The sequence below is a fragment of the Colletotrichum gloeosporioides genome (assembly GCF_011800055.1).
Source record: "Colletotrichum gloeosporioides strain Lc1 chromosome Unknown consensus_54, whole genome shotgun sequence".
Classification (NCBI taxonomy): Eukaryota; Fungi; Ascomycota; class Sordariomycetes; order Glomerellales; family Glomerellaceae; genus Colletotrichum; species Colletotrichum gloeosporioides.
In genome coordinates this window covers 1,117,819-1,184,678 of record NW_025544699.1, presented here as the reverse complement: position 1 = coordinate 1,184,678, position 66,860 = coordinate 1,117,819, and the positions used below count along the sequence as shown (strand labels likewise).

The following is a 66,860-nucleotide window of genomic DNA, read 5'->3' as shown; positions in this document are numbered from 1 at the left end:
CCGACCCGACCGTGCCTCTTACCACGTGTAAACCTTCGAGATGTCCTGCATTGACACCATTACGTTGTTGCGTGTTGCAGGTTGACGGACAGCACGCCAGAGGCACCGAAATGCCCGTGTAACTTTCAGCAAATTAGTGGACTGTCTCCGCCGCGTCCACCACACCCGCCCATAAGTGTAGGTCCACTACAGCTTACCCGTTATCCTTTTTCCGAGAGTATCTCCGCATCGTAATGTGTCGGTGATGCATCCTCCGATGAGCCTCCGGACTCAGCTCCGGAAGGGAAATCACACGGAGATGAGTGTCGGCGCCGACTAAAGGCCGGACATGGCGGCCGGCGGGATTCATCGCCAACGCCGCTGCCGCCGCCGCCGCCGCCTTCGGTAAAAGAGGCTTGATATTGGAAGAGGTGGCGCTGTGAGAGGCTGAGCGCCGGTCACACCGACGGACAGCCGTCTTCGGCACGTTTCTCAGACATCATGATGCATTAGATCGTCCTGATCGACAAGAAATGTCTGAATCAGCCGTTGACGCAGATGTAAGCAAAACGCGTAGCGGCAACTCTGTAAATTATGCAAACAGACACGCCTGTCTACGCCTCCGGTATGGCAATCATTGGAGAACTTGAGCATCCTACGCAACTTTTCCATTCATCGCCAGTGGCGCACCGGTGAACAATTGCATCTCCAGAGAGAACACAGCTACGAGCGGAAGGGAGCTCCCCTGTGTGTGTGTGTGTGGAAACTTGCATGTGTTCCGCACGAAGGGTCCCCACGGCCCCAACTGCACCGGGCGAGCGTAGCATGAGCGACGAGGGCGTCCATTGGTCAATTCCGTGAGGTCTCGCTGTGTGACGAGGTGGGGTTTGGCGGGGGGAGGGGCCAGCGACAGCTCCCCGAGAGTAACTCCGCGGCGCGGGGCACGATTTGGAGCTTTCATGTGCGAAAAATTGACCAAGACAGGAGAGCATTGTAAACAAAACCTCTGCATCGCTTTTCCCTTTCAACGAAGAAACAAAGTTGCACGGCTGTGACGGAGTCGACGAATAGCTTTTCTGAGATACCCCCTTTCAAACCGCGGAATCGAGATCCACAGACACAATGGCTTGGGAAGAACCGAGAAAGACGGGCATGCAGTACCGCCGCCTGGGCAACTCTGGCCTTCATGTCTCGGTGCTTGGCTTGGGAGGCTGGCTGACGTACGTGAACCGCGCCGCCTCTGGCTGATGACACTTGAGCGATCCGGGCTGACTGAGATGATGCGCACAGGTTCGGCGGCCACGTTGAGAACGGTACGCGAGTGACACACGGCGTGGAGGTTCTTGGGGTTGTCACTAACTGTCAGCAGAGAAGACGTTTGCATGCATGAAGCAGGCCTACGACCTCGGCGTCAACTTCTTCGATACGGCCGAGAGGTAAGCTCCGCGCGGCCGAGAGAGCGCAGTCCGTAGACTGATCCAATGGTTGCAGCTACGCTGGCGGAAACTCCGAGATTATCATGGGCCAGGCCATCAAGAAGTTCGACTGGAACCGTAACGATATTGTTGTCAGCACCAAGGTGAGTTGGACGTTGGGAATTTCACTCAACATGGCAACGGCTAACTCAGCCTTTGTAGCTCAACTGGGGCGGCGCCAACGGCGAGGTACTCATCAACAACCACGGTCTCTCTCGCAAGCACATCATCGAGGGTCTCCGGGCCTCTCTGAAGCGCCTCGATCTCGAGTATGTCGACATCGTATACGCCCACCGACCCGACCGTTTGACGCCCATGGAAGAGACCGTCCGCGCCTTCAACCATGTCATCGACAAGGGCTGGGCCATGTACTGGGGCACCTCTGAGTGGAGCGCCGACGAGATCGCCGAGGCTTGTGGCATCGCCAAGGACCTCAAGATGATTCCTCCCGTCGTCGAGCAGCCCCAGTACAACATCCTCGAGCGCCGCAAGGTCGAGTACGAGTTCCAGCGCCTGTACCAGCGCTTCGGCCTCGGCTTGACCACCTTCAGCCCCATCAAGATGGGCTTGCTAAGCGGCAAGTACAACGAGAGTCTGGATGCGCCGCCGGCGGGCAGCCGCTTTGCCGAAGGCATGGGCGACAAGTTTGTCAACTGGGCCAACAAGGAGTGGTATGGCAACGACGAGTGGAAGTCCCTGATTCAGAACGTCGTCAAGCTCAAGGCAAGTCCCCACCGGCCACCCCGTGATTTTGGGATGGCATACTGACGGTACGCGTCCAGGGTATTGCGGAGAAGCTTGGTGCCACGCAGTCGCAACTGGCCCTTGCGTGGTGCTTGAAGAACCCGAACGTTACTTCTGTGATTACGGGCGCTTCAAGACCCGAGCAGATTGTCGAGAACGTGGGTGCTCTGAAGGTTCTGGAGAAACTGACACCGGAGATCATGGCGGAGGTTGATGCCGTCGTGGGCGAGGTCAAGCTCGACCCGGCCAGACAAGATTAGATTATGGCGTGTTTGCGGCGAGCGCTGGTTCTGTAGATCAATTTGGGTGGCGTAGTACATGGCACGGCATTTTTGGGAAGAAAGGAACAACAGGTCAGGCATAGGGATACAACGGGCTTTCCAACTGATCCATGCATATCCGTGTTGAGGACCCCGTATTGTTGGATGAGACTCGCTCGATTACTCGCTGACCGCCGTTTCAAGCTGCTCTGGTTGGTAGACATTTCAGAGGAACTGGCTTCTGGAAGCCGTGACAACGGGCCCCGAGTCAAAATGGATGTGGCCACCCGGGTTTGACGCGGCCAAACGATGTGCCGTCTGCGCCATTGCTCGTGCCCTGCTAAAGAATGGTGCTCGCACGTCGAGGTTGCATATGAGACGGACGGGAGTATACTCCGAAGGCGAAGTTGTCCAGACCAGATTCAGGACGAATACGGTATTGGATGCTTCAGAGAGAATCCGACTGGCGCAAACCCTTGTGCAGCCATCTTGACTCGCTTGCGAACGTACTTTGTAGATCTCCAGGGACCATGTAGGGATAGTGCAACGCGTTCCTGGGCTGGTGCTCCAATGTGTTGATGAAACTTGACGAAGGGCGCTGGGAATAGTGTCCCGCGGAGTCACGGCACCGTTCGGGAGTCAACAATGCCAGTGGTTTGGTTGTGGTCTAGACTCACGAAGGTTGTCGATCTTCTCGTCTTAGTTGCACATCGCGAATCGTCAGGTGTCTTTTGAGGCATATTCCGGGGATGACAAGTAACAACCCACAAGAAGTCGGCCGTTTTTACCTTTAAGGTCTGTCAGCGAACGCTAGATGGCGGGGGGACTCCATGATTTACCACGTGTCGACAACGTCCATGCAGCCTGTTGACATCCATCTGTATACCTTAGTCAAAGAGGCCCTCGGACGAGGAAGAACGCTCATCGCTGTTCACGATCGCTTTGATCATGTTTGCCGCAATCAGGAGAGCGCACAGCCGCGATGATACCTCGGGGAGCGACCCCATTGACTCACATGAATACACCCGTGAGAGAACATGTCCCATAGAGACAGCGTGTGCTTTCTGTTGGTAGCAAACCTGGGGTCCCGTCCGTCTCAGAGGCCAAGAAGCGGATGGGGTGGTGGACGCGGGCCATTCCTCAGGGACAGAATATGGGGTACGGGTAGTTGGTGTGTGTGGTAACGTAGGAACGGTACGCTGTAGTGCTTGCATGGATGGGCGGGCTTGGGAAGGCTGCATGGCATGGCTCACCCAAGCGACGAGACGAGGTCTTCGCCGCAGGCGCATTGATCGCCGTCTGGTGGTTGTTTGGTATGAGGGACTGCTACATACCAAACAAGCAAGACGTGTGGCGTCACAGAGTGCGCGACCAGGATGGGCGGAGGAAGGAGATGGGGTTCTCTGGAAGAATTGGGGTCAAGAGAATGCGAAGATGTATGTGGCAGCATGAGCAGCAGAGGTCGTGAGCGAGATGCGAGGTGTTGCGTTGGTGTTGCGTTGTACGGAGAAACGGCAGAAAACTAAGGTGATTTGAGGCTGATGGTTTGAGATAGCTATCGCGACAGCTTCGCACAGAGATCGAGCTGCCAAATAAGATGTCAATATCAGGCCACCTCTGAGGGGAATGACGCCGGGTTGTGGTGTTGGGGACGTGAAGGTTTGAGCTTGGCCCGCCTCGCTGCTTAGTGTCGTGAACGACGGTTGGGAATACAGCCTTAATTGATGGGCAAAGTTGATGCGCGCAGCAGGTATTAGGCCGGTAGAGTAGAGGGGGGACATGTGGCCAAGCAGGGAGGGGGGGCATTTGTTTAATGCAGGGAAACTCTCGCAACTGAAGATGCAGGACGGGATGAGACGAGCATCTGAGCTGAGCTGCGATGTCTGCCCTATGCAGCGCCCCACGACTGCCTGCATGGCTGACATGTGTATGGTGTGGATGGTTGCGATTAGGCCGAGTATGTGTGGGTGTGTCTGTCTTGCTGTGGCTGCAAGGTGTGCATGTTTATTACCTTCCCTAAGGTACTGCATATGTGACCGATTCTGCTGGTGTGGAGCGGAGGTCCAAGGAAATGAACGACCCTTTTGCTTGTCGGGTGAGGTGAGGTAGAGAACCAACACCGGCCTTAAGCCGAAAGCCAATCAGCATCCACTTCGAGTCGATGTCCGATCAAAGTAAAGGGCGACGAGATATTGAACTGAGACATCGATCTCGCAAACCAGACAGGATTCGTGCCTAGCCCGTACGGGTAGACCGGGCGTCTTGGGGGGTTTCCCACCCTTTCTGGCTTCTGTAAGAGCTTCGTGTCATGAAGCTGCGCAGCCAAGACATGCAGAGAACAGAAAGGAATGAGTCGGAAAATAGCTGGCGGAGGGTATGGAAGAGAAGTTAGAAAGAAGTCAGAGAGATGGAACCGCCAAGTGCATAGTACCCCGACGAGCAACATTGAGTAAGGTACATGGCCGTAGTCGCGACAGCAGCGACGAGACTGCGCGGTAACAAGTGCGTTCCTGGTTCGCGGTGCCAAGGGCAAAGCGAGACTGCTCAGACGGAATTGAATGCGCGCGGGTGCTCCATAGTATTTTTGTTAGGTCTCGCCGGGGACGTTGAAGGCGACGGGACGCATGCTGAGTATGAGTATGGTGCTCCGTACGCATCCCCGCGCTGCGTATAGGCATTGACTGGCCGTATGTTTCTTGTCGCGTGCATGTGTCTGCCCTCTGGTGCGACCGTCGCAAGGCAAGGCATGACTTGTACAACGATGGCCGCTACAGGTGAGATCCATGGGCCAAGGTTCTTGTCAAAAGTACCTTATTTTCTTTTTCCTTCTTCTGGAAATAACATTAGGTGCGGTGTTGCAGCGGACACGAGTCTGCAATATTCGATTTGATAGTGCATCTTTGGTCTTCATCCGAGGAGAGACAGAGACAGGAACAGAGAGACGGCTAAAGAGAGATGAGGAACAAAATTCCATTCCGACCGAAGCCTTCTTGGTTTCTGTCGTAGCTGCGTCGGGGAGGCGCCGGCGGATGCAAGTGCTGTTTTAGGCTGGCGGCATGTGGTGTGGTGTGCCGTATGCTGGCAAGCCCAGCTCTTGCGTGCTGGCTGGGCTGGCGAGCTGATGTTGCCCTTGGTCGGTATGCGTACAGCATACAGCAACAGCGTAAGGTGTCTGTAGGTAGGTAGGCAAGCAAGGCAGTACTAGGTAAGTAGGTAGGTGTTGCTGCGAACGGACGGTAGGGCGATACCAGGTCTGTCGCAGATGCAGCACAGAAAACATGCCGCTCTGGCAGGTTCCGAAATACCAACAACTGCCAAGGCCGCCGGATGCAGCAATGAATGGATGTGAGGAAGTGTCTCCCACATCGTTGCCTTACCTAAGGCGCTTTCCCACAGCTGTGGCCCGTGGAACCTGGGTGCGTCCCACCACACTCCATGTCACAGTGTCCACGTCCAAGCTCCTACCCCACCTACCCAAGGTACCTTAGGGGAAAGGCCAGACGCTAAATCGTCAAGTGGTACGCGACTAGTCCCTTCTGGGACGGACATCTGCTCCCTCGAAACGCGGGCGGCTGGAGCAGGGCGAGCCTCACATTCAACATTCCCCCTCACGGCCACCTAAGGTACCTACCTACATTACCTGCCTTGCGCCCGTGTGCCTTACCCCTCGCTGTGTTCCGAAATGTCGACGGAACTTCCTGTCGCCCGTGCCTTCAACAGTTGCACCTGATAGATGCGTATCGCAGCCACGGTGAACTTTGTGCTTGTCTAAGTAAATAACACCGTACGCAGCGAAAATACTTGCACCTGCAGCGCTTGCTTGTAATTGGCCTCAGCTCAATCGTCTGCTTGAGCCAACGACCTATGATCATCCCTACCTACCTGGTGCTGGTAGCCGCTTACCCACTAAAAAAGACCGCACCTCCAGGGCAGCGCCAGGTATGCCTCCGGCAGAGCGACACAAGCGACGCCTGCTGCGGGTCTCTCCCCAGGATTAAGACATAAAAAAGACAAAAGAAAAAAAAAAAAAAACGACAAGGACGAATGGAGTGCCACCGGGCCACGGCATACCTGAGAGATTATTGACGAGAAAGTCATCTCATTCCAACTGGATGCTACCTCAATCTTGTCCTAGTCATGTCTCCACGGCTACAAGGCGCAAAGGAATGAGTCTGAATACAACTATTCGAGGACGGGGATGTGTCCATCATAAATATTGCGTCGAAGTGTTTGTCCTGAGGTGGGCTTGAATTGTAAAGTCTTCACAAGTCGGGTACCTAGATAAGCCACTAGGCAAGACCGGACAAGGTACATGCGCATCACCAGCTGCACCACAACACCATCGTCTGCAAGGCATTGTGTTCGTGTGTATCTGTTGGTGTAATGGTAGTAGTAGTAGTAGTCGCAGCTTAGCGCTCGCAACTTGAAGTGAACCAACAGCTAATTAGCTGCCACCTACACTTTGCCTTCTCATGCTGCACGCACTCTAATTAGCTTGCGCTGGAACATACAATCCCTCTCACTCACTCGCTCATCTCACACTCTCTCTCTCACACACACACACACGCACGCACATACCTTCTGCTCCTCCTCCTTACCTAGCTGCCCGACCTTACCTCACCCAGCAGCAGCCTCTTTCGTCGCACGCAACGGACCTCCTCCGGCCCTACATTTCTGTGGGCTTGTCCCCCATCCATGCTTGCGCCAGCTCCATTCTTTCCCGCATCTCCTCAAACCGTATGCGACATCGAATAACATCCATCACTTGTTTTGTTGCGACTTTGCGACTACGAAACCCCGTTTCCATTCCATTCGCTGCGACAAGCACCTCAACAACATTCACATCACCCGCCGCCCTCGACTTGCTGCTGCTGCTGCTGCCGACTTCAATAATGACATAATCGAATCAACATTTTGTCTTTCTCTGCCCGCCGGCCATTCTGCTCCCGCCAGTCTGTTTCTGCGCCTTTCTCTGCTTCTATCTCTCTCTCGCTCGCTCGCCCCCCGACGCCGGTCCCTGTCCACAGCCCGCCGCCCGAGTTGTTTCTCCATCCACCTCGTCTCGCTTCGCCTCGCATCTCCATACTATCGCGAATTATCACGACCCCGCCCACTTAGTCTGCCCTATCCGTACCAACCTCGTTTCCCGTCCTCACCCGCCCGTCCTGGTTGTTTGCGTCCGCTCTCCGTTACTGCGCGACTGCCATCTGCCTTTCCCCCCGCCGTTGTCGGGAATGACATGGCTCTGCGCCCTCATGCGACGGCCTGGCGACAATGACGAGGAATGAGGCCGGCTCGCGCTTCAGCTCGCTTACGAGCACCAGCACCGACAGCACCCGATCGTCGGCCACTGTCAAACCCCAACGGCCGTCTTCATCGTCGGCGGCATCGACATCGACATCGCGCAAGGCGCCTATGCGACTGAAGACGGACGACAATGGATCCATCGCACAGAAGTGAGTGTCATGTTCCGTACTGTACTGTACTGTACTGTCGTTGTCATGTTCATGCCCTGCTGCTTGCTCTCTGCCCCGCCCCGGTCCCCCTCCTAGTCATTCCGTCAATCAATCAGTCCATCATCCATACCATTCCAGACATGCCTCTTCCCACAAGTCAGTCAGGCCAGCCCAGTCAGTCGTCCAGCCGGCCCGGCAGCGGCAGCGGCAGCCCCAGCCCAAGCCCAAGCCCACTCAGGCAAGGCAGGTCTACCTTATCCACAGTCCCAGAGCCCACACAGTCCACAACCCGAGTTCGTTCCTAGTCCCCAGTCAGTCCATCGCCGTCAACCTTGCTCTGGGTTTGGGGCTCCTCTTCCACGGCGCCCCTCCAAAACCAAGATATCCACCTACGCAATACAGGGCAGCCTCCAGTCCTGGCCTGGCCGCTGTCTGTTGTCGTCCTCTTCGTCGCTTGTCCCTGGCTGGCCGGCCCCTGCCCCATTCATGGCGCCTGTTGCTGCTTGTCTGCTGCAACAGTGCAACCGCTGAAGCGAGTGTGTGGTGTCCCACCACAGCTTTCTTACGCTCGCCGCGGCCGTCGTCCCGAAACCCAGTCCTGGGCGAGACACTTTTGGTGTAGCTTAGGCTTCTTTTTCTGCCCTTTTGCTGCAACTGAACTGAACTCGGCCGGTGCAGCCAGCAAAACTGCTACAGCAGCACTTCAGCTCTCTCGTACAGCTCCCCCCTCCCATCACACCCCTCCCAGGTCTTCCCTCGTCCCCTCCAACAGGCCTGCTAGCGACCCTGAATTCCCTCTGGCACCCCCTCCCCTCCCTTCACGTCCTCCCTCCTCATCGTACTGCCCCCCCTCCATCGAAGTCGCCTCCGCCCTGGCCCCAGGCAAGCTTTGTCGTCGTCGCTTCGTCGGTGGAGCTTTCTGCTGTTTTCGATCCCTCCAGTCCAGCCCAGTCCAGCTCGACCCGAGATAATCTCACTCGCTTTCCTTCGTCTCCCCTCCATGTTCCTTCTTTTGAATGTTTCTGCCCTGACGCCCTGACGAATGCGCCCATTGCTGACTGGTCCCTGCGTTCCACCCCCGTCTAGATCCTTCATCAGTGACTTGAGCCCAGCCCAAACCTCTCCAACCCACGCATCTGCGCCGCGCGGAGCATTGTCGCCAGCTTCAACAACATCCAATGTCTCCTCGTTCCGAGATCACCACCGCCTGAGCGACTTCGCCAACTACCGCCGAGACCTGGCCGTGCTAGAGACCTCCGGTGGCCGTCTTCCCTCCATCCAGCAGCAGCCTCCAACGGCCAATCCCTCGTCGACCTCACAAGTCGCTCCCTGGATGTCGCCCTCCAACGGCGGTGCCACCGCATCCACCCCCCAAAGCCAGCTCAACACCACCTTCTACAATGATTCCAGCGACAACCTATCCATTGCCTCTCAGTTGTCGCCGGGCTTTCGTCCGCCCACGAACCGAATAGCCCCCCAGTCGTCCGGAAGCCAGGACTCGCCTGACGCTGCCTACTTCGGAGACGAACGCCGGCCCTCGTTAGCTAGTATCACGACACTGAGCAGCCAAGGCTCCAAGACGAGCATTCGAAGAGGTGGATTGCAAAAATTACAGGGCTTCTTTGGGGAGGAGTTTCCAGGTCGAGACGGGTCGGAAAGCAGCTTGCATTCAAGTTCGGGAAAGGACCGCTCGCGTTCCTACAGCCACAGCCGCCCTACCAGAGATCGCAACTACTCCAACGCGACCGACCACCAACGAGACCGAGAAGGTTCGCCTTCCTCTTCAAGGCCGAGGACCCCTGTGCCCGCACCAGAGGTTGTACCTTTCCTCTACCAAGAGGCTGATGTGAGTAAACTCCCCGCATCCGCATCCTCCTGCTGTTGTTTCGTTCTTGACTTAATCGACTTTTTGGGGGGGCGTTTTTATTTTCTTTCTGTTTTCTTTTTTTGATTTTGTCGTTGGCATCCCCTCCAATCCGTTGTAAACCCATCAAAAGAATCCTTCCCGAGCTTGCCTCGCACTCATCCGCATTTCCGTACCCTGGGCGCCACTATCACGCATGCGGGTATTGCGCCGCATCAAACCATAGCCTTATCTTATCTTTTATGCCCCTTCGTGCAGTGCCAGTGCATACAGCCTGTCCTCCGTCGAGTCAAGCCTGCTAAACTTGCTTCAAGGATATTGCCAGGTACGGCGAGGCCCCAGTCAGAGACATTTTGAGCGGCCCCGACCGCGAACGTTACATGAACAACGAAAATCCCAACAACCCGCAAAATCCACCAAAGACCTCCTCATCAAGTCGCTCCGGCCATTCAATTGTGCATCTGCCTGGCCACCATCACCGCCATAACAGAAGCATTGATGATGGCAGGGCGCTCCGGCCAACTGTAAGCAGGGAAGATTCTCAAGCGAGCTTGCAGGTGCAGAATCCCCGCGAAAGAGGCGGTTCCGCGGCAACCGTCATGTACCCTTCCAATCGAACCCGCGCCCAAAGCCCGACACCGAGCGGCGGCTACTTCAGTTCGAAGCACAATCCTTCCGTCGACGGCTCGACATCGCCCGGTGGCCAGCAAACCCATCATTCGAAGAGAAACATTTTAAATCGATTGCGGGGGAGGAACAAGGATAAGGAAGATGCCACGTCTAGGCTGCGTGAATTGCCCGGGTCGACCAGGTCTTTGGCCGCGAAGCCATCACGACCTGATTTCGCCCGACCAGAGGCACCTTCGACCTTTCCACTCGCCTACGCAGGTACTGAGCCTGGCCCCGATCAGGACCCAAGGATGGCCGCGGCCGCGTACAACAACCAGCGCAACCAGCAGACGTTCAACAACAGATTCCCATTTTCGAAGAGCAAAGGACGCCAACAACGATCAAATGACGTGGAAGAGCAGATCGGCCCGACGGATAGGCAAGCAGGCCAGGGCACCGGCTTCTTCCTCGATACGAATCTGAGCGACATGGAAGGCATCCTAACCAAGCCTCCAATGCTGACGCCCATGGATACCACCTTTGTCACGAATATCCCCGACAAAGTTGACGTGGCTCCTCCGGTGCCGCAGAAGAATGACGCCTTCCCAGGAGGGCCCAATGGCTCCTGGAATGCACCGGACAGTTGGGCTGTCCGTCGTAACACAGAGGACACGACTTACCAACCCCCGGATCTCGACGACATCGGCAGTCCGCCTCGCCCCGAAGAAAAGATGACACCCTACTGCATCCGAATTTTCAGATCCGACGGCACCTTCGCGACCCTCTCCATGGCTTTGGATGCCAGCGTCACCGATGTCGTCTCTATGCTTATTAAGAAAACGTATGCCACGGACGGCCTGGAGAATTACCACATCATCCTGAAGAAGCACGACCAGATTCGTGTCCTCGCTGCACCTGAGCGCCCGCTTTTGATGCAGAAGAGGTTGTTGCAGCAAATCGGTTATGAAGAGCGAGACAGGATTGAGGATGTGGGCCGTGAAGACAACAGTTACCTTTGCCGCTTTATGTTCTTATCGTCGAGAGAGAGCGACTTTCACTCGGTTACCAACGACCTCGGCCTCGGACGTATACAAAAGTTCAATCACGTTGACTTATCCGGACGCAACCTAATCACAATCCCTATCTCGCTCTACTCTAAGGCTTCAGAGATCATTTCACTGAACCTATCTCGTAACCTGTCATTAGACCTTCCTAGAGACTTTATCCAGTCATGTCAAAACTTGAGAGACATCAAGTTCAACAACAACGAAGCCCGCAGGCTACCCCCGAGTCTTGGAAAGGCTGCCAGACTGACATATCTGGATGTCTCGAACAACCGGCTCGAGCAGTTGGATCATGCGGAGCTGCATGGGCTACATGGCATTCTTAAGTTGAACTTGGCCAACAATCGTCTCAAGGCTCTTCCCCAGTACTTTGGCGCCTACAGGTCACTGCGAAACCTCAACATATCTTCCAACTTTCTAGAAAAGTTTCCCCTCTTTCTTTGTGAGGTGGAAAGCATGGTGGAGCTGGACCTCAGCTTCAACACAATTAGCAGCCTGCCCAATGAGATTGGCAAGCTCCGAAACCTGGAAAAGTTTGTCATTACCAACAACAGACTATCGAACTCTTTGCCCGATTCTTTCCGTCAACTACCCAGCCTTCGAGAACTGGACATCAAGTACAATGCTATTACCAGTATCGACGTTATCGCCGCATTGCCCAAGCTCGAGATTCTTTCCGCGGATCACAACAATATTTCTCAGTTCATCGGCTCATTCGAAAGGATCAGAAGCCTCAAACTCAACTCGAACCCCATCACCAAGTTCGAAATCATTGAACCGGTCTTGACTTTGAAGATGCTCAACCTTTCCCATTGTCAGCTCGCAAGCATCGACGAAACCTTCAATATGATGTTGAATCTCGAGCGTCTCGTCTTGGACAAGAACTATTTTGTGTCCTTGCCTGCACACATCGGAAACCTCAGCCGACTGGAGCATTTCAGCATCGCCAACAACAACGTGGCTGAGCTGCCAACCTCGATTGGATGTCTCACGGAACTCCGAGTACTGGACGTAAGAAGAAACAACATTCGCAAGTTGCCAATGGAGCTTTGGTGGGCGAATAAGCTCGAGACGTTGAATGCGTCTTCCAACATCCTGGAGAACTTCCCCAAGCCTGCCTCACGAGCACCTCGGGCTGCAGGCGAGGAAGCCCAAACCCCTGCTGCTATGAATAAACCCAATCCTATGAACAGTCTCCCTCAGCTACCTATTGAGGAGATTCCAGATTCCAGGAGGCCGAGCGGGAACTCCTCATCAACCTTGCTTAGCGTCGGACCTTCTCCAGTGCCCGGCGGTGCAGACAGGAAAAGTTCGGTCGTGTCAGTCTACGGCAAAGGCGGCAGAAAAACATCGGTGGTATCTAGGTCGACGTCTCAAGGCACGGTTCAGACGATGACGCCGCCATCTGTGAGGAAAGACTCGACTTTGACATCGAGGCTCTACACAACTTTCGCTGGTTCTTTGCGAAACCTTTACCTGGCAGAGAACAAGCTTGATGACGAGGTTTTCGACCAGATCACCATGCTCAACGAATTGCGCGTGCTCAATTTGTCGTGGAATTATATTAATGATATGCCACAACGATCAATCAAGAGCTGGCCGCAAATGGTGGAGCTTTATCTGTCTGGTAACGAGTTGACAACCTTACCGGCCGACGACCTCGAGGATGCTAGTCTTCTGCAGGTATTGCACATCAACGGAAACAAGTTCACCAACCTACCAGCCGACATTTCCAGAGCTAAGAAGCTGGCGGTGTTGGATTGTGGCAGCAATTCCTTGAAGTACAACATTTCCAACGTTCCCTACGATTGGAACTGGAACCTGAATCCCAATTTGAGGTATCTCAACTTGTCAGGGAACAAGCGCTTGGAGATCAAGGCGGCCAATCCTCCCTCCACCGCCTCCAACCGCGACGATTCACTCGCTGACTTCAGCCGGTTGCTCAATCTGAGAGTTCTGGGTCTCATGGATGTCACACTAACACAACCCACGATTCCCGATCAAAGCGAAGATCGCCGTGTGCGAACATCCGGATCTCTTGCTGGACACTTACCGTACGGTATGGCCGACACCCTGGGCAAGAATGAGCATCTCTCGACCATTGATCTCGTCGTGCCTCGCTTCAATTCCTCAGAGACTGAGACGCTACTTGGTCTCTTCGACGGCCAAGCCCTCTCCAGCGGCGGTTCCAAGATTGCCAAGTACCTTCACGAGAACTTTGGTCACATCTTCAGCATGGAGTTGAAGGGCCTCAAGACACGTCTTAACGAGACCCCTGTTGATGCTCTCAGACGTGCCTTCTTGTCACTGAACAAAGACCTTGTCACCGTTGCGATACAGCACAACGAGGAGCGCTCTCAGAAGGTGCATAGGGGCTCTGCGCAGCCGGTTGTGCTCAGTAAGGAGGACCTCAACTCTGGCGGCGTTGCGACCGTGGTGTACCTTCAGAATACAGAGCTCTTCGTAGCGAACGTCGGCGACGCCCAGGCTATGCTCATCCAGACGGACGGCTCCCATAAGATTCTCACCAAAAAGCACGATCCCGCGGAACCTACCGAGCGTCAACGTATCCGCGAAGCTGGCGGTTGGGTATCTCGTAATGGCAGACTCAACGACTTGCTGGAAGTCTCTCGAGCTTTTGGCTACGTTGAGCTCATGCCGTCCGTTCAGGCCGCCCCCTACGTCAGCAGCATTACCATTCGAGAGCAAGACGACATCATCTTGATTGCCACCAGGGAGTTTTGGGAGTACTTGGACCCCGCGTTGGTCGTCGACTTTGCTAGGCAAGAACGCGGCGATCTGATGCGGGCATCACAGAAGCTTCGTGATCTCGCAATCGCCTATGGCGCCACCAACAAGATCATGGTCATGATGATGAGCGTGTCTGACTTGAAGAGGAGAGTCGAACGATCCAGACTTCATCGTGGGCAGAGCATGTCTCTGTACCCCTCAGGTGTTCCCAACGATCTACAGCAGCTTCCGCGTCGTGGCAAGAGGAACAAGGGTGACGTGCTGGACTCAACATTGCAGCGACTCGAAGCCGAGATTCCAGCGCCTACTGGCAACGTGTCTATCGCATTTACCGATATCAAGAACTCTACCACATTGTGGGAGATGTACCCAGCTGCGATGAGATCCGCCATCAAGCTGCACAACGAGGTGATGCGCAGGCAATTGCGAAGAATCGGCGGTTACGAGGTCAAGACTGAAGGAGATGCCTTCATGGTGTCATTCCCGACGGCCACCTCGGCACTATTGTGGTGTTTTGCGGTACAGATGTCGCTGTTGGATGTCAACTGGCCTTCCGAGGTCCTCAACTCCGTCTCTTGTCAAGCACTATATGACAAAGACAACGCCTTGATCTTCAAGGGTCTTTCCGTTCGCATGGGTATTCACTACGGCGAAGCCGTCAGCGAGATGGACCCCGTCACCAGGCGTATGGACTACTTCGGACCCATGGTGAACAAAGCTTCCCGTATCTCGTCGGTTGCTGATGGAGGCCAAATCACTGTTTCGTCCGACTTCATTTCGGAGATCCAACGTTGCCTAGAGAGCTACCAAGACACGGACAGGAATGTCTCGACAGGTTCTGAAGACACGTTTGATGATGACCAGGGCTTTGCTACTACGATACGGAAGGACTTACGGTCTCTCAGCTCCCAGGGTTTCGAGGTGAAGGAGATGGGAGAGAAGAAGTTGAAGGGTCTTGAAAACCCGGAAGTGGTGTACTCGCTCTACCCACACGCTCTTGCGGGACGCATCGATCACCACCAGCAGCAAGAGACTCGCGTCGAAGTTGATAAGCCCGCTATCTTGCAGGCTGGTAGCGAGTTGGCGTTCGACACTGAGTCTATTTGGGCCTTGTGGCGCGTCAGCTTGAGACTGGAGATGCTGTGCAGCTCGCTGGAGAACGTGTCTGGCCGTGGCTTGCAACCCCCCGAGACGGAGCTTTTGGAGAGGATGAAGCATCGGGGGGGTGAGGTGACGGAGCGATTCCTGCTCAACTTCATGGAGCACCAAGTGAGCAGGATAGAGGTGAGTTCTGTTTGCGAGAAGAATCTGTGTGATTTGTCGCTAATAATCCTTTCTAGACTTGCGTCACTTCACTGTCACTTCGTCACATTGCTATTGGCTGTGCCCCTCTGGAACAGCTAGAGGATATGCGGGCGCCTATTAGCGATATTCTCGACCAGGTCGCCAAGCAGATGGCCGAGCTAGCGAGATACAAGGCCCTCTACGGCGAATTGAGCGACTCAGACCACGGTAGCGACACGGAGCAAGAGTAAGCGCAGCGAGCCTTCGTGATTCATGATTCTCATGCGGCGGCATAACTTATATATAATATACCTACGGCGTACGACGGATTCCGTCCACATCAACCTAACACCTGGATACCCGATTCTTTCAATGGGGATGCATACGGCGCTCTGATATACTTATTCCATATCTGTAAGATGCGATTACGACACTGAAACAGCCAGCGAGAAGCGGATTGGTGCCTGGTTTCTAGGCTTGGGGTTGCACACCTATTGGGTTTTACTGGTTCAGGAGGATTCAACTCGGAGATGACAATTTTGGTCTTCGGGAACAAGGCTGGACGAGAGAGAGAGAGAGAGAGCACGGGACTGGTGTGTCTGACGCGACGCCCGCTCTGTTCGTCCTTGTTTGTGTTTTGCGTGCGTAGGCGCGTGGTAGGGGGCAGGGGGCAGGCTAGGTTGCAATGAGCACGGCGGTTTCGATTGAAAACGGAAAAAAAAGTGTGCACGTGTACGTGTGTTGTATTGGTTCGCATTGGAAGCAGACGGGAACAGGATACTTGTAGAGTTCCTCGGGGCATTGGATACGCGGGGTTTAAAGGCTGGTTACGAACAGCCGTGTGGTAGGATAGTGTTTACTCTTTTCCTTTCCCCCTTTCACAAGAAGCCGAGCTTAGAGCATGGCATTCATCAAACGTTCTTATTCCACCTTTGGTGATTCATTGTTGTGAGGCTCGCTTTCTTTCTTTCTGAAGGGAGCCCTTGGTCTAGTGAATGCAATACAAATGTGACGACGCTCATGAAATCGACGTTTACTGGGACACAATCCTCGCTCCGGAACCCGCGTCCTTGACTCTCTTCAAGATGCGGATTCTAGGCTCCATCCGCGGCCCAGCCCACCAGCCACCAGTCAATGACCTGGCCTTGTCGCGAATCTTCTTGACCCACAAACCTCTGCCGAGGACCTTCTCTCCTTCCTCGGTGTCCTGTTCCCCGGCTACGACGGCACCAGGCTTCAGGATCTCGATCCCAGCGTACCCCTGCACGACGCCGACAGTCTCCCACTGGCCCCCCTTGACGGACGCAGGGTCCTCGGCAAGCACGTAATCGAACCGCGACCAGAATGCCGGGTCCGCAAGGACGGACTTGTCTTCCGTCTTATCAAAGGTCATGACCGGCACCGCGGCGGCCGTCGTCGCGTCGCTGTTGAGGCTGTTCTCCAGAGCGCGCGAGTGGGGGTTCTTGGGCAGCCCGGCCGGGTTCTGCCCGAAGAGGGTGACGCCCGTCATGCAGCTCAGCACGTCCGTATGTACGGCCGTCACGGAGGAGCTGGCGGGGCTCTTGCCCGGTGAGGGGCCGGAGCCGACGAGGGCGTGGAGCTGGCGGAGGGCGTCGCCGCCGGGGTAGTTGAGGGAGGAGAGTAGAAGCATGCCGGTTGAGGCGGCGAACGCGGCGAGGATGCTGAGACAGAGGGCTGAGGAGGCGAGGGCGAAGACGAGAGACTTGGTGCGACGGGCGAAGATGTAGTTTGCGCCGAGGGCGGCCGCCGCCGTCAGGGGCGGGACGGCGTAGAAGATGAAGCGGGCTTCTTTGTGAGGCTGGATTGAGTAGATTGCGATGAAGAGGAGAGAGGGGATAACGAGGCCGCGGGCTACGTTGGATGTCCCTGGCTGGGTCAGAGCTACGGGGATGAGGAGCATGAAAGTCAGGGGGTTGACGAGCAGGCGAGGGAGAGCGGATGTGAAGTAGAAGTGCCACGGCGAGACACCCCAGTTGGAGGAGGAGCCGAGGACGGCATTGTAGTAGAAGCCCCAGAGCTCGGGCCAGAGGGGCTTCTGCCAGAAGTACGAGTCCAGGGGCACTGAGACGACGAGGGCGACGGTGAAGCTCACTGCGAAGGGACGGATCAGGCGCGGGATCGTGGTTTGCGACGTCAGCAGGAGGTAGAGGCCCGTAGTGGCGAGCAAAAGGGCGACTTCGGAGCGGAAGATTGCGGCGGCGAAGACGAGGAGGGAGACGGCAACGCGCTGGCGCGGGGATGAGATCCGGGGATTAGGATGGGGGAGGAGGTTTGCAGAGGCGAGAGTTGCTTTCCGTCATGTTAGTTTTACTGCGGCAACGATAATCAACGTAGGAGTACTCACTCAACGCGAAGGCAAACATGTTGGGCAACGTTCTCGACGCGTAGAAAATGACGTGAAACTGGCTAGCAAGCAATAAAATCCACCACCGCTGCACATCTAAGCCCAGCCCCTTGCCCAGGCTGCGAGCGAAGAGGACGAGCGCAGCAGCATTTGCGAGACCCAGTAGCAAGCGGACGACGAGTTGGGCGTGTGCGAAGCCGACGAGAGATACGATGGGACCGCCGATGCCTGCGAGGAGGACGGGACCGACGAAGGTGCGGGGAACGGCGCCGGGAAAGTCAAAGTGGTCGTAGGAGGCGCGGAAGCGGGAAGCGATGTCGCTGGTTGGTGTGCCGTAGACGAGAACATCGTGAGTCGCTTGGATGTTGAACGATTCCTCTACTTTTGTGTCTGGGGAGAGGAGTAGATGGATGGTGATTAGAGAAGGGATGAGTCCCAGAAGGACAATGTCTAGTGCCGTGTCAGTCTTGTTTGTTTCCAAAGTTTGAACAGGAGGGAGGATGCGTGAAGGAGCTGTAGATACCTAGGAGCTTCATTGTGAGCGCGTCAAGGGGTGCGTGTACTTTTAGGGCGGGAGGTACTGAGAAGGGAAGGAATGAGAAGAGAAGGATTGTGAAATGTGGTTTATTTCATATCTGTACTGAGGAAAGGAGGATCGTCAGGAGATGCAAAAAGTCCAAGTTGTGAAACGATTTGCCCTGTGCTCCTTTTCATCTCAATGCCTTCCGAGTTTCCTGATGATATTTCTCGCGAACTTGGAGCTCTCATTCAGGCAGGACAGGTCAGGTTCACCGATTGAAAGTGTAAGCTGTCGTCTTGCACCTACCCACCACAGCTCTGAGTGTCCGTGCACGGCCCAAAGACATTCATGCAATGCAAGCAATTGGAGCCCAGCAGCGAGCGGCAGGCACACACAGCAGCTGTGGACAGCTTTCCTCCCCCCCAAGGCGGTACCTGAATTAGGCACCCTACTGGCAGTAGGCACAGGCACCCTACTGGCAGCAGGCACCACAGACAGGGATCATCGGAACGGATCAAGTCCATCTCCATCACGCATTGGAGCCAAGGTAAGCTCCAGGTCTGGACAGCGAAGCGCAGCGCGCAACCACCATCACCACCTGGCCCCAAATTCCCAAGCTTCGTCTTGCTGGATACTGCCCCTTACCCCACGATCGCAACGAAACCAGCCCTCCCCCCTAGAAAGCCTTCTTTTCCACAACAAGTTGGCTTGCGCCCATAACCGCCGTTAAGATGTATATCCTAGGAAACTTTCTCTACAGTATGCGCACACATCCCTCGCCATTTCAGAGAGCTTGCGCTAACCACAATAACCCCCTCCAGTCGCTGTCCTCCTCATCAACGCCATCGCCGTCCTCTCCGAAGACCGCTTCCTCGCGCGCAGTACGGCCTTCCTCGTTCCCCCCTCCGTCTACCCTCCTTGGAGTACAAGCGGATGCGCAAGACGAACGGCTCAGCTAATGACCTCCCGAAACAGTCAACCTGTCCCCCTCGTCCTACGACCCAGCCTTCGGTCAGAGCACCGATGCGAGTGTTAAGGCCAAGATCATCAACCTGATTGCCAGCGTGCGGACGCTTATGAGAAGTACGTATACCATACCCGCCAGACTGATTGGGAGCTTCGGGAGGCGAGATGCTGACGTCCCCCACTTTGCAGTACCGTTAATAGCGATCAACACCCTCATCATTTTCTACGAGCTCATCCTCGGATAGACGGACGAAGACCCGGCGGATCCGCTTATTCTTTGTGTATATCAAACGGCTTGGACCTTTCACAGCATGGCATCATCGTAACGAACTGGCGTTGGGGGTTGGCAGCGGGTGGTTTTGGTCATCGAAGGGGCATCACTGCCCAGGAAATTAAAAACAACACGGCGCGGCAATATAATGTCATGATGTTGAGAAGGGCAAATGCTTTGCAACCTTATTCCTCGGAGGCTGCCTCTTCAGAGGATTGCAGCTCTGGGTCTTGAATCTTTGATACCGTCTTGCGCTATCATACAGTTCGGCGTGGTGTTGTCAAAAGCAACGCTCATGACTCCATCAAATGTGGCCTTGAACCTAGTCGCCCTCATTATGTGAAAAAGAATATTATCCAAGCTAACCGCACCATGCTCGGGTATCTGCTCGCGCCCAGAGTTTCCTCCGTTGGAGCCGTTCGTGGGGCTGGTCGCAACCTGCACCAGGGCAGGAAGCGATGTACTGTGTCCATCGTACAAAACAGCTCCCTATCGACTCCTTTTTTGTGATATGTACTAAGGAGAAATTGAAACCTTGAGGTGAGTCGTCAAACAGTATTTAATGCGCCGCCTCATGACAGCAGGTTTCCGCTCTTCTTCCTGCCTAGATTGAAACTGAACCGCTCTCTCAGCTCCTTGGGCTTGTCTGCGTGGTTTGCTGCGCCATCGGTGCCATTATGACCGTTCTCTGTCGGCCTCGGTGATTCAGGCTTATCCTTGTCCTTGCTGAGAAACCCGAAGCTCTTTCGAGTCATCGACTTGCTTGCCCGGCTAGACCTGTTGAGGAAGCTCGTCGTGCCAGAGGGTTCCTTCTTCTTCGGTTCTTGTTCTTCCGCAGTTTTCTTGCTTAACTCCAGAACCTGGCGCAGCTCGTCCTGTTCCTTTTGATAAGCTTCTCTCCGCCGGGCGTGACTCTCCCTTCGTTGCCTCTCTTCCTCTTTCGCCTTGTCCTTTTCAGCCTGCTTCCGGGCCTTCTCGGCAGCCTCTTGCTCCTTCTTCTCCCGCTTTTTTTCATCCTTTGATTTTTCGTTCTTGGCTGCCGTGTTAGATCTGGTGATGCCAACAGGTATCGCAGGAGCAGCGGGTGTGGGCGGTACCGGCGGGACCTCTGGCGCATCCACTTTACCGGGCGCAGTCTGAGCGTGAGAAAGTCCGGGCATCGGATCACGCTCTTCAATCGGGCTCACGGGCTGTGTAAACTGCTTGGAAAGAGGTGCAGTGCCGTTCGGAGTGCCATTCGTACCGTTGACCTGGCCGTTTTCCTGTGCGACGTTTGCGGTTTCGTTCGCGATCTTAACCTCCTCCGCACCCTCAGCCTCCATCTCCGCCTGCACCTTTTCGAAGGTGGTTTCTTGGTAGAAGAGAACATACGCGCAAGCCATGCCGGGCTTATCGCCAAAGAAGTTGCGAACGAAGTGCTTGTCGACCGGTTCCACCATCTCGTCGTCAAAAAGGACCCAACCACGGTCCTTGGTCTTGATGACTGAAACATAGTGGCCGTGATAGGCATTACCTCCGATGTGAACTACAACAGCGTACAGTTCGTACATTCGATCCGGGTCCTCGGCGTCATCGGTGGTGTTGAACATGCGAAGGTGGTAGGGATACACGACTCGGTGGAAAAGCTTCTGCAGCCGGCTGTAATCCTCGGTATACTTGAAGCGCTTTAGGTGCAACGCCAAGACCTTGGGCAAACGCTTAATCTTCATTCGCTTTTCAGCCTCCTGAAGACCGCCGCAATGATCGCAGTGAAACTTATTGCGCTCGCAGAGCATTTCCTCGGCAGAAAATTTGCGTAAACATGACGTTACTGATGAATGCTCATCCAAATCGATGGATAGGTCCAGAAAAGTCTCGTCACGTTGTGAGGCCGTCTCACAAGTCAGACACTTTGTTTCCGACGTCAAGACTCCCTCGAAAATGTCGTGAACCCAGCCGGTTCCAGGAGAACCCATGCCGTTGACAGGGCGATTGATGAGGCTCGTGGCACCAAGAGCATTCTCCACTGATTGAACCAAGCCGTCCCTATTTTCAGCCTCTCGCTCCTGGATCCGCCTGGCGTTGGTCTCGACGTTGGATATGACGTCGTTCAAGACCAGACCGTAGAACTCATGAGCGTCCTGATGCATGGAATTTCGAAACATTTCATTGTCTCTCTTGAAAATTTCGAGGAATCGCTGCGGGCTGAGCACGCCCGTTCTGGTGTTGCTCTCAATCAGGGCCTGGAAGATGTCTTTGAGCCCGGTGAAGGTGCATTCCTCCATCCCGTATGCTGAGGGGTTTTCCTGGGCCAGCTCCAGAATCGGGCCCTTGATCATCGCCTGCTTCTTCTTGTATTCGGGCGAGTCGGGCTTGTCTTCGGGACGTGTGCCAGGAGCGCCTGGTGGGGGCATTCCTGCGGTTATAGCTTGTCTGCGCTTCATCGACTCCGAGGCACTCAGGCCTTTCTGTTTCGTGCCTGGGGCATTTGGGGGTTCTTTCGCGACTGGCGGACGGATGGTCACGTTGACCTTCGGTCGTGTTCCGTTGGGGGTATCGGTAGGCGACAAGGGCGGATACTTGACGACATGGTCTCGAAAGGATTCGGAGTAGAAGAGCGCTTGTACAATCGAGTTGCAGTAGCTATACAAAGATCAGCGAAAGAGCCGGGAGAAGCGACAAAGTGGCATACCAGGTATTGCCAAACTATACGATTGATCAGCATTCGTCGTCTCGGAAAAGCCGGTGCAGACACCGGTGGGGTTTGGAGGACTTACATTCTCGAGGCCGAAGAACTTGTCGGTGCCATCTTCCCTCAATGGACCAGCGTTCTGTAGCATCTTTTCCAAGGGGGTAAGCTCGGGAGCTGGCTCCTCCTTGCCGGCTTTTTTGCTGGGCGCATCTTTGGTCGCTGGGCTTGTGGTTGTCTAGAAAGCAGGCACTCTGTCAGCAACGGCGAAGTCGCGCAAAGGCCAGCATGTGAGAACGGGACGCGGCGGCGGAAAGGGCGCGGGCTGAATTCCAAGGGATTTGGTACGCACATTTCCCGCATTCTTCAGTTTGTTGAAGAAGCCCGCCATGTTGGCGACTTTTGTCGAAGGCTGGTTAGAGAGGGCAGCGGGCGAGTTACGGGGTGGTTGTCGGTGGATTATTCGCGCGAGACAAGCTCACGGGGGGGCGGGCAAAGGAAACGAAGTCAAACATGCGATAGACAATTGGGCTCGGGTTGAATGATATGGCTATGAGTGAACTGCGGGGAGAGGTATATTGGAGGAATCGGGCGGATTCGAGCGGTGCGCGCGACTGTGGCGCAGAGTAGTAAGGGTCGCTCGGGGATTCGGCCGAAGAGTTGGTGGTCTGTGGAGGGACAAGAGAGGAAGAAGAGACGTCAGGGGAGATTGGATGCCAACGGCGGTGGAAGCATCTGCCTGGACAAAGAAAGATAGACCAAGCCGTGTTGGCAGCAAGTAGGGAAATCGTGAGGAAGGAGGAGAGAGATTGGCAATGCGGGAGATGGAGAAAGCAGCAATAACGGCGTACGCAGAAGTAGTTAGGTAGACTGGGTGTGAGAGGGATTTGGACTTGGGGACCTGGGGTTGGTGGTACCTGGTCTGGTCCGCAAGAGCAAGGAGGACGGAGGCGAGGTTGTGGGTTGGGGGCACTAAGGTACCTCCTGTACCTAAGTACTGACCCGACAGGACAGGATCGGGACAGGATTGGACAGGCCCGGGCAGTAATCGAGAGGGTGCGACAGCGTGTTGGAAGGCGAGGTGCCTTGGTGCGGCGCAGAGGGGAGTACCTTAGGAACGGGCAGCACTGGACGGTGTCGCGGGACGGGCAATCAGCGACAGCCTCCCCAGCAGAAGCGGCAGGAAACCGACAGCGACGGCGACTGCGACACACGGTGGAGAGGCTGGCAGACAGCGGCTGCGAACTGGTGCGGGTGGGAAAGGACGGGCTAGAAGGTCACCCACCCGCTGATGGAAGGTGCCTTAGGTAAGGCAGGCACACGCAGGTGGTGGTGGTGATAGGGTGGTGGGGGGAAGAAGGGACGGGGGGAGGGCGAGGCACAGAGGAAGGTGCCCCACCAGGCAGTCCACAATCGACGGTGTCAGTGGAGGGAAGGTGGAGGCCGGTGGAAGGAATCGAAGGGTTGCAGCGCACAGAAGGAGGCTAGTTCGTCCGCGAGTGCAGGGCTAGACAGGTCAGACAGGTCAGACATGGGGTTTCCGACCAGGGGGGCGGCATGGAGAGTCCTTTTTACGGCGTGTGCTTTTCCAGGTGAGTACAGAAACAGCGTGCGAGTACTTGTCCCGGCCGTCGTCATGAGAGCAAGCAGGAAGAGGGGCAGGAGGTTGGATACACTACCTACGAATACAGATCTCTCCGCAGAGCTGGTGGCTGGCGGCATCGAAAGCTTACTTCTCGTCGACGTCCTACGGTGAGTGCTAGCCATCTTGACATGGCAAGGCATGCGTGCCGCCAAGACGCATACGTACATACAGCGTACCTGCGAATACAAACATTGATCAGAATTACCTTCCATTCCTAACCCGAGCGTTCGCCGGTCGGAACCGCACGCCGTACCAGCCAGGCCAGCTGCAAAGCCCAGGGCACTGGGGTGCCTGGCAGCAGCTCGGGGGAGAGGGGACCAGCACATCATCCCCTTGGGTACGAATACTCATTGGCCAGCCAGCAGAGGGCGACCGCAAGGGACCGACTACACTAACAGTTAACCGATAGCGACTCTGTTGGAGAACCAGCACCGCATCAAAGGAAAGGTATCTATACCATTGTTGGAGTGTCAGACGACGTTGTTTCTGACTGACTTCAGCCCCAGGTGACTCAACTGTACCCGTCCTCCGGGAACTGCAACCTCTTCTTCCGCCCAGCTAAGACAGGCTACCTACGGAAAAGAGTCCCAACGGGTCGCCCGCCATGTTATCTCCTCGTGGCCTGACCGACGGTGATCACGCCCTGTTGGAACAATGTTCTGCACGACACCGCTCGCGCCAGCGACGCATCATCCTCAAGCCCACGCCTACGCGGCCTGGCCAGCCAGCGGCTGAAGAGACCGAGAGACAAGCTTCCATCTATGTTCCATCCCCAACCAGCGCCATCTAGCTCCCGTCTTGGGCACACCTCAAGTCCGAGTGGAATCTCACACCGAGCGTCGAAGGACAAAAGACAACCTGCTGCTGATAGCTCCAGATGTACCGCTGGTGTGGTTCTCGCCCACCTTCCTGCTTACCAACACCCAGGCACGGAGCACTTGCCAGCCTGACATGCGAGCACCCTGCCACCCTCTTTCTTCCTCCGCATTTTTACCCACTCAACGCAGACACCACCGACCAGGCTTGCATCAGTCCCTGTCGGCTCGTTGAAACCCTGGCAGCGAGCGCCAGCAGCATCGTCTTTGGCCTCTGCAATCCATCCACCAGCACGCAGTACGTATCCCGCGCTGTTAGGACAGGTTCTACGCTGCCTATCTCCGGTCTACGCAAGTAACTCCAACTGTGAGACGAGGGACCTCTCTCATCCGCACCTGAAGTCGATGCCGAGAAACTATTCCAGATGTCCGTCTCTGCGACCGACCACAACCGCAGGAAATACAGTGGCCCCGTCTTTCGGGTCGGCTACCAGTCGCCGCCTCCGTCTCCGACACGACGGACCGTTCAAGCGCCACCTCTGACTGGCTGGGCAACACAGCTACAGTCCATCGTCCACGGATGTCTCTTGTGTTGCCTCTGAGTCTGTCTCGCCTCGCCTCGCCTCGCCTAAGCTTGTCAAATTCTCCTCCACACCCTCGCACTCACTTCCATCCATGCCGTGGCTCATGGGAGCCCGACACCAGTATACCTCTGCTACTTAGCCTGAAGGAAGCTTGCTCTTATTAACCCCATTCTACCTACTTCCATCCATTGACGCTGGCTGATCTGCGTCTATCACTGTCTTTTCCTTGGCTTTTTACGTCAACGGGCAGGTCACGGCCACGACCCCTAAGGCCTGACTACAGACGACTGTCCACCCTTCGCTCTTCGCTATGACCTCTCCTAGGGCCTGCAGTCCTTTGCTACGTACGGCACAGCAACCCGCCGAAGCACGAAGCACCTCCTACGCTACGTGGGGGCCAGAAACGGTCGGCAAGCCTACTACAAAGAGAATTATCAGAAACAAACGGCCCTGGGTCAACTAGAGGGACGCCATCCCGGCCTGTCTCTGGGTCGTGGGGTCATACCTGGAACTCTGCTGAACTCACCGTCCAAACCTCAAAACACCATCTATCAAGGATAACCGCGCTAATACCGCCGTCGTTGTTGGTCAATCCGTCTGGCATCCTCCTTCGACTTTATCTCTCGCCTTCCGACGTTGGCTTTTCACTTCGTACCCGCTGAATCTGCTACACAGACACGCAGAGCGTAGAGTAAGGTGTCAGCTAGCCCTCTCCGTTGGAGCCAGCCCGCCCGCCTTGCACACGCCCGACTACTCAATCGGGTACGATGGCGTTCCCCTCGCTCTTCTATTTGGTGGGAAAACCACCCGGTGGCTTTCACAACCCGTAGCATGCACACTATCACCAACCGACAGGTCAAGCCTAACATTCTAGCTGCCGACGTCCACTCCGCACTTCTCTCCACACCCCGGACAAAAAAGCGAACGCCCTGAGTCGTTGATGTTGCAGGCGCCGATGTGAACGACGATCGATGAGACAGACATCGTCCAGGACGGGCACTCTGCGACTGCCGCTCGACACAAACAATAGCCACTTTGTGCTTGGCCAGCTAACCCCGATTTCACCGTTCTTTCGGTCGGGTTCCTATCCTTCTCTTTCCCCGTTACCCTTCGTGTGGGTTGCCGCCGCAGGCCGTGCGCCTGGCAACAGGGCATGGCATGGCATGGAATGGCACGCAGTGGCTGGCTTCTCGTTCTCACAGATGGAGACCCCTCTCAATGTGCAGTATTTCAGGGTTGCGAGTTGCAAAGTCGACGCAACGTAACGCAACCAAACCCGCCTTACCTGAAGATAGCAGATTCGCTGCAACAACCGACGGCCGGCTCACACCAATGAGCTTCGGTTATTCCAAAACCAAACCCCCATCCTGGGGTGGTCAACCTGTCAGGTCAGGCCAGACCACACCATGACCCCCCGCCGTCCACTGGCTCTCCGCCCGGTTGGATCCCTTGGTGCGGTGCGGCCACCGCCAACGACATGTTGCATCGAGGTTGGCACGAAGAGACAAACTGCTCAACGCTACTGGTTCGATTTCGTCTCCAACTGCCCAAAGGCAACGCCGCTGTGACCCTCATCCACGCTGCTGGTCCCGAGCCCACTCGTTGAATTCACCTCCCGCACTTATTCGGCCCATCTTAAGACATCCCTCCCGTCTTTTCCCATCTTTCGACACGCTGACTTTTTTCACAGCCTTCCAACAGTGGAGAGAGACGCCGTCGATCTGTTGATGCTCGCCTCCCCTTGTCCTAGCATGTCCCTCCCACCAGGCCTGGGGAACGCTATTGTTGCCGGCTAGCATCCATGCGGGGGATATCCGCTCGCGAGCCCTCTCACGTTGCGAGCCCATTCCATCCCTACCAATCATTGGTGCTCTCCTCGGTGCCTCTTGGTCGCATCCATGTCCGATCGAAACGGATTCATCATGGCTTGTACCCAGTAACTCTGTGGCAGACCGTCAGCTCCTCAACAACTCCGCGGCCAGACAAGTATCATCCATGGCCAAGCAATTTTTTGACCAATGCCCCGCGTCATTCTTCCTTTGGCGGCGGACAAACAAGGCAGATTTTACCGCAGGAGTCAATAAGAATAGACAGCCTTCGGGAAACGAGGACCGAGAGACAAACAGCCACCTTCCTCCGCCGTTCGGGCTATTCTCAGTGTGTGCCTCGCTCATGGCGCACCTTGGCTCCAAGCCAAACCTCCATACCCGCTCGACCAGTGTGCCCCAATCCAGCGACCGACAGTGGGCGCACCGCCTGGATCACCCGCACTCCTTCAACGCACAACCTGCAGCATGCCCACGCCCTCTGGTAGGTTGGCGCCCTCCACACGCCTCCCTTGCCGGCCCGATTCCTACGACCTTCTGGAAGAAACGAACGTCATGCCATGCACCCTTCGGTGCAGTCTTCTCCACTGCCGCCCTTGAGACACTGTGCCATGGCGAAATGCCTCCAGGCCGACTGTCCCCTCTGTCTTACAAACGTCCTGAGGATTGCCGAGTGAATTCAGACAGCCCTACACTTTGCCGTCGCGAAGGGAGCAGGCACCGGGGTTCTGGAGGGTGAATCCCCTCGGGGGCCAGAGGTATTGGCCGGTTTCCGTCCTTCCAGCACCGGGGACGCTGCCCGCCTTAGTTCGGACGGATCTGTGGTGGAGGGTGGAGGGATGCCGCTCCGGCGTCGCCGGCAGTCGGAACCGCTCTACAATTGCACACTCGTTACTACTCTGCAGCAACCCGCAGTAGTTGAATGTCCGCCATCGAAGCTAATGCATTCCGGTGCATCGTGCGATGTTTTTGAATTTGATACATCGGCAGCTGATTTTTTTGTTTTACTGAATTGACCGAGTTTTGTTCGCGGTGTCCCCTCCGTAACTGAGCAACATGGAACGCACTTGGCCTCGAATCTTAACTTTGCCGGTTCAAATGGGCCAGAAATGGCCCAGGTACGATTCGGGGTAGGAAACAATCGCTCATGACCCAGTGAGCGGTCAACTGGCAGTGTTCCAAGAAAGATACAGCCCGATAAATGCGTTAGTAGTGAGCACTAGGCTCAGCAAACGATTCATGTCGCTGCATATGTCACCGGTAGTTTCTCGGGGTTGCTGATGGCTCAGATGGAGTTGTCGAAGTCCAGTGGGTCCCATGAAAGACTCCCCTACAACCAACAACCAAGTTGCCTGACTGACCGACTTTCAACTCCATACGAGCCGTTTGATGCTTGCGATGCGGCAGGCTGTCCGGGCGCGTTTGCCTGTGCTGCTTCAAATATGAGACGAGCCATGTATTTTGAATTGTAAACCTACAGCCCCATAGACTTAGAGACGCAGTTCAAGCGCAACTAAGCTGAGAGTAGCTGGGCTGAGAACGGTGTCTTCAAGACGAAAAGCATTTGGCAATAGGATGAGCACTCAGAAGACAATAACCACGTACTTGCTTGGGATAATTATTGGTTGTGATGCAGGAGATATTGTTGACAGCAGTGAGGGCAGTGCTCAAGACAGCTGGGCTGCCCGAGGACGAGGAACACGACGAAGGCGACGGCGACAACTGTAATGATAGAGATAACCTAACGATATCACACTCAATCATAGAGCAGTATTCATCGTATGGTCAGGTGAGAAGAGGTATTTGAGAAGCAGCAGGACCGGGACAGAGGCAGCAAAACTTACTATATATAGCGACGGGGATTGCTATGAGAATTTCGTACTATGAGGACCCTAAGGGCAAAGATACTCTTCACGTGGAGCAAAATAGATAAGTGAGCATCCTTTATTTCTGCAGTTTGCCAGCTATATGCCTAAATGGTGCTGTTACGCGGGTGCAAATTAGTTGTGACGTCTTGTGGAAGGAGCAACTGCGTTACTGTCAAAGCCGCGACACAGGCCCGCTGGAGTGAGTGTTCCTTCCTTCATAGTCAACCTCACCTTCCAGATTCCGCAACAATGGGTGCGACCACCGTCGCAAGATAGCCTAGCGGTGGATTGTATGTCTGGTTTCGGCACAGCTCGAGGGTTCGAGTTCTTAGGTGGCTCTACATATCTCCGGTGGCCGCCCATTGTTTTTTCTTTTCTTTTGTCCGTTTCATCGTTCCGAATAACGACAAGTTCTCGGCATATACATGATCACTTTTTCTCTTTCCCTCTTATATTAGAATAATATAGTATGAAGACTCTGCTTGTGGAGGCTATTGGCGTTGACCCCGTTTCAATGTCTGCGGTGGTATATTGACCTTACCCGTCACAGTTTTGTGAAATCTGCAACTTCACAATTAGCTAAGAAGCCCGCCCGCGTCTTTACTCAGAAACCCGCCTTTAAAAGCACCCAAGACTAAGAGCAGACAATTAGTTGGTCGTCGGAAGTCGATATGCAAAGGTTGAACTTATGGAAACGTATTATGAGATCAATCGTAGCTTTTGTCAGCACCTCTCGTGAGGCACCTGTGGTGATGCCGACGCTCACTTCACACAGTGATAAGATCCACAGCAATCCATAGTTATGGATGATTACCATTTTACATCGGGGCGATGTTTTCTCGAGCGTAGAGAGTAACTACTCAACAAAAACTGGTATCAGACAAGCTGCATCTGCCATCTTGATCCTTCGAGATAACCTGCCTGTCTACAACAACAGGCTTGTTGATGAAATAACTAGTACACCTGCTCGTCCACGAAGGTCTCGATGACCTCGGCAACCTTGCTATGCCCGTGTGCCCTGGCAACCTCTGCTGCCGTCCCGCTGGCCTTGAACGGGACCCTAACATTTTTTGATGTGATACTCTTGTTGACCCCCAACTCCAACAACCACCTTACCACTTCCATGTGGCCTCTTGCAGCCGCGTAGTGTAGCGCTGTGAAGTCCGCGGCTGCCCTCTTGGACGGCCCATACCCACAACCGAGCAAGAAGCTGGCGCACGTGACATGCCCGCCATAGCAGGCCCATAGGAAGGCGTTGGTCTCTTGAGGCGTGTTGTAGAACTTCTGAGCTCCGCGGCCGAGCAGCAAGCGCATCATTGGCAACGAGCCCCCCCGAGCGGCAAACATGAGGGGTGAGCCGCCATGTACAGTCTTCTCGTTGGGGTTTGCCCCGAGATCGAGCAACAGACGGGTCATTGGCAGATCGTCCGAGGTTATGCTGACGTGTAGTGGCGTACTCTTGTCGTTGGTCTTGGCGTTCAAATCAGCAGACTTGGAAGCGAGCAGCCTTACAAAGTCGGGTCGCTTCTCCTTGACAGCAAGGTGAACCAGCGTTCTTCCTCTCTCGTCTGTCGGCGTCGGGCTGGCGCCGTGATCTACCAAGGCCCGCATGATGTCTATGTCAATCGTGCCCTTCTTGCCGTCCTTCCCCAGAGGGTGCCAGGCTAGTTTGAGCGGTGTTCGGCTTTTAAGGTCCAGCAGGCCTGTGTCAGCTCCTCTGTCCAGTAAGTAGTGAACGACGGGGCTTGTTGAGTGTAGAACCGCGAGGTGCAACGGGCTGAACCCGTCGTTGTTCAGACTCTTCCAACTAGCGCCCCGCAACAGCAACGCCATGGCTGTTTCTATCTGTCCAGCTTTCAGAGCCGCATGTAGGGGGGTATCACGGACGTTGTTTGAAACGTGAACATCAGCGCTGAGGGTGAGAAGTCTTTCGAGGATAGCCAAGGAGCCCTTGCGAGCGGCAATATGAACTGCGCGGTCTCCGCCCTCCAGGGCCACGTTGATGTCGCCATTTCGGGCCAACACGCTTTCAACACTGTCGAGCTGGCCGCCTCTGACGGCTTTCAGCAGATCTTCCGCGTAACCTGGATCGATCTCTCCGGATATCATCGGAGTTGGAGGTGGAATATTCCCCAACATCGATTTCACGTCCAGTGTCTGGCCCCTAATGTGATGTTAGATGAGTGGCACGTTGCAGACTCAAACTCGTCTCTCGAAAGCACTCACGCATTGTACAGGCCGACAAAAGAGTTCATCATTAATCTCTGGTTTCTGAGGCTCTCAAGTAGGTCCTTAAAATTTCCTTCATTGAGCACCCAATAAAATCCAAGCCGCGTTTTTGCGATAATAGTGTCGTCTGCGTTGACGCTGAGTTTTCTGAGCTTCTTCTCCAGGAGTTTCAGCGTCGATTTGATGCCCTCCATAGTATCCCTGAAACTCTTCATCAGCAACGCTTTATTGCCATTCGCACGATGCTGCATGTTCGGGTCCTTGTCAATGAGCGCCTGTAAAGTTACGCAGAGCAGCTCGGTCAAGTTGCGTTCGTACTTGAGCTGGGTGACATCCTGCCCCGCATTGGCGAACGTCTCAAGCAAGTCCTTCGTGATCCTGCAGAGTTCAAACACCGAAGTGACTGTGCCTAAGATCTCCATGCTGATGAGAGACAAGAATATGTAGTTTGGCTGGTTGCCGAGATGGGGTCGACTTGGCGATGCGGTCGTTCCGGCGTTGTTATATGGTGCTCTCTCCCGTCACCCCTCATGTTGCCTGCTGTACCGTGGCCAATGGAAGGTTGCATGCCTCAAGCTGACATGCGCGCAACGAAGCGGCCATCAGAAATACGGGCTGTGCGACCCCATTCGTTGGTCTTGGCTGACGGGACAGCTTGAGTGGAACGTCACTCTTGGTGCTTACAAGTCGCCTGTTACTAGACGCCTTTTATTGCTGTAGCTCGTTCGCCATTGCCGGACAACCCAGCGCGCGGGTGAGGTTGCCGAATGAGACCGAGCACACGGGGAAGTCGAGCTAGTGCCGAGTTCCATTAACGTGTGAAGAAACAAAAAGTTGAAAAGACATCGCATATAGTATTGTTGGAGACATAGGATGTGAATGTCGAAATGTGGGATGCCTCATATGACGACATTGCTCTGGAGAAAACAGGCGGTATCCCTGCTTTCCATCAAGGTTGAGAATCAAACCTCTTTCCCTAGCATAAAGTTCGCCAAGGATGGGAAGTGCGAACGCTCATGATGGGATCAAGGGTAGAGCTTTCCATGGAGTTCGAATCACCGCCTGCTTGCTGGTGTCGAGATAAGGTGGCAGCAGGAGCATCCTTCGCGAAGATACTAGCTCGCGTCCGTTCTTGCGACAGTACCGAAGGGCTGGGCAAGAGACGTTCGATGCGGGATGGTCTCCGGAGCTCTCACGAAATTCAGGTACGTAAACCAGGGTTTATCAGGGCAGGGGCCGGCTGTCATTCGCTGAGCTGCCATCTGAACCGTTGGTCGGTGTCTGTGTGCGGTGCTCAGCACATGTGCAAGTTCCGTCCCGCCGCGGGACGCGGCCAGTGTACATAGTATGTGCGTGCCATGCATGGCTGAAGGCTGATGTGCCCGATGGAAAGGATGAAGAAGGGACAGAAACATGGAAACGGTGCCTCCCACTCGCAAAGTGCCAGGGGCCAAGACGCTAAGACATCCCGCAGTCATCTGCAGGTGTGCGCCGCCTCGAGATAACCTTAGCTTGGGGGTCTGGAGTCACTGATAGTAGTAGGTGATCCGATGTAGGTACTTTGTACTCTTTCTCTCAGTCTGTCTCTATCTTATGATGTGACGACGAGCTGCCAGGAACCGATGCCTTATCTATATATAATATTACTGACGTACCTGTTTTCATCCCGTCCCCCGGTCCAAAGCTTGTGATTCTGCAGAATAAAATATCGAGCCGTCGCTCCAACTTTCTTTTTGGGACAAGATTTCTTCACCCCAAGCATCGCAGACTCACCTGCCAAGATTAAGTACCCCCGAAAGACAACTATCGCACCACATTTATCGCTCTACAACAAACCCATTCACAATGACGGCCGAAGTATCCCACGGACGGGGCGGAGCTGGAAACATCAACCCCGACGACACCCAGTACGTCGACGGCGAAGTCGTGAGGACAGGTCCTGTGGGTTCCCAGGGCCACGGAGCCTACAGCGCAGGCAGAGGAGGTACCCAACACTCCCGTTTTCTTATCAGCATCCCCCCAGCCCCCTGCGGCATCGGCGCGATGAGCTCACGAAGCCGACCCTCACCCCATCGCCTTTGTCATTGCGTCGCAAAGTCGCGCTCTTGAGAAACGCCGCTCATCGACTGACTGTATGCAAATCAGGCGCCGGCAACATTGGCGACGCAGGCTCTGCGCCTGCCCCGCGCTCCGACAAGGACCTCGTCCCTGAGGAGGCTTACCGCCCTTCGACTGAGAATCAGGACTACCACGGCGGCCGCGGCGGCGCTGGCAACGCGCACAAGTCGATCGACCACGAGAAGAAGGCCGCCGCCCAAGCCCGCGCCGACGGCACTGCTGGCGTCAGCGTCGCCGACAAGCTCAAGGCCAAGATCCTCGCTCCTTTCCACAAGAAGTAAAATTCCATGGCATGGCGTGAGGGGGTGCAGATTGAAAACGATGCGGAAGGAATGCATGGCTGACAGAATGATGTGGATGTTTAATGTGGTGGCGGGATGCCTGGATTGGCACCAGAATGTTGTTGTGTGCTGCGCGTTTGAGTGGCTTTTGGTTGGAAGTTGTTCACATACCCTTCACGATATCCCCATTTTCATAGATATGCTTCCTCTTGAGAACTTTGAATGATATCCTGCCGCTGGCTGAACTTACCGGCATCAGCTTTCGGAACATTATGAGTCGAACTGTTGAATAAGTGTTGATGTCGCAATTTTTGTTGCGAAAATCATGTGCAACATCAGCAACTGCAACGGCGACCAAGAAAGCGCATACAATTTGTGCCTCTAGATCTCATCAGCACTTTAACATCGCAAATATCCACCTTCTTCTTCAATTGGATGAACCGAGTACGACAGCAGGACAAACATAGGAGGAATGATAATAGTCATAGAGGCGATGACGATGACGACAACGATGAAGACGACGACAGCGATGAAGACAATGAAGAAAACGACGACGACGACGACGACGACGACGACGACGAAGACGATGAAGAAAACAACAGTAATGCATAGTAAATATCCTCAATAGTCACTCTAGCACAGGGGAATATAGGACCTCTCCTGGTTTACCCAGTCTTTCTGGCTCTCTTTTGACCCGAATTTTAAAACACTTTCCAAATACAATTTTTTATATTAGGTGTTCGGGAAGAAAAAAACACACGTCAAGATATCAGTAGCTGTATTACCCTCGTTTCACAAAGTCACCGAGAACAGCCACAAAAGTTCAATTTAAGCAACGTAGAAATCTATAAGTAATTTTGTGCACATGAAATGTAGCTGTGCAAATAGAGGAATCAGGTGGGCTCAATCAAAAACACAACTGTGCCCAGAGAGTTGCAGTACCTGGCGCATATCAGACTAGACGCTCTGCAGGGATATGCTTGGAATGAAAGAAGATACGGGCAGAAGCAGTATCAGATGAACGAACTCTAGTTGGGCTCCGTATGTGCTCTCGGTTAAATCAACACCACAACGTGGCAGACGCGCAACGCAAAAAAACAGCAAAAACAAAAAATATCGACGAAGACAAGATTCGAACTTGCGCGGCCGAAGCCATTTGATTCCAATATTAATTCGAGTCAAACTCCATAACCACTCGGACACTTCGCCATGTATTTGTCTTGCCTTATTGTGGAATAATACCCCAGGGTGGGTGGAATGTGGTGTTGTGCCATCCTTCGTATTCGTGTGTGGCGGCGACGCGCTTGGAGGTCCCCACGTATGTCACCGTAATAAGTCCGATCTCAAACGCGTTATTTCAATAGATAAGAGAGCATTCTTATTGTTATAAACCAAAATGTACGTTACAATATTTATAGTTCGTTCAACTTTTGGAATTTCTGCGTGTATGCTGCAAATGCTGCATTTGAGAGTGCCGATGATATCCGGGATGTGGGGAACATCGGCGCCGACGATATGGTCCGTGCATACCGATCCTGTCCGCAGAGCCGATTGATGACGTAATCCGGTCATGCTTAGCAGAACATGAAAGTCTTTAGGGCAAGAGAATCGTACTGTCGGCGTCGTTGAAATTGTCAAGTTTACAACTTCACGAGCGAACTAGGGTTTAGTCGATCCAACAGACTGGAAACTGTTGTCTTGGCACATGGCAAGCGCTCGTTATGTCGGCTTTGTCTCTGCGACAACATTTTTGAACAGAGAAATGGAAGCTTCAGAGTTCAGACGCAATGTCGGCCCGTTTCATCTCATTGCGGAGAGGCACCAGGGTATTTCTGGGTCCTGACGACAACAGACCCTTCCCCGGGCAACTTTAAAAGTTGAGGCGGTGAGGTCCTGGAAGTGGTCCCATCTTTGGCTTTGGGCATCGATTTGTACGAGAAGGCCATGGCACAAATAAGTAGTATTTCAAAACTGACTGTAGTGTGACAGGCAAAACCATGTTCAAGCTGCGAGGGATTACAAAATAGTTTTCTTGGTTTGCGCGCGGTTTGCGCTAAGTAGTCTTAACGCGAACCAGCTCGCATGCCGGTGATCGTCCCTCAGGGTCCAACGGGAGTTGAAGTGTGGTGGGCAGCGAGGTCAAGAGGGCGCGCAGATCGCGAAGGCACTTGCAGAATGTCCACCCCCCGCAGGCCCCAGTACGGCTCGGATCGTCACGAAACTTTGCCGCAGTGTTGCCAGAGACTAGAGGGCAGGATGCAAGGCAGAATTTGGATCGCATGGTTTTCGATGTAATGAAAAATGGTACAGTGGGCACATACCAACGTCAGAAAATGTTGGAGCAACAGTAAAGCGATACTGAGTCAGAGAACTGTTGGTAGCAGTTCCATCTCAATCAGCAGCGAAGCTAGCCCCTCCCAAGGCGGCAGCGGCTCTTTGCCAAGAGATGACTACTTGATCAGTTGCGATTTCGCCGCTCCTTGGTCATGCCAGAGGTTATTCCCATTGTGCGGGGATTCTTGTTCATTATGATAGGGTTTTCGATGCCTTCACAGCGGGTAAGCTACTATCTGATGCGGAGATACAACGAAAGATTTGCGGGATGAGAGAAGATGCTGCACGAGGGGAGATAAAACTTTGGCCAATGTTCAGCAGCCCGCCCTCGTGCGGCGAGGGTGGTGTCAATGGCAAAGTGCTGAACCAGGGTTGAGATGGATGGGAAAGTGTGGTGCAGGTAGATGCAGGCGAGCGGCGGCCAATGCCCAATCCAAAATCGAGTGCAACACATACCCATCGCCGCACGCTGAGCTTGGAATATCGGACGAATGAGGCCCCCGGTTCGTCTCACGATGGCTGTCGGCACCGCGCACCTTCTGACGATGACTGGAGCTCATTGCCTCATAGCGCCGCATGCTTGAAGCGTGGCAGCGGCGCTAGGAACACGAAGGACACCATTCATCGGCGATGATGCATTGGAAAGCAACAATATCTGCGGTCGCACATCTAGGAGATTGGGCAAAGGCGTTTTCAATGCGACCAGGGGGCAGCTAGGTTCGGGGAAGGACGGCGTGGTGCGAGGAAGGTGGAAAGGCGATGAATGGGATGGACAGTATAAGTAAGGTAGAGACGGTTATGGAGGTGGAAGGAAAGAGGTGGTGGCCTTGGCTCAAGCTTACTGCAGCACCTAGTTGGCTTGGGCTAATAACTTGCAACAGTGCAAGCGTATTCGTACGGCAGGCCTGGAAAGACGGAGAAGGCATGGAGAAGTCTGGTCGTCCACTCCGGGGAAGACCATGGATTGACATTGACGTTGTCACCTTGGACTGGCCTTTGCCTCACGCGGTGTGGTTCCTGCCTTTGGCCGCCATATAACCAACCGCGCCGGCCCACAGTCGGGTCTCTTCAACCTGCCCGACGACTCCTTGACCTACTTTTCCTCCGACCTTCTCTTTTTTGCGTCTGTCTTCTTTTCCTCCTTCTTGCAGGATTCGATCCAGATAACCATTGTCGCAGTCGCGGTGGCCCCATGTTGCTGTCCGCAAGGAACTCATTGCGTCGTCGTCACCCGCACCTTCGGTCTGTCACCTAACAGTCACCTGTCAGCTTCGTTGCACGATTGCCCAAGTCAACACCCTCCCATCTCCGGTTTTCCTCGAGACCAGTCCAGTCCACATGCCCTTTTCGGCAGGCTTCCTTTGCGAGACACCCCACTGAAGGCAAAGACAACGACAACATCCGACCTGTCGCCCGTCCTCGACTTCTATTGGAACATCTTCAGCAGCACTCGCTTCCCCCGACGGCACTTCCAGTCAGAACTTGGCCGGTGAGGTGCCGTGCAGCTACTGGAAATACGCCGAGTGGTCCGCCCACAGCAGCGAAGGCGCCCCCCTCGACACCTCTCAGCAGCACAGCAGTCCATCGGTCAAGCTCAAAGTGGTGGTGCCTAGCACTGTTGCGACGCCCCCAGTGCTAGGTACCTAGTCCAACCTGCATTCGCCAACCCCAACCCCCAATCCATCCGCATTGCTCGCCGTGCATTCCGCTGTCTGCCTACCTTGGCAAGGTACCTGGCGCGGGAACCTGGAGATTTGGCTGTTCCTGGTTGCCTCTGCAGCCTAAACTCGGACGGAAATCCAGCCCTGGAGGTTGCGTGCTGCGACCGGAGCGAGACAGCCCGCCAAGTCAGCTGCTCCATCCAGTAAAGTTAAGCCTAGCCGCCCGTGTCAGTGCTGTGCAGTGCTGCTTGATTGCTTGTCACCCATGGCTCCCAGGCATGAGGAACACGCTCGCCCGCCGCCTGCACCAAGGTTATGGTCGCGCCTCTCGACCTTGTCCAAACGCTCCTTTCGCTCCTTCACCTCCGACTTTGAGGCTGACGACGAACGTTCCGACAGCGACTCGGACTACGACAGGATGAGTCCTGGAAGCAGCAGTGATGGCTTCTTCCACGGCCAGGGCCGATATCAGGGTGAAGATACCCGTCCCACCAGCCAGAAGGAGCTAAACGGCTGGTACGCCTACGCCTTTGCTGCCGAAACCTATGTTATTTGTGGTAAGCATTAGCTATCTTCCCCGCCTTGCATCTGACCATGTCCACGAACTGACATTTCTCAGCCATCGGTATGTTCAAACAGCTCGTAATAACACTGTCGCTTCCCCGACGGGAGACACGGAAGCATGTCTACATCAATGCGCCCATCCAACACCTGACTCTGACATTGCTGCTGGTGCTGACAACACCTGAATCACAGGCTCATTCATCCCGATTCTCCTCGAGACACTCGCTCGCGAAAATGGCGTCCTATTGTCGGACCGAACGACCCCTTGTGGCACGAGCGATTCCAAGAACAAGGCCGATGGGCAATGTATCGTCTATGTGCTCGGGATGGAAATCAACACCGCCAGCTTCGCCATGTACACCTTCTCCATCAGCGTCTTGATACAGGCTCTCCTGGTCGTGAGTATCAGCAGCGCTGCCGACCATGGCGACTCGAGGAAGAAGCTCTTGCTCACCTTCGCGTGGGTCGGTAGCTTCTCAGTTATGGCATACATCTTCGTCAACAAGAGCACATACGTACTGGGCGCATTGCTGGCTATCATCTCAAACGCATCTTTTGGCGCATCATTCGTACTTCTGAACTCATTCCTCCCTCTTCTCGTGCGATACCATCCCGAGGTTATGGCGTCCGCGACGGTGCACACACCAGATCTCGGTAACTCGGACATGGAGTCACAGCCTTTAAATGGCACTCCCATCGATGAAGATTCGGCTGTTGGCGATGTAGAAGACTCAACCACCGCATTGCTTGGAGAGAATGTTCATCATGGTCATCCTCTAGTCAGGAAAGCTACTCATGAGGAAATCACCTCGGTGGAGCTTCACCTTTCAACCCAGATATCTTCCAAAGGCATCGGAACCGGTTACATTGCCGGATTGTTTGTGCAATGCGTCGCTATTGTCATCTTGATTGCGATGCAGAACTCGACATGGTCGCAAAGGGTTGTGCTTTTTGTTGTTGGTGCCTGGTGGTATGTAACACCTCGTCTATGTCGTCTTTATCGTCCGCATTGTTGGCCCTGATCATGTTATGCATAACCGGAGCTGACTTTCAACGAACAGGACAATCTTTACTATTCCGGCCGCCATGTGGCTGCGCCCAAGACCGGGCCCACCAATGCCCATCGACTCCGGCTCAGGCAAGGGCGCTCGTGCTTGGTTTAGCTACACCAAGAACGCTTGGAGCTCTCTCTTCAGGACAGTCCAGCTTGCTCGACGCCTCAGGGACATCATGCTGTTCATCGTTGCCTGGTTCTTCCTCTCAGATGCCGTGGCAACGACGTCGTCCACAGCGATTCTCTTCGCCAAGACCCAGCTTCACATGAAGCCTTGGGCGTTGGGGATGATCAATGTTATATCCACTACGTTCGGTGTCATCGGAGCATTTAGTTGGGCCTTCATCTCGCGCAAGCTTAATCTCAAACCCCACCAGACGATTTTGGTCTGCATCGGCCTCTTCGAGCTCATTCCGATTTACGGACTTCTCGGCTACATTCCGTTTGTGCGGAACTGGGGCGTGGGCGGACTGCAACAGCCCTGGGAGATGTATCCCTTGGCCGCGGTGTATGGGCTTGTGCTAGCAGGCGTGTCGAGCTTTTGCAGATCAGTCTACGGCGAGCTTATTCCTCCCGGTTCCGAAGCAGCTTTCTATGCTTTATACGCCATCACGGATAAAGGCTCAAGTGTGTTTGGGCCGGCGATCGTGGGAGCCATCATCGATGGATCGGGAGATATCCGACCAGCGTTCTGGTTTTTGGCGGCTCTGGTAGCGATTCCGGCGCCCCTCATCTGGAGCGTCAACGTGGAGAGAGGCAAGCGTGAGGGCGAAAGGCTTGCGGAGACGATCGAGGGGTTTGAGAATCAGCACAGAGGAGTTGAAAGTGAGACTGAGAGCGAGGACCGGCCCATTCTCAGCGCATACGATGATGAAGAGGAAGATGAGCATGATCGGACCAGACGGTAGCATACGGGCGCATTGCATAGCATGGCGTTGTGAGGGCTGCCAGCCACGTTTGTTATCCTTCATTCGGTTTCTGGCTTACGGTTCAGAAAAGTGCATACGTCTAGGGTAGATATGATTCAACACAGCGTTTCATGACCTTTGATGGTATCGCCTTGTCGTTGGCGGCGCTGTACTGTTTGCGCCTTCACAGCGAATCAAGTGTAAGAGAAATAATACCAGAAAGTGCATTGACTTTTGCCGGCGCATTCAGCGGAGAATTGTCAATCGTGGCAGGCGCGGATGACATGTTGCAATTGTATGTGCTTACGTGAGGTGGTACTGCTAACTCCGAAGAGATCACGTGATGCGCCTTCAGAAAATCTCAGGTGGCTGTGATTACCTACTCGACGCGCCGTTCCTCGACCCGAATCGCCAGCTCCAGTCCTCGACCTGCGATTTTCCCAACTTTGCGCATCGTGGCCATCATTGGTCGTTGATACCTGGCCTGTATCATCTCCAGGCCTGCCAGAGCCATCGTACACTTGTCATAGTGTCTTCGCAAGCTCGACCGGGACGGCGCGCTTGCCACTCGGCCTCATCTACCCCGGTCAACAGGCGACCCATTTTCTTCCAGCCACCCCGTCCTCCTTCCCTTCCGTCGCGACAACTCATCGACCATCTATCACCGTTCCAATCGTTTCAAATATCTTCGAACCACGCTATCCGACGCCGCTCATCATCTCTGCGCGATACACGAAGCCAAGTCCGGTTTGCGACCTCGGACCTGCACCATGTCATCCTCCGCGCGCAAACGCCCTCGCGCCGAGGTCGAGGAAAACAAGGCCGAGTGCCCCTTCAGCATCACCTACGCCGAACCCGACACCAAGGCACAAAAGAAATCCAAAAAGAGAAGGAAGCAGGAGCCAGACGAGGATGACGCCAAGAAGAGCTCGAAGCAACTCTCTCCCTTCTCCCCTTCCGGCGACTTCAATGGCAAGAGCGCTAATGACGTTCTGGACCTGGAGTACAACGTTGTGCCTCAGAAGAAGTGGTTGGAAATGACCAGGTACAACAGCTTTGTTCGTAAGTTTCCACCGTTCGCTCCCTGTGATGGTCGTGCGCTCACACTGACGGGCGCAGTCAACGGGACAAAGTACTTCAGCGAGGGTTTCATCTACGTCGCAAACGACCAAACTGTCCAGCGTCAGAAGGCCGCGGTAGATGGATCTGCTGACGGCGACGCCGAAAAGGCTTTCAAGAGATCAAAGTCCGAGGATGACTGGGTGGCACGCATCTTGGAGATTCGCGCCAGCGACGAGCACCACGTCTATGCACGAATTTACTGGATGTACTGGCCGGAGGAGCTTCCTGAAGGAACCATGGAGGGAAAGAAGTATACCGGTGGTCGCCAGCCGTACCACGGTCACAACGAGTTGATTGCTTCCAATCACAGTAAGTCGCATGCATTGGGATGAAGTCGTGGTGTTGGTGCTGATTTAAAGTAGTGGACATCATCAACGTTGTCAGCGTGACGCTCCCTGCGAATGTCAAGCAATGGATAGAGGAAAACGATGACGAAATTCAGGAGGCGCTTTACTGGCGCCAGGCCTTTGACTGTCGAACCCAGCAACTTTCCGTAGGTATATGATCGCATCGTTGCGCTGATCACAGCGAAACTAACTTTGCGCAGTCCGTTGAACGTACCTGCAAATGCCGACAACCTGCGAACCCGGATAAGACCCTCATCGGATGCTCCAACAAGGAATGCGGCAAGTGGCTGCACGAGCATTGCCTTCGGGAGGATGCCCTGACGCGAACTTACGAACGACTTGGCAGGGACAAGCCCCACTTCGCCGCGAAGCCCCCGACCGAAGGAACTGCTTCCGTCGCGGAAAGCGACATCGAGAAGGAAGTGAAGGAGGAGAAGAAGATGGACGATGGCGTCAACATCCCCCTGAGCCCCACGGAAAGCGGCGCCGAAGTCAAGCAAACGATCGATGCAAAGCCTAGCGACGCTCCCGAAGAGCCGAACGGCCAGTCAGTCACCGAGGGTACCCCTGCCATTCAGGACGAGCGTGTCTCGCAACAGCCCACGACTCCCGCCACGCCTTCTGCGCTCGAAGCCCCTTTGGCGTCCCGAAAGGCTAGATCCGGGAAGAAAAGAATTGCGGTATCAGACACGAAGGCCTACGAAGGGCTCTTTGAGGCGAAGATCTTGATGGACATGAACCCCCCGAAGATTGAGATCAGGGACCTTCGCGAGAACGTCACCGAAGGCGACAAGGTGTGGACGGAGCCACTGCTCTGCGTTGTTTGCAGCGTTGAAATCAGCTGAACCAGTGGCTACAAACGGCCCGGCAACTCTTGAGCCCTGACCGAGGGCAACATTTTCTTTTTGGACGCGAATGTGGGGTTCCCAACTTTACTTCTCGCTATATTTATTCCAGCAAGCACTGCGTAACTGGCATTCTCCAATGGGCCCTGCAGTACTCTTAGCTGTAACGATTCGAACATGACCAGGACAGCCTTTCGAGTCATGAGAAAGGCTGGTTTGAAGGGAGCCACGCATAGGGGGGCACGGGGAAGAGAGCGACTGGTGCGAGACAGGTTACTTTGGTGTGGTTGGGCCTCTATTTATCTTCGCGAGGCGTTGGCGAATACGGATTTTTCGCAATAGTGAGGTTGGAAAGAACATGTTAGGTAGTAGATCTAGTGAGGAGGTTGAGTCCAAAAAAAGGGGACGAAAAGGAGCGCAAGGCCAGCAGAATGGCAGTCTGGAGACAGAGTCTACGAGCAGTTTCCTAGAGCTTACATGGTTTGGTCTATGTTTCTTTCCTAAGTCGAATATCGACGAGCGCTTTTTGTTTGGGGACGAATGAATACAAAGGACGCTTTAAATATTGTAAATTCACGATGCAAGGTGCCACGAACAATATGCATGCTTTGCGGTACGGATTGCTCTGGCAAGCTGTGTTGAGCTCTCTGAGTTGGTTAGTCCTGCCATGACGTGCCGCTTGATGGTAGCTCCGTACCTCACCACTACACTAGGGAACTGGTCGGTGCTTTGAGAGCTCACATTGAGTGGTGGGGTTCTTCCCCAGGGGCTGCTGATGACCGCCCTACCCCGCCGGGTCCGTTCCGCTAACACTCCCACCCCTCGAACATCCAATCCATCGACAACGCATCCCATCACCGCCGAAGCTTCAAAAAACTCTCGCCTCACCGATCCGGACATTTACATACACAGCGCCACAATGGCCGCCGTCGACCCTTTCGACTCGGCGCTGTAAGCACCGGACCCCAACCCATCGTCTCCAATGTCACTAACCTGAGCCCGCCTCCAGCGACCTCCTCCGCCGTCTGAACCCGAAACACACGACCGACCACCTCAATGCCATCATCTCCCTCGCCCCAGACCTGACCGAGGACCTACTCTCATCCGTCGATCAGCCACTGACCGTCAAGCGGTGCAAGCAGACGGGCCGCGACTACCTCCTTTGCGACTACAACCGTGACGGCGACAGCTACCGCTCGCCATGGAGCAACCAATTCGACCCGCCTCTGGATGAGAGCGGTGTCGGTGGTGTCGGTGCCGGTGGCAGCGAAGGTGCTGGCGAGGGCGCTATCCCTAGCGAGCGTGTCCGCAAGATGGAGATCAAGGCCAACGAGGCGTTTGACGTCTACCGGGACCTCTACTACGAGGGCGGTGTGAGCAGTGTCTACTTCTGGAACCTGGACGATGGGTTTGCCGGCGTTGTTCTGCTCAAGAAGTGTACGTCTCTGCCCTGCTGGACCCGGTCATGAAGACACTACGCGAAAAAGCGCTGACAATGCAACAGCCGCGACACCTGGCGGTAGTGCCGAGGGTGTCTGGGACTCGATCCACGTCTTCGAGGCCATCGAGCGTGGCCGCACCACACAGTACAAGCTTACGTCAACCGTAATTCTCTCCCTGTCGACTTCGGCAGCCTCGCTGGGCGACATGGACCTGAGCGGCAACATGACGAGACAGGTGGAGCAGGAGCTGCCGGTTGATGGCGACGAGAGCCACATTGCCAATGTCGGCCGCCTGGTTGAGGATATGGAACTCAAGATGCGCAACCTGCTGCAGGAGGTCTACTTTGGCAAGGCCAAGGACGTCGTCGGCGACCTGCGGAGCATCGGCAGCCTTAGCGAGGGGGCGAGGGACCGCGCGGCGCAGAGGGAGATCATTGGCAGCATGCAGAGGTGATCTGATTCTTGGATGCAAGCATTGTTGCGCTGTGTGCGTTGTTTCGGAAGTTATCAGAGAGGAATGAGAAAGAAGATTATGGTGTTACGGCTGGACATGGTGATTATCGAGAGATCGGGTCGTACGGTTTCAAGCCGCCTGCTCCCCCCCCTTGTCTTAGATCAGATCTCTTCGTGCACCGAGGCGTCAGGATCGTGGGGTCCCAGATAGATGAGGGCTTGCCCGCCTTGTCTTGGCCCATATCCTCTTTGGAGCAGGGAGCGGCATTGCCTCGCAGGATCAGACCGGAATGCGCGTCCAAGCCAGGGTCAATATCCAAGCTGACGAGTGGCTGAGGCACTCCGTGTAACTTTTCAATTTGGGATGTCGTCCCGTGTTCCTGGGAAGCTTGTTTCCTGTCTTTCAACTTGTTTCCCCTTCCCGTCTTTCACAACCCAAGTCAAAAAGTACCGAAACCAACTTGGACAGCTCAAAGAGGTAAAGCCAGGTGGAAATGACATGTCGTGCAACTCGTTGAATCGCGGTCTCTCCTCTATCCCAGGCTGAGGCCCAGGCCCCGGTGAGAGCGGTGTGATGCCCACCAGCTAGATTAAAAAAAAATCGCAGTGGAGGTCTTTTTCCATCGCGGTGGAGGAGGTCCTTTCTGGATCCAAAGCGATTGGCCTCCGGTTCTCCGTGAGGCTCTTCCCGTAGCGTCACCTTCCCGATCTGGAAGGCGGGAGGTTCCTCACTCTCTCAATGATGTATGTTCCAACTTCATCTCGCTAACAGGTACTTTTTTCCCTGTGCTTTGCAGAGGGACGGGACAGGTTGCCGAGTCAAGCTCGCCCTGGCCGAACTGCAGAATCGAGTCGCTGAAAGTTGGAAGTGGATCTTGCCTACACGATAAGAGCAGTATCTTTCCAGACAAAAGTTGTTGCAATACTTAGTAGAGAACTGACTACGCCGTGAGAATTTTTCTGGTCCGCATAGGCCTCCATCTCATCCGTCCAATTGACAGTTTTCCGAAGAGGTTGGATCTTGCAAGAGACTCAAGATAAACCTCGCAACCGCAGTGTCCCAAATTGTGGGATACCGGTTCTTTACTTTTCGAACTTGGGCGCGCCGCAAGTTTCAACTCAGACGACAGCCTCGTTTTCGCACGCGCGCGTGTGTGTGAACACGTCATCGCGGCGGCACTTGCATACTTATACAAGCAGCAGTCATTAACCTAAATTGTTTGGTCTGGAAATGGTCATGATTACCGCGGATTTCTAGGGGAAGAACGGGACTGTAATAGCCCGGTAGCCTCATCGTAGCACGACCGAACTGCCCATTACTCGTTCTTTACGGAGCAAGACTTGGCTAGTGAGCCGCTGCACTTCATCAACGCAAGTCAGAAGTGCCATACGTAAGGTTAAGCCAACACCCCCTGCTTCGGGTATATCCAGGATGCATTCCGCGTACACATCCTGAAGGCGCGGCCGGGATGAGAAAAGCGGCCATTGCGAGATTGCCGAGTCCAAGACGGGAATTGGTATATCCAACAGCGAGAATTACAACGAAAAGGTTGACCCAACGATGGAACACTGTGAACAATGTGGGTAACCTTATGCCATGACCGAGTCAACTGTAGATCTATTGGAAAGTCTGACCAACAGGTATCATCCTCTGTCGGCTGTTTGTTGTTCTGAAGCTCAAGAAGCAGTTCAATGCTAGGCCTTGTAGTACGAGCCGACTTGGAGGGTATATTGATTAATATGTCGCAGTCGTGTTGCAGTCAACAGCTGATGCCCAACAAACCTTGATGCTACCTACTCTGGCGGTTGAGGCGTTGGAGGGCTGGCAAGTGTTCATTGTAGGCGGGGACATGCGAGGCATTCGGCCCGCTGTCCGCGCAGAGATGATTAAGTTGAGGGTTGCTGCAGCGAGTTGAAGAGCAGATGTGTTCGGTTGAGTGGGTCTTTGGTTGTGATTGACATCGGAAATTTTGCACGATCAATAGTCAGTCGGCTCTGGATCTTGGGCCGAATGCGTGTTAGCTTCAACGTGTAGGCGCTGGCTTTGGCTCTGTTTCTGTTTTATTTTTGGTGAAAACGAGAGGGCTGATAGTTGGGGTGAGCGCACTGTCTGTGTCTCAACCGCCGATCTCTTTTTCAAAATCACCCATGGTCCGTCGCAATAGATAAAAAGACTACCGGGATGGACTGCACACGTCGCCGAGTCGGCAAAAGAAAGCATACGAGATTCGTTGCAGAACAGATCCCGGAAGACTTCTAGAACGCGCAGCCGATCGTCTCTCCAGGACCCCGCATGCAGGATGCAGGGAGAACAGAAAGTCAAAAGGGCAAGCCCGAGGCCGAGGCCGAACCCGCCAGTGGGAGCGTGCCGGTGCGCGTGTGTCGGCCCCCTTTTTAGGTTGAAAGGCGGCGTCCTGGCCTACAAGAAGGCGCGCATCTGGGAAGCTCATCATGGGAGGCCCCTGAGCGGGAACAGGGCGGGATCCATGGGATGGACACCTCGCGCCGCTGGCGCTAGCCGGCGGCTTGGGATGAAAGGGCAACGACAGGAGAGAAAGCTCGTGCTCCCGTCGACGGCCGTGGTGTTTAGGATGCATAGTTCATTTCGTAGTCTGATCCCGACATGATGGGTGTGTCACCCGAAATCGAGGCTGGTGGTGAGACAAGATTTGAAGTGACACGGCCTTGGGAGCTGGTTGCCGTCTCCCTGTCCGGGCCGGGTGACACAGCGGTATGGAGGAGCCTGGACGGAGATGCCGGCCGGGCAGCGCGAATGCAAGACCGGGAATAAGGGAATGGTGAGCCGGCCATGATGGGGGGCCTTTTTTTTTGCCGGCCTCTCTCTCTTTGTCCCCCACGTTGGAGACTGTGGGTGACACCGGACGCGAAGGCAATCAATCAACCAGGCATGTGTTGAGAGAGACCTGGTTCGGCATGAGAGGTGTTCCGGAACTGGGGAGAGACATTGTTGGAACTGGCCTGGGTAGGGAGTGGCTCGCTCTGCCAGTTGAGAGTGCTAGATACGGTGCGGAGTCCGAATAAGGGTATGAGAGGCAGACGTGTGCGTACCTTGCATTCGTTTGTCGAAAATGGCATCAATGTCTCTGTTGTCTGTGTCACTGTGGGATTCGATGGAAAGCCAATAGCCGGAGAAAAGTAACGACAAGGGCAAGAGACGGACGGGGTTTGCGATCCGTCATCCATGGGACTTGGCCCTTGGCCCCAACTCCCCTTCCCAAGACGTTGCAGTGTACGGATAATCTAGTGTACGGCGTAGGTAGGCGCTCTGGGCGCCTGACGCACACGTTCCATCTGTTAATTCACGGCTGTTCGTCGATCAGCGTGGCCGGCCCCGTGATCAGTTGGTGGTGGATGCTGGTCGAGGAAGGGAAATGCCTTGGTGAGTTTGCGTGGGCTGGACGCCAAGGAGTGGGTCGGGGGAGAGATGCTGCTGCAGCGATGTGGGGTTTCGAAGGAGCACGAGCCCTGTAAATTTATTAGCAGGAGGTACGACCTGTTTTGGTGCCCTTTCTCATTGGGGGGGAGTAGGGACCACCGCAGCCGCAGCTTGCTCCTCCCCTCCTGCTCTCAGGTTGCTCCTTCCCTGTCCTGGTGGCCACGAGTTTTGGAGTCGAGTCTCCGTGAAAAGAGTTCCGTTGCGGCGGTACGGATAGGTGAGACCTGAAGGCTTTGAGGCGAAGAGGCAAATTGGCGTGTCTGGTTGAAGACCTTCATCGTCATTGATACCGGCGGTGTGGAAGCGCAAAATGTGACCGTCATTCCCCTGCGTCTCTCATTTCCTGGAGAGGTTACTTTTGGGGTCTTGGTTCGTGTAGAGGGGAGGCTGTGGGAGAGCTATCCTGAGCTGAGGTAGGGAACATAGGTACAGACAGCTATGTAAAGTGTAAACAGAGTCGATACGACCTCGCTCGACTCGTACTGTACCTGAAGCCAGACAAACAATCAGTCTTATTCCGCCGCTCACTCACAGGTTTAGCCCCCCATTCGAGACATTGGAAGAGAATAGGAGGCAGGCAGTTCGAGTGTGCAATATTCCAATGTCAAAGAGAAAGAAGGAGGTGCATAAAGCTCCACCCGGCCATCTTCTGGCGCATTGCTGTTGCACGGCCGTGGCTGACAATCCCGTCCCGCAAAGTCACAGGCTGTGGTATTAGTGCTTGCTCCTGAGATTATTTTGTCTCCTCCGTTCCCTCTCGTCCCGCTTTGCAGCCGTCTCACGGTCCCCGTTCTCCATTATCCATCTGGCCCCCCCGTTTTGAATGACAGCACCATATTGGAGGAGACGCTTCCTCGAGGGCCGTTCTGTTTCGTCCCTTTTTTTTCTCGGGGGTTTTTTTTTCTTCCTCTCCTGCGAGATGCTCCGTACTGCATATTTCCGCTTAAAATTTTGGTCCTCCTTTTCCAGATACTAACCTACGAGTGGGCGAAAAAGGGGAAGAGTGTGTGAAAGCCGATTGTGCGGTGAACCAACCTGTCGTCTCAAGTAGCCATTTTTTATTCGCCTTTTCTGCGTGCGCACGTTACCTCGACCTAAGTCGTTTCTAATATCATCAGACGGAACCAACCAAACATCAACCTTTTGCACTAGAAGACACCACTCACACACACGCACCACGTACACGCACACAATCCAAACCAAACACAACACACACAATACATACATACGTACATAGATTACATACACCCACCACAACAAGCATATCTTTCTTATTCCTCTCCCTTCCGGCATCCCCTCCCCCCTCCCCTTCAACACCTCTCGTTGCACGGCACAGCATTTCGAACTTAAAGGCACCGTTGCCCTTCCCCTCCTCCGTCTCGACCCGTCCTCTCCGTCCCGGCTAGTTCCCTCCCACCCCCCTGCCGAGCTTCGCCCGCGTCCATCCCGCTCTGCTACTGCACTGTACTGGACCGTAGTCTACACTAAACTTGCGCAATCCTGGTGCTGCATTTGCTCCCAGGGGCCAGGGCACATCACCCCTAACTCGACCTGACCTGAGCTTGGGACTTGGACAGACGTCAACCCCGCCGTCCACCACCCACTCTCACTACCCAACCCACCACTACCGCGACCGCCGCCGCCGCCGCCGCTGCCCGTTAGGTCTACCGCTCTGTGCCCAGTGCACCGCACCACCACAATCGCTACCTCGAACCCCTCTGCCCAACCGGTTCAACTTGCGCTTGACACATCCTTTCCTCCTGGACGACACATTCTCGCAAACCCGCACCCTCGAATTCCCCCCTCTCGCCAAAGCATCCCCTCCTCAACATGGCAGAGAAACCCTCAGTCCTGATCATCGGGGGGCTGGGCTACATTGGCCGCTTCCTGGCCCTCTACATCCACGAGAACAACCTCGCATCAGACGTCCGCGTCGTCGACAAGGCCCTGCCACAACTGGCATGGCTCGCCCCGGAGTTCCAAGACGCCTGCGCCGGCAGCAAGTTCATGCAGGCAGATGCAAGCAGAGAACGTAAGTCACCCGTACAAATCCCACGAACCGAACCCCAGAGACCACCTCCTTTCTATGCTACGACTGTCTTGTACTGTCTTCCTCTCGCCTCTCGCCGACACCTTCCACCTGCTGCCGCCCCCAGAGAACCCACTGTAATTCCGTTTCTTGGCTAACTTTTTGCTTTTTTCCTTCCTCTCGTGCAGAAGCCCTAGCAAAGATATTCGACCGGCCCGACGGCAAACAGTGGGACTACGTCTTCAATTGCGGCGGTGAGACGAGATATTCTCAAGAGGATGAGGTTTACAAGTTGCGATCCCTTGGCCTGTCCGTTGCCCTCGGCAAGGAGGCCGCTAAGCGCAAGGTCAAGGCTTTCGTTGAGCTCAGCACCGGCATGGTCTACAAGGCCGACTCCTCACCGAGCAAGGAGGGCGACAAGATCAAGCCCTGGAGCAAGATTGCTGTCTACAAGCTCCAGGCTGAGGAGGAACTGGCAAAGATGGAAGGGTACGTTCAACGCCGCCTTGCCGGCCCTCCTTGGAAGCTATTGTTTGCCATCTCGGCATTCGTCTCCATATCTCGTGAAGCTGACTCGACCCCCTTTTCTGTAGCCTGAACCTGATTATCGTTCGGTTAGCACACGTCTACGGTCCCTATGCCTCGCAATGGGTTGCCACAGCGCTGTGTATGGCTCGTGTCTACCAGTACCTTGAGGACGAAATGAAATGGCTGTGGGACAAGGGCCTCCGTCAAAACACGGTGCACATTTCGGACGCTGTGCGAGCGCTCTGGGACATCACCACGTGGTACGACGCCGGAAAGAGCAAATGGGACGACAAGTCTATGGGCAAGGTGCCTACATTCAACGTTGTCGACAAGGGTGTGACCACGCAGGGTGTCATGGCCGAGATCATTGGCGACGTCTTTAAGATTCAGACGGGATTCCAGGGGCAGCTGATCAGCACCTTTGCACGCCTCAACATGGACAACGTTGTCGACGACATCAACGACGATCTCATGGGCCCGTGGGCCGAGCTCCTCGAGAAGGCGGGCATTGCACGACCGGGACCCCTAACGCCATTTATGGAGAAGGAGCTTCTCAAGGACACGGATTTAAGCATGGACGGCAGCCGCCTGGAAAACGTCGTTGGTTTCAAGTACGAGAAGCCGAAACTTACCAAGGAGCTGATCGAGGAGGTGATTGAGAGCTACAAAAAGATGAACTGGTGGCCGTAACGGAACGATCTAGAAGCATAAAAAGCGTGCGGGTGAGTTAAACCTTGCGACCGGGTTCGAAGATTTAGGGCCGCGGCGCGCCGGAGCGTCATGATATCAGTTGGATCGTTTGTTTGAGCTCCTTTGTTTGCGAGAAGCATCCCGGAGCCAGTGGCGGGGAGCCGGGGCATTGTACCACCAAGATATCCTTTTCCTTTTATTCCTCTTCTGCTGCTCCGGCCATGTACATTGGCATATTTCTGAGGGTCGTAATCTTCAATAAAGTTAGGCCAAAAAATCCAAGAGACCCCAAAGTGGTGCTGTCTGTAGTGAGAGTGTGTGTATGAGAATAATTGGGCTGCGGAAGCTCCAGATTGGGCTGAGACAGGGGATGCCTGCCGGGGTCGTCTTGAAACATCTGGAGCTCACCATAGGGCCTTTCTTTGGTGCGTTGCAGACAGCTTCCTCTGTGACTACTCGAGCTGGGATGCTCCTGCCTTGGCAGCTACCGACCTATTTGGAGTTGGAGCTTGGCCCCGCTGCAATAAAGAAGCTTTGTGCTTCTCGAAGCTCGTCCCTCGGCTGTTAGGACGCCGGAGTCAGGCACATACACGGGGGGAGGAGACGGGGAGGCGGGCGATCGGAGGCGGACTGGATCGGTTCGGTCGAGGGTTGATGGTTTTCCTTTGACACCGCTTTTTTTTGAAGGCGAGTTTTGCTTTGTGACGTCTCTTCGAGGTACGATCTAATTCGTCACCCGTGACGAACCCAAGACAGCTCGCTAGCGCGACTTGGCTGGGCCTACTACGGGACACGAACGAGGCCGGCTGGAGCTGTACGAGCTGTCAATGTCTGCTGTGTAACTAAACCGATGCATGAGGCCGTGGGAGGAGGCTCTCTTTCGTTGTACGAAGCTGACCGCGGAGGCGAGGGGACGGTTCGACGTTGTGCAGATGAGCGAGGGGCAATGGGGGAGCAGAGATGTAGCACTTGCGAACTGCGGCTACGAACGAGTTCAAGACGGTCTCTACGGGCTTTTTTAGTTCGATGTACCCTGTGGGCGAATGGAAGTAGTAGTCGAGGTAAGGCTCGAGTGGGATGTGCCGAGGCGCAGCTGAAAAAAGCATCCAGCTCGCCCCGTCCCATTGAAGCCAAGCTGCTGCACCTGTCCGTCGTACAGCGTGCAAGATTGATGGGAAACTCTGCTGATGGGCTTGCCGAGCTCCCGCTGGCTGGCTAGAGTAAGGGAGACGGGACGGGCAGAGGGGGCGAGGTTCGTGGTAGGTCGTCTGTCATTGGAAGATGGGCAGGATGAGGGTGTGCGCGCATATGCGTCTCTACAGATATGCAGTGGGAAGTGAGAAGCTTAGGTGAAGAGTGATGCGATGCGACGCGACGTGCGTGCCTTGCTTTAGATTGACGGGTGGCCTGTCCTCTAATTCCTGTCTGACTGCTGGCTGCATCAGAAGCGAAAAGAGACGACCGTTGGTGGTCTTCGCATGTCCGCACGGCCGCCTCAGCCTCGGAACTTGACGTCTGTTCCCCAATCGTCTGCATGTCTCGGCTGCCTGTTTGGGAAACGTTGGTCCAGGTTGTGATGGGCGCACAGCCGAGCGTCGTCCGCTTGGGGGGTTTAGATGGTTGTCGGGGACTTCGGGTTGCGACGTTCCCCCGCAACTTGCAACGGGCTGGGCGACCGAATTCGAACTTGGGGGTTGTAATCTGTGATCATGGGGTTTATGTTGTTTGCGCAGATCTGGACAGGTCATTAAACCAAACCGGCCGGTAGTGAAGAAAATCTGTGTGTTGTCGAGTCAAGCTGCGATTCGAAGAGGAAACCAGAGCCCATCAGAGAACGGTCTAACGCTACAAACGCACACGTGTATTGGATAGTCCGTGAGGTATTGGCCAGTTAGACGGATTCTTTCGGTCATGATCTCACTGCACCCAGGGTCTTGGGACTGAATTTGGGGGCGCGGGCATGGATCATGGAAAAACGCAATGGAACGTTCCCAGGGGTGGGCGTCGAGGAGCGGTGCGAGTGCGAAACGAACCTCGGGCCAATCCAGTGTTGCTGTTGCAACTTTTGCTGGGCGAGGCAGGCTGTCTGCGAAGAAAAGCTTCATGTGAATGTGGAAGGGTCGTCGGCTCACCAGCTCGCCCAGCCCAGCGAGAAAGACAGCCAAGCAAGGACCCCATCCCCTCCGGAGCGGTGCCCCGCCCCGCTTGCCATTCGTCCCCTTGAGTGCCAGTCATGAACCGCCTGTACCTGAATCCAATGAACGTCGGGAAGGAGGTGCCTGCCGAATGGCGTCGGTACCTGGTTGTCCTCCATTGCGTATAAAGCCCGGTGGCGCTTTCCATCCCGACTCGAGATAAATAACATGTCGTTTTATGCCTACCTTAAGTTTGCGCCTGACCTCTTACTCGACTCTTTTGGGTGAATGCTTGGCCACGACGTCAATTCACCTTGGCGGACCTTATATCTACCGCCGAAGACCGTCTGAAATCCGTTCGTAGCTCTCTACAAAACCCACTCCATACCACCTTAGATAGCTCACCGCAGCTTGTCTTCACCCCACTACAACATCAGCAACAATTATCTACCACACACCTCACCGCAGCCTCACGCGCAGCAAGTATACACTATGGCGGCCCCCGCGGACAAGACCATCGCCGACCTCTCCGGCAAGTGGGTCATGGTACGTCGTCCTACGCCTCTACGATCTTAGTATCCGCGGTGCCCAGCTAACCACCCGCCGCGCAAACAGAACAAGACCCTTTCTGACTCTCCCGAGCCCGCCCTCGCCCTCCAGGGCATCAGCTGGATGGTCCGCAAGGCCGTCGGCATGGCCACCGTCACCCTCCACGTGAAGCAGTACTCGGCTCCACCGTCTCCCCCCGGCACCGGCACCGAGCCCGTCACCCACATCGACATTGATCAGTTCGCTACCGCCGGCCTCAAGGGCACCACGGAGAACCGCTGCCTTGACATGGAGTGGCGCGAGCACTCTGACTGGATGTTCGGCTCAGTGCGCGGCCAGAGCAAGTGGATGTCTGCGGAGGAGATTGAGGACGAATTTCTCAAGAAGGGTCCCTGGCTCGAGGGTGAGGCTGAGGCCACCGGTCCTGACGGCAAGAGCCACATCTACAGCCATGTGGAGAGCATCGACAACGGTTGGACCGCCACTCAGATCTGGGGATTCCAGACCATCGACGGCCAGCGTCGCTATGCGCGCAACGTCCTCGTTCAGAAGGGCGGCAAGAGAGTCGAGATCCGTCTCGTGTATGATTGGCTTCCTTAGGTGCCGCGCGATATGGATAATGGGGTGTTGGATATCCTGGTAGTTGTTTGAGCGCATGGATAGCAAGACGGGATTGGAAGGCAATACACGCCAGAGGTGATTATGATCACGCAGCAGAGACGTTGGCTGCGGAAACCCCTACGAGAAAACCTGAGGACATGAATACAACAACGATTACGCCCGTCATTGAACATTTCTTTGTTCTAAGCATGTGATTGAATCGTATATGTGTAAAACAAACGTCGCGACGACAGAACTGTGTTGAATCGTCTGCCTGCCTCCCAGCCGTGGTCCCAATGCTTTCCCCGGTTCATGCCGAACCGCCAACGCCCGAGTTGATGCAGCCCGCCGTCTACCATAACCATCGTAGCCTGACACCGAGGCTTGCCAACAAACCGTCTGCGGTGTAGCCCGTTTCGCCCTTTCCCTCTCTCTGGCCCTCTCTCTTCATCGGAAATCCAAAGGTCCCCATCTAAGCCGGTCTCCTCTTGACAAACTCCTCCAGATCCTGCACCGTTGCAACGCCCAGCACGAACCGCCTCTTCTCATCCGTGATGACCGCAAAGTGGCTCTTGCGACCCTCCACGCCGTCGCCCTCGAAGAAGGCCTCGAGCTCCTCGAGAGGTGTCTGCATCGTGATGACGCGGTACTTGCGGCCCTTGCGCTGGAAGCGGACCATAGCCTTGGACAGCGGGTCGGCGGGGGTGACCTTGCCGGCGTCGAGAAGGGCCTGCAGGTGCGGGATGGCGAGGTAGCCGACGAGGGCGCGGTGGGCGTCGACGACGGTCAGGTGGGTGTAGTCGCGCTCGAAGGCGGCGAGAAGGGCGCCGGAGATGGGGTCATTGGGGGTCAGGGAGAGGGCGGCCGGGGGGTCGAGGTCTTCTACCGTTGCCTAGTTGGGCCCGGGCATGTCAGTACTGGAGATTTCGGAAACGGAGTCATCGTGGGTTTAGAAGGGCAGGGGAGGAAACGTACACCGCGGTAGCGGGAGGACCATTTTGAGACGTAGGGGGAAGACGAGGACTCGCTGGGCGGCGCGGCGGCCGCGGGGTTGGAAGCCAGGGCGGCCATGATTGTGATTATTCACCTGTCGAGGGTTCTTCAACAAGGCTAAGATGTCGCGGGCTTGTCGTAAGGCTGTCAATTAATCGCGGGGTTCTGGAGGGGCGGTGTCGACAGGGCTGAAAGATTTCGGAGGGATGAGGTGCGAGTGTCTTCAACTCAGGCACTACGTCGGTCGGCGGCGGTTACGACCAGTGGGGTAAGACTTTTTTGCTTGCTTTTTCGGACCCCCCTGCACCATGCGCGCGCACTGTTAAGGTTTCGCTGAGTCTCTGACCGCCCGGAGGCTGGCCTGGCTCACCGAGGTGGGGGTTCCACAGCGGGGTGACGGCCTGTGGATTCCCAGTATCAGTGACATGATGGGATGGAGAACCGTGTTGCAGCAAGCCCGGGGGTGGTGAGCTTCAGAATTCAATTGCCCGCTTTGGGGAAATGACAGCGGGCGAGCACCAAGGGTTCGGGCAGGCAAGTCGGTTTCAGCTGCAGAATCTGAAGAGCAGTTGACCATGAAAAAATTGACCGCAGATTCAGGTGTCCCCATCTCGCGCCCTTCGCGATTGTACTCACCCGCAATATCCGGCCTTATCGGCAATAAGCGGGCTTTGAGACGGGTACCGATAAGGCAAGCTCCTTATCGGGCCCCCGAGCTCTCCCGCTGTGATGTCACTGCTACTCCCGAGCAATTCAGCGTTCATCGACTGCCAGCTCTTCAGGCTTTGGGGTACTGACCCGAGCTAAACTAGCAAGACGTGTACAAGCTTGCAAGAGCTTTCCCCAGCGAGAGGAGGCCATGTACCGACGACATGTAGATGCTTGGCCGGCTCAACCCGACCAATCCTGCCCCTTCATGTCCTTCCCCGGATAATGTGTGTGTGTGTGTGTGCGACCAACCGATCGAGCTATCTAATAAACCTGCTTCTCTCTGGACTCATCTCGCCTTACCTCATCCTTCCCATGCGTGTTTCGTTCGGAGCATTCGGTTCTCCTTCCTTCCATTCTTTATCGCCATAGCGCCCCTCCATTCCAGAGCTATTGAGGGCTTCATCGGTGTAAGTGGTAGCTTTTTTGACTTTTGCGGTGCATTCCCACCTCGTCGCCGCAAGCGGTCGCGTGTCGCGTGACTTTGGCGCTTGTTTCTTTGGGATGCGGACGACGTCTTTCTTTTGTCTGGGATGAACGAAGCTTCATCGTTGTTCAGCTTCCATCTCGAGAGCATCGCAGCTCGGGCAAGCTCAGGCTACTTTGACTAGAGCGTCAGCATTGCTGTGGTCGGCGCTGTTTTTGTTCCTCGATTCCGCAGTCTTCAAGCTGCGCTCATTGACACTTTTTCCTGGAGCTGGTGGTGGTATCGTCATCCTTTCATTTCGTCATTCCTTCCAGATGCTACTTCCATCACTCTAGCCATCCCACTGGCAAGTCAATTGCTCTCGCCCGCTGCCTTGACAGTTGTCCACACAGCCAGACAGCCTGCGCGACAATCCGGAAGCTGACATTTTGATAGATTATACAAGCCCAATTCGCACAGCCATGTCATTCCTCTACCCCAGACAAGATACCCTCAAGGGCTGCTTCGCCTCCCCAGTCCCGGGCTCGGCCCCGAAGGCGAGGCCCACCCGCTACCAGGCCCGCCCGGAGCTGTACGGCGCATTCTCCACCGTCGACGACGTCAAGGGCAAGGCCCAGAAGCTGAGCGCCGAGGCGACGGCCGAGTTCGAAAAGGCCAGCGCAAAGGCCCAGGCCAAGGCGGGCCACATTGAGCTGTACTCTGCCAAGTACTATGCCGCCTGCACGGTGGGCGGGCTGCTGGCTTGTGTAAGTGAAATCAACCCACCATAGCAGCAACACTCGGAAGCTGAGAGTTCCACAGGGTCTCACCCACACGGCCGTGACGCCGCTGGACCTCGTCAAGGTCCGCCGCCAGATCGACTCCAAGCTGTACAAGGGCAACTTCCAGGCATGGGGCATGATCTTCCGCAAGGAGGGCTTCCGCGGCATCATGACCGGCTGGGGCCCGACCTTCTGGGGCTACTCGGCGCAGGGGGCGTTCAAGTACGGCTTCTACGAGGTCTTCAAGCACGAATACTCGGAGCTCGTGGGCGCCGAGAACGCCGCAAAGTACAAGACCGGTGTCTACCTGGCCGCCTCCGCCTCCGCCGAGTTCCTCGCCGACATCGCCCTCTGCCCCTTTGAGGCCGTCAAGGTCCGCATGCAGGGTGGCATCCCCTCGCCGTACAAGGGCACCCTCGACGGCATCAGCAAGGTGACTGCGAAGGAGGGCTGGGGTGGTCTGTACAAGGGGTAAGCCATACCCAATCTCCGTGTAACTTGTGTGTAAAAGAACGCTGGAAAGCTAACGTACGGGGGGGATATACAGTCTCTACCCTCTGTGGGGTCGCCAGATCCCCTACACCATGATGAAGTTCGCCTCCTTCGAGACCATCGTCGAGATGATCTACGCCCGCCTGCCCGGCGAGAAGAAGGACTACAGCAAGGCCGCCCAGACGGGCGTCTCCTTCGTCGGCGGCTACCTCGCCGGCATCCTCTGCGCCATCGTCTCGCACCCGGCCGACGTCATGGTCAGCAAGCTCAACGCGAACCGCCAGCAAGGCGAGGCCTTTGGCGCCGCCATGGGACGCATCTACAAGGACATTGGCTTCGGCGGCCTCTGGAACGGCCTGCCCGTCCGTATCGTCATGATTGGTACCCTGACCGGTCTCCAGTGGATGATTTACGTGAGTTCTTTCCTTTTCGTCCAACTCATACCTTGCGATGGCAGCGACTGACAAATGTTGTGCAGGACTACTTTAAGATCTTCATGGGTCTTCCTACGACCGGAGGCGCGGCGCCTCCCGAGGAGAAGCTTAAATAGACGGGATTAGAGAGGGGACATTCAGAAACACGGCCGGCCCCTGGCTGCATGTTGGAGTGATGAGAGAAGAGGTTTGGTGTGGGTTTGCGGTGTTTTCTTAATTCGACAACCTGCACCATGAGTTTGTTTTCTTCATCGAATTGAAACCTAATGAAACGTCGTCGCATTATTGGCCCTTGAGGGTTCTCGTGAATGTGATGGTTACAATACGCCTCACGCCAATACCTCTGTCTGCAGACGTTGGTTGGCATCAATAAATAGAGACCACCTAGTTTTTCTATGCTAAAGCGACTGCTTTTTCAGCGTGCTCGGTATCGTCGCCATCGTCCGCTGTTGTCGTCTGTAATTACTATAGTGTATAGTCGTCCTCGATGGCAGACAGCTTCAAAACTACAGGCATTAAGTGCACAGGAAATAGCTGTGAAGATACAGAAAAGTTAGGTGGTCTCGATAGGTATGGATGGGAGATACGTCTCCTTCACAGTGTTCACAGTTTTAGCAATAAGTCACACCAGCAGGATGTGTGGTTAATGGGATCATTAACCGTGCCTCTGAGGCCTGTCTTCTCGTTTGATACCTCATCTAAGTCTGATGATTCTCTATATGCAGCCACTTTCTGCGGCCCTTCTAGACCCGTTTCCAACGAAGAATGCAAGAAAGCTGATGACCCTTTCCATTTGTCTTGTTCCCAAAGTACTCCCGCCGTACCATGCCGTCGTCCCCTTTGAATACTAGCACGCATGCTCGTGTAGTCGCTCTTCATGAATTAGTACAAGACAGTGTTCCTTGCTCTCAATATTGTGGTATCGCGCCGCCAAAAAGTCAAAACACGTCCTTGATAGACAGGCTGATCATAGGAATTCGTTGGTCAGAAAGCTCTGGGGCTCACCAGCAACGCCACGCGTAAGAAATCATACCAATCATGACGGAGTGAGCTGCTCCGTCATCATCTTGCGTACCTCCTTCTCCAGATTCTCCTCTGCCGCCTTGCCGGCGACCTCGTCCACGGCACCCGTCACCTTCTCGGCTAGCTCGATCTTCTTTTGGCAAGCCTTGTAAATGAGCTCCTCTATGGTGCGAGAGGTCAAGAGGCGAATAACTTCAACGTCACGGGTCTGGCCCAGACGATGAGCCCGGTTCTCCGCCTGAATGTCGTCTTGCGGATTGTCAGACTGATCAAAGATGATAATCTTGTTTGCCGACGTCAAGTTAATGCCCGTACCGCCTGCGCCAGTTGTGAGCAAAAAGGCGGTGATGCCGGTGTCGTTGTTGAACTCGTCGATCAAGCTCTGGCGTTCAGCCACCTCCGTCTGGCCATAGAGAACACAGTGCCGGATGCCGTCCGTAGCGAGCACCTCCCGCAAGATCTCGATAACCTTGGCGAACTTGCTAAACACGAGCACGCGGTCGCCGTTTTCCCGGTACTGGTGGATAAGCTCCAGCATCTTGGTGACCTTGCCACTCTCCATCCAAGAGCCTTCAGGAACGTCAAGATGGCTGATGCAATCGTAGTCGCGGCACCATAGATGCAACTCGAAGTCAGAGCAGTTCTGCAACTCTCCAATCAGATGATCGATCCGGGGTTGCTGCAGTTCCGATTGCGGCAGTTTCTTCATCAATATATTCGCCATTTTCTCAACCTTCTTGTCATCAAAGTAGCGGCGGAAAAGCTGAGGATGAATTGCAGCTTTACGAAGTTGCATCCAGCTGTTGTTCTGATCGCTCTGACGCCCGACATTTGTCTTCTTGACTGGACCAGACTTGAAAAGGCGTTCGTATTCCTCGTAAAGCTCCTTTTGTGATGGTGCCAAATCGCAGTATGCGACATTGCAAATCTTTGCCGGCATGTCGGAAAGAACTTGTTGCTTGCGTCGTTGCAAGATGAAAGGCTCAAGAATGGTGCGCGCGCGGCTCACACGTTCGCCATAGAGGAAGGCGCCATTGTTGACATCGCGGATGGTCACCTTCTGGCTGAACATGTACTGTAGCTGATCCATGCGGCTCTTGAACTGTTCTGGGTCGATGAAGTTCAGTAGCGACAGCATCTCCATCAAGTTGTTCTGGACGGGCGTGCCAGTGAGCAGCATTCGCCAGCCAGCCTTGATCCTGATCAAATCCCTGTAGATCTTGGTCTTGGGGTTCTTCATCTTGTGGCCTTCGTCAAAGATGGCGGTAGCCGGGGCGAGCTCGCGCATGGCCTCCAGATCCTCCTCTGACCCAACTTGCGTGTACGTTGTCAAGACAACGTGGTACGCTTCAGGATCTTCAAGCATGTCGACCGCAGCCTCTCTACGTTGAGCCTGAGAGCCCTGGTAGGAGAGTACCGAGAGGTCTGGTGCGAAGCGTTCAAACTCAACTTTCCAGTTGGAGAAGGTGGAAGGTGGCACAACAACCAAATTGGGCCACGGCCTCTCTCCTCTGCCGTTCTTTTCGTAGTCCTCGACGAGATGACATATCAAAGAGATGACCTGGCACGTCTTTCCAAGGCCCATTTCGTCAGCCAGGATACATCCATAGCCGTTCTTGTGCAAAAGCGACATCCAATTGAGTCCAAACAACTGGAAAGGTCGCATAGTACAGTGTCCGTCCATGTACTTTGGTTGGCAAGGAATTGGAGGGTCCGACAATTTCTGTCCCCGAAAGCTCGACGGCGTCGGAGGCAGATCGCCACTAGTTTGAGTGCTGCGCTTCTGTCCTTTGAAATCAAGATCCCACAAGCTCATCTCCTGCTTCACCCGGCTGGCCTTCTTATCGCACTCGGCTACCACCTCATCAATGGCGTTGACGCTCTGTGTGAATTCCATTATGGCATCCACCAGCGTCTCTCCGACAGCAACCTTGGGCGACTTGCGACCACGGGCCCCTGCTTTCTTGGAGAGAGTGACGGCTTGGACCTCGCCGATGCTGTCGAAAGGTCTCTTGCTTTCAATAATCTTGAGCTCGTCTTGCTTAATGTTCGTCATGGCGGACAGGTCCTCCATCGTGCTGGTGTTGATGACTTGAAGAGCCTTTTCCTCCAAGCTACCCTTGACCGCATCGTTCATGTCGTCCTCATTGTCGAAATCGTCGTCATCTCCATCGTCGGGAATGACAATCGGCTCGTCAACCCTGTCTTCCGCTAGTTCATCCACGCCGTCATTATCGTCTCGCGGCCGCTGCGGTGTCTGTTGGGACGAGACAGGAGATCTGTCAGGCCGGCGACCTTGCATCAATCGACGTCGCTTCTGCTTCGGTGGCGAGGGGGTGGTGCTCCGTGACGGAGTGGGCAGATTGGGCGTGTGACGGCCGAGGAGTCGGGACTTGGTTGGGACATTCGGCTTCGTAGAGCTCACAAAGCTGTTGTGCTTGCTCTTGAGATGCTTGCCATCAAGCAGATACTCAATGGCATCAGAAACGCTGTTGTTACAAGCACTCAATGCCTCCTTAAAGCAGTATGTCGGGAGGGTGCGTCCTACGACGTTGGCAACCTGCTCGATTTTATCCTGGAGCTCATCGACCGGGACATACTGAAAAGACGAAACGTGCTTGTTGAAGGAAGTCCGGCTGATATCTCCCCTGCGCTTGCTATCGCTCTCCTCGTCCGAAGAATCATCAACCACGACGGGTTCCTCGGCCGGTCTCTTGAGGGTCTTTGCTGTCACCGGAGACTGAAAGCGGGCCCCAGCAGGCACGAGGCGATTAAAGTAGCTCGATACGACGGCCGGCTTCGGAGGCTTCGATTGGAAGGGCGAGGAGGCAGGAACCTCGATTACCGATCGTGACGAAGGAGACGAGAACGGGTCTGGCAGTGCCACCGGTTGTGTCGGTTGCGTGGCTTGGGAATTGCGCTTGATGATCTGTGTCGCTTGTGTCTGAAAGGGGGAGCAGGGAATCGTCTCCGCAAGCTCATCGGCATCGCTACTGTGGTGTTGAGCCTTGGAAGATGGCGCTGAGCGCTTGTATGTAGACTCTTCCGCTGCCGGAGGCGAAGAGCTGAGATCCCAAGGAATGGGCATGGCTGGCGTAAACTGCTGTGGCCAGCAGAGGAAAACAGATATTGGTTCGTTGAAGAAGAGAGCAATGGCCGATCAACAAAGCGGGGGGCTGGTGTCGTGAAAAATAATAAAGGGATCTCGACAGGCGCTTCCTGGATGTGAAAACTGACTCTATAATCGCAAAGTGGGTGCAATAGTTGGAGCCGAGCCGGGAAAGATCGCGAGGAAAGAGCGACAGGCCTGGCAATTTGGGATTGCTGGCGTTTTTTTGGTAGGAGCGGTCGAGATTTGAGGAGATGGCGGCTCGACGCAGGGCCTAGGTGGGATTTTTCTGGGGCAGATCCCCCCCGTCCGTTGACACGGCAGACCGGAGAGACGCGGTCAGAAGAGACCGTAGCGCGTAAGCACGTGGCTCGCGTCATCAATTAGAAAGCCGTGCGGCACAGTGTCAACTCCAACGGTACCCGCTGTCTTTTGACTTCACGCCTCAATCTGGTGAAGCTAACACACCTTGAAGAGGTGAGACTTGCGATTAACGTCAGCTCCAACGTCCATCCATAACGAGTCTGTCCGTCATTCTCACAGCCTCTTTCCAGCACCGTCATTGCGAGTTCTACCCCTCCTTTTCTGCGATCATCACGCTGACCGTTATATCAGTGCAATAGTTAGGGCATATCTGCTGTTCACTCAGTCAAGCCCAAGCTCCGGCATTCCGACAACACAATGGCTACGCGACGCATCGTCGCTTCAGAAAAGACCATCCTAGAGAAGGATGATCGTGTTGGCGCCAGCCCTGCCGCCGGCGAGAAGTCCAACATCACCCCGGCTGTGCCGACGGATGTCATCATGAAGCTGCTCGGATTCACGCTCGCAATGATTGTGATGCCCATCGGAACTTATTTCGCGACGGTCGATTTTCTCTTCAAGGGTGGGTTTTAATCCATGGACCGATCCGACGAGAGTCGGGAATGCTGACAAACAAACTAAGGTAACTCGACTTTCGCTGGAGGTCTCGCCGCCGTCGTAGCCAACGTCGTCCTGATCACGTATGTCATCGTTGCTATGAAGGAAGACCAGAGTGATCAGCTTGGCGACTGGAAGGAGGGGAAAAAGGATCGCTAGATGCCGCGTTTGCATGGGATGTTGTCTCACTTTGTAAATGGCCACATGGAATGCAACTCCTAATGCCGAGATGCACTACGCCTACGCCAGAAACATGTTCTGAGATACAGTTTGTTTCTCAAGCGAGTAATTGCAAATCTAATTTGTTCCTTCCTACTTCTGTGGATCTGCAAGCAAGCCGTTCCGTCCCATTAGGACAAGTAAGTAGTGATTACCGGCCTCAAGTCTCCAGCTACGTAGCTGCAGGCTGTTTGTAGCTGCTGGGGACTGCGCCGTAACCCGACCATCTGCTTCTGAGATGGTCTTTCATAATCTCAACATCGTACGAATCGTATGCATGTACCGTCATCCAACAATATTAAACCGTCTTTTTGACTATAACCAGATGTCACCTGGTTGTTCAACCTGCCCGCGGACAACCCAGCCCGTCTATGATCATGAGGACCGCCTCGAAGCGAAATGGCAATTCGCCGTCACCGGGCCAGCCCAAAGTATGCTGCGCTGGTCTCCGGCCGAAATACCATGCCGCCTCCCGCCTGGTAGGTAGAAAAAATGGGGGTATCGACATAGAAAAATTGAAACCGTCTCATATCTCGTGCCTTGCGCCCCTCAAGACGACTTGCTGAACCTGCGGGAAAACCAGCTCTTCCTCTTGGCAGGCTCGGGCCGTTGCTGCTGCTGCTGCTGTTGTTTCGGCGGTTGCGGCATTTGTTGCGGGGCTGCCACCGGCCTTCGCAGCACATTCGAGTTTCCGGACACTCGTGGACCAGTCTTGATGTTGATCGGTTGTTGCTGTTGTTGCTGCTGCTGGTTGCTCGGTCCGCCGTTCTCGAAGTTGAAAGAGGGTGGCTCGGATGTCATTGGCTGGCTGAAGCCGATTCCGTAGTCGTTCGCGGGCGCTTTCTTAGGGGGCGGAACACGCTCAACAGAACTGTTGTCGCTGCTGGTCGGATCTGTGTGGTATCCCGCGTGCTCGCCCGAGCTTCCGCTTCCAGCCGCAGACGTCACCGTTTCGTATGAGCGGTCCTTGTTGGGCAAGGGGTAAATGTTCTGGTCGCCTCTCCCATAGCCACTCATTTGCGGTTCTGTTTGCGTTCGCGGTACTCTCTGGCGATAAGGCATATCGTTTCCGTTGTGATAGCCTCCTCCATGCTGATAATTATCGTAGTAGCTCTGTCGGTTGTTGCCCACGCCAAACTGGCTGCTTTCGGGTCGGTATGATGCAGGGCGACTTCCATAGTAGCTGTCCTGGGGGTAGCGAGGTCCACTGGCTGGTAGGGGGTTAGCAATGTCGCCTGCTTCGTTAGATAAATGCAAGACTTACTAGCATAGTAGCTGCTTCGGCGGTTCCACGTCGCGATCGACTCGGTGTCTACGCGAAAAGTGTTAGACGCAACGAGTCTCCAGTGGGATTAAGTAGACATGCCTGAACGAATATAAGACTTACGACGGTCCCTGTCACGGTAACCTCCATCAATCGCGGCCTCGAAGCTGCGAATGGTGTCTAGCGGTCGCTCCCAGCGGCTGCGGGTAGGGTTGGACCGGTCAGGTTCGGCTGTATTCAAGAATCAGCCCACATTCACCACCGACATTTTGTAAGTTTCGCTACAACGTACCAATGGGGTTGCCGAGACCATCCTTGTGTTGTATTGCGCGAAGAGGGGCGAGAGAAGTCTGTTCCATAGCCTGGACGGCAGCTGTTCATGCTGTGTTAGTTGTATGCGCGTTGACCAACGACCAACGCATGTCGAAGCGACTTACAAGGCTCGGCCTCGCTCATAGCGACGGTAGGATCTGCCTTGGTATGTAATCTCTTTGCTTCCTTCTCTTCGGGTGTTTCGTGAAAGTCGATCTTGTGGCTGCTTCCAGAGCTCTTATGGGATTTGTTGGACTGAAAGCTGAAAGTCCTGGGCCTTGATCGGGAGCGCCTCTGCTGATTCTGAGAAGAGTGGCTCTGGGACTGGGGAATCGGGGGCGGCTGCGGGCGCTGGGGCTGGTCGTACTGCTGCTGGTAGGGAGGGAACTGAGACTGTGCTTGATACTCGTCGGGCTCTTGGGCGTAGTACTGCTGGTTCGGCTGGTGATGCTGCTGCTGCTGAGGAGGCAGGGCGGGAAGTGGATGATGCTCTGCCATGATGGGCGGCCGGGGGAGGGTGCTAGTTTTAATTGATCTGTTTCGCTCGGTGACGGGCGGTGGGCGCAGTGGCAGTGGGCAGCGGGCCTGGGTCTCGGCGAGCAAGGACGTTTGATGGAGCTATTGCGTGCCTTATCGCGGGTCAGCAAGGGGAAGAGTGGGCGGGCGGTTCCCAGGAGCTCGCTAGCGAAGCAGCCAAGGTAGTGTTCCCAGGGGGAGGCGTGATATGGAGCACTGCAATGTGGACCGATAGAAGGGGCAGAAGGGGTGCGTGTGGTGTTTCCGGCAAGCTGCCGGGGGTGAAAGTGGATGCAGGACTAGCAACAAGTAGTGTACCCGTAGAACCGGGCTGTTTCCAGTGTTCCACTGATGGAGATGTGATTGTGATGGGAGAGCGAGAGCAGGAAGTAGGAAGGAAGCGTGGTGTTTGTGAAGATTTGTGCAGATGTGTGTCCTCTCTTTTTTTTTTTTTTTTCCCTTCTCGGAGAGGTGTCGCAAGGAGGCAGAAAAGCAGGGAAGATAGTGTCTCGTATGTGGCTGGGGGGAGGCGAGCTGGCAAAGGTAAAGTTGGCAAGGTACAGGCCCTTCTTAGTTGCGGGAAGCAGAAGCAGAAGCAGCAGCCTGTACTGGTGTGCCGAGCAAGAACGAACGGCCGGGCAACCACACGAAAGGCACTACCACCACCACAACCACCAGCAAAGCTCCAATACCGGCCTCCAACGGGGTAGTGCGATGACACCCACACGCGTGGGTGGGCGCGGTGAGGTGGGAAAACGGTGACGGCGACGGGGAGGGTGAGAGTTGAGGTTGGTGGGCAGGGTTAGGTGAGAGATACGTACCTGTACCTGTGCCTGTAGGGAATTTACTGGCCGATGTTTGGCGACGGGATGCTGCAAGCTGCAACAGAAAGGCGGGAGTCTGAGAGTCTGATGGATTCTGATGGGGGCAACTTCGGGCGAGCGACGCCGGGATGCTGCTCCTGCTGCGCTGGGGTGCGCCGCCTTTGGGGGATGTTGCAGGGAAGGACGTGGTCCGCAAACGGCTAAGCGCCGCCTCTTTTTTTTCTTTTTTTTCCCTTTCGATGGAGATTGGGGTGAGAGGCTGGGGGCGCTCGCTCGCACACTGAACTGGGCCCTGTTCACTGGGTCTGCCCGGACGGTAGGCGCCTCCTGATTGTCCGCGAATGTCTTGGTGATGCGATTTGCCGGTTTCTGCTCCGTCTGGTGTTTTTTTTTCTGCCCGCGTCGATTCAGTGCAGCAATTCGCCGATGCAGTCACTGGTAGCAGCAGTCGCTGTCCTTTTTTTTTTTTCTTCCCCTGCCGTTCACCGATGATTGTG

The 66,860-nt window shown here is 55.0% G+C and overlaps 18 protein-coding genes across 18 annotated transcripts; 12 read left to right on the top strand and 6 right to left on the bottom strand.

Annotated features, from left to right (window-relative positions):
* Nucleotides 1–1,101: 1,101 nt before the first annotated feature.
* On the top strand, nt 1,102–2,458 carry GCG54_00004832 (putative voltage-gated potassium channel subunit beta; the record flags this gene model as incomplete). Its single annotated transcript, XM_045404874.1, has 6 exons — nt 1,102–1,199; nt 1,270–1,292; nt 1,349–1,415; nt 1,471–1,558; nt 1,617–2,165; nt 2,237–2,458. The coding sequence occupies 6 exons, from the start codon at nt 1,102–1,104 to the stop codon at nt 2,456–2,458; spliced, it is 1,047 nt and encodes a 348-aa protein (XP_045262817.1).
* A 5,274-nt stretch (nt 2,459–7,732) lies between these two features.
* Nucleotides 7,733–15,737, top strand: GCG54_00004830 (Adenylate cyclase; the record flags this gene model as incomplete). The annotated part of the gene is made up of 4 exons (XM_045404873.1): nt 7,733–7,914; nt 9,013–9,760; nt 10,093–15,486; nt 15,543–15,737. 4 exons carry the CDS (start codon nt 7,733–7,735, stop codon nt 15,735–15,737), a joined length of 6,519 nt encoding a protein of 2,172 aa, XP_045262816.1.
* A 782-nt stretch (nt 15,738–16,519) lies between these two features.
* Nucleotides 16,520–18,387, bottom strand: GCG54_00004829 (Dol-P-Man:Man(7)GlcNAc(2)-PP-Dol alpha-1 6-mannosyltransferase; the record flags this gene model as incomplete). Its single annotated transcript, XM_045404872.1, has 3 exons — nt 16,520–17,796; nt 17,852–18,301; nt 18,375–18,387. 3 exons carry the CDS (start codon nt 18,385–18,387, stop codon nt 16,520–16,522), a joined length of 1,740 nt encoding a protein of 579 aa, XP_045262815.1.
* Nucleotides 18,388–19,102: 715 nt separating this feature from the next.
* GCG54_00004828 (Protein transport protein YOS1) lies at nt 19,103–19,582 on the top strand (the record flags this gene model as incomplete). The annotated part of the gene is made up of 3 exons (XM_045404871.1): nt 19,103–19,130; nt 19,193–19,294; nt 19,347–19,582. 3 exons carry the CDS (start codon nt 19,103–19,105, stop codon nt 19,580–19,582), a joined length of 366 nt encoding a protein of 121 aa, XP_045262814.1.
* A 598-nt stretch (nt 19,583–20,180) lies between these two features.
* GCG54_00004827 (putative ubiquitin carboxyl-terminal hydrolase creB) lies at nt 20,181–22,667 on the bottom strand (the record flags this gene model as incomplete). The annotated part of the gene is made up of 4 exons (XM_045404870.1): nt 20,181–22,230; nt 22,280–22,293; nt 22,365–22,514; nt 22,629–22,667. 4 exons carry the CDS (start codon nt 22,665–22,667, stop codon nt 20,181–20,183), a joined length of 2,253 nt encoding a protein of 750 aa, XP_045262813.1.
* Nucleotides 22,668–29,968: 7,301 nt separating this feature from the next.
* On the bottom strand, nt 29,969–31,665 carry GCG54_00004826 (uncharacterized protein; the record flags this gene model as incomplete). Its single annotated transcript, XM_045404869.1, has 2 exons — nt 29,969–31,178; nt 31,241–31,665. 2 exons carry the CDS (start codon nt 31,663–31,665, stop codon nt 29,969–29,971), a joined length of 1,635 nt encoding a protein of 544 aa, XP_045262812.1.
* A 1,423-nt stretch (nt 31,666–33,088) lies between these two features.
* GCG54_00004825 (uncharacterized protein) lies at nt 33,089–33,642 on the top strand (the record flags this gene model as incomplete). Its single annotated transcript, XM_045404868.1, has 2 exons — nt 33,089–33,227; nt 33,389–33,642. The coding sequence occupies 2 exons, from the start codon at nt 33,089–33,091 to the stop codon at nt 33,640–33,642; spliced, it is 393 nt and encodes a 130-aa protein (XP_045262811.1).
* Nucleotides 33,643–37,902: 4,260 nt separating this feature from the next.
* On the top strand, nt 37,903–40,163 carry GCG54_00004824 (Autophagy-related protein 22; the record flags this gene model as incomplete). The annotated part of the gene is made up of 4 exons (XM_045404867.1): nt 37,903–38,194; nt 38,257–38,262; nt 38,394–39,171; nt 39,263–40,163. The coding sequence occupies 4 exons, from the start codon at nt 37,903–37,905 to the stop codon at nt 40,161–40,163; spliced, it is 1,977 nt and encodes a 658-aa protein (XP_045262810.1).
* Nucleotides 40,164–40,933: 770 nt separating this feature from the next.
* On the top strand, nt 40,934–42,477 carry GCG54_00004823 (uncharacterized protein; the record flags this gene model as incomplete). The annotated part of the gene is made up of 4 exons (XM_045404866.1): nt 40,934–41,225; nt 41,283–41,594; nt 41,645–41,778; nt 41,833–42,477. The coding sequence occupies 4 exons, from the start codon at nt 40,934–40,936 to the stop codon at nt 42,475–42,477; spliced, it is 1,383 nt and encodes a 460-aa protein (XP_045262809.1).
* A 919-nt stretch (nt 42,478–43,396) lies between these two features.
* GCG54_00004822 (F-actin-capping protein subunit beta) lies at nt 43,397–44,373 on the top strand (the record flags this gene model as incomplete). The annotated part of the gene is made up of 3 exons (XM_045404865.1): nt 43,397–43,428; nt 43,487–43,914; nt 43,982–44,373. 3 exons carry the CDS (start codon nt 43,397–43,399, stop codon nt 44,371–44,373), a joined length of 852 nt encoding a protein of 283 aa, XP_045262808.1.
* A 2,299-nt stretch (nt 44,374–46,672) lies between these two features.
* GCG54_00004821 (uncharacterized protein) lies at nt 46,673–46,999 on the top strand (the record flags this gene model as incomplete). The annotated part of the gene is made up of 1 exon (XM_045404864.1): nt 46,673–46,999. One exon carries the CDS (start codon nt 46,673–46,675, stop codon nt 46,997–46,999), a length of 327 nt encoding a protein of 108 aa, XP_045262807.1.
* Nucleotides 47,000–49,659: 2,660 nt separating this feature from the next.
* On the top strand, nt 49,660–51,076 carry GCG54_00004820 (uncharacterized protein; the record flags this gene model as incomplete). The annotated part of the gene is made up of 3 exons (XM_045404863.1): nt 49,660–49,861; nt 50,047–50,347; nt 50,452–51,076. The coding sequence occupies 3 exons, from the start codon at nt 49,660–49,662 to the stop codon at nt 51,074–51,076; spliced, it is 1,128 nt and encodes a 375-aa protein (XP_045262806.1).
* A 2,627-nt stretch (nt 51,077–53,703) lies between these two features.
* GCG54_00004819 (uncharacterized protein) lies at nt 53,704–54,360 on the top strand (the record flags this gene model as incomplete). Its single annotated transcript, XM_045404862.1, has 2 exons — nt 53,704–53,757; nt 53,827–54,360. 2 exons carry the CDS (start codon nt 53,704–53,706, stop codon nt 54,358–54,360), a joined length of 588 nt encoding a protein of 195 aa, XP_045262805.1.
* Nucleotides 54,361–54,832: 472 nt separating this feature from the next.
* GCG54_00004818 (uncharacterized protein) lies at nt 54,833–55,431 on the bottom strand (the record flags this gene model as incomplete). The annotated part of the gene is made up of 2 exons (XM_045404861.1): nt 54,833–55,252; nt 55,336–55,431. 2 exons carry the CDS (start codon nt 55,429–55,431, stop codon nt 54,833–54,835), a joined length of 516 nt encoding a protein of 171 aa, XP_045262804.1.
* A 1,518-nt stretch (nt 55,432–56,949) lies between these two features.
* On the top strand, nt 56,950–58,291 carry GCG54_00004817 (putative mitochondrial phosphate carrier protein; the record flags this gene model as incomplete). The annotated part of the gene is made up of 4 exons (XM_045404860.1): nt 56,950–57,234; nt 57,290–57,720; nt 57,797–58,154; nt 58,220–58,291. 4 exons carry the CDS (start codon nt 56,950–56,952, stop codon nt 58,289–58,291), a joined length of 1,146 nt encoding a protein of 381 aa, XP_045262803.1.
* A 920-nt stretch (nt 58,292–59,211) lies between these two features.
* GCG54_00004816 (ATP-dependent helicase fft2) lies at nt 59,212–62,286 on the bottom strand (the record flags this gene model as incomplete). Its single annotated transcript, XM_045404859.1, has 1 exon — nt 59,212–62,286. The coding sequence occupies one exon, from the start codon at nt 62,284–62,286 to the stop codon at nt 59,212–59,214; it is 3,075 nt and encodes a 1,024-aa protein (XP_045262802.1).
* A 702-nt stretch (nt 62,287–62,988) lies between these two features.
* Nucleotides 62,989–63,387, top strand: GCG54_00004815 (Vacuolar ATPase assembly integral membrane protein VMA21; the record flags this gene model as incomplete). The annotated part of the gene is made up of 2 exons (XM_045404858.1): nt 62,989–63,193; nt 63,254–63,387. 2 exons carry the CDS (start codon nt 62,989–62,991, stop codon nt 63,385–63,387), a joined length of 339 nt encoding a protein of 112 aa, XP_045262801.1.
* Nucleotides 63,388–63,996: 609 nt separating this feature from the next.
* On the bottom strand, nt 63,997–65,521 carry GCG54_00004814 (uncharacterized protein; the record flags this gene model as incomplete). Its single annotated transcript, XM_045404857.1, has 5 exons — nt 63,997–64,658; nt 64,712–64,759; nt 64,835–64,942; nt 65,004–65,084; nt 65,149–65,521. 5 exons carry the CDS (start codon nt 65,519–65,521, stop codon nt 63,997–63,999), a joined length of 1,272 nt encoding a protein of 423 aa, XP_045262800.1.
* Nucleotides 65,522–66,860: the final 1,339 nt, after the last annotated feature.